Consider the following 72,089-nt stretch of genomic DNA (forward strand, 5'->3'; position numbering starts at 1 on the left):
TGGTTATTCTCAGCAAAACCCTTCAAAAGGCAGGTGTCACGTTGTGACATCTCGGATGCATGACAGCGCAGTCAGTCGGCATCAGTTGATGAGTCCGAGTCCTTCATGATCTGTGCTCTGGAGTTTGTATTGGTTGATCCAGATCAGTCATTACTTTGTCCTATTGGTGTATTGCTGTACCCATAAAGGATCGACACCCTTCATTAAATGTCGATGCCTTTGCCTTTATTCACTACAGACTGCCAATGCAGAAGTGTCCAATGAAACGTCTTTCTCCGAGTCTTACGAGATTGTGAGACACTTCTCTGCAGTTGGATAGTCCAGTGGATAGGTACATTTCATCACTCCAAAGAATATGTCGGACCGGAAGATAGAAGAGGTTTCATTGTGACAATATTTATATCTTTCTTCCTTTGGGTCTACCCACAGGTCCTTGGAACCTCTTTTCCTTGGACAAGTGGTGGATGCTTGCAGGTTGTTTACTTACCCGGCTCCTTCAAGAGGACAAGTTGCATCTCCCCTATGATGTGCGGTTCAAGAGGTAAGAAGGATGCGAGAGTAACTGGCCTCTCCACCTTCCCCTTCTCATCCTTCTAATCCTCTTCCTTCAGGTTGAAGATAGGACTCGAACTTACACTGGCTGGTTGGGCGATTGATGCGGTGAGCTTACACATTGAGCTTTTTTTCTATTTTTCTTATCAGAGTCATAGACGCAATCTTGCTCCTTCCTCTAGCAAGGGGAGGAAGGAGATTGGCAATGATGCAAACCCTTCCCAGAACTTTGCATTAATGCCTCCAACTCTTAAATATTCTTCCCAGCCCTTTTTCGATTCCTCAATCATTTAGAAAAGGCCCAGAAGTCTGACTCTTGATCATGCAGCTCCTATAATCCGATCAAGTTGTCAGAGGCAGGGGCCTCCTCCTCACTCTTATGACCAGGAGGAATAGCCCAGGTGTGTAGAACTCCAGTCAGTTCTAGAGGTTCACTCACATTCCTCCCACCAATTAGTGAGTCTTCCATACGTAAAAGACCGATGGTTTGTATGTCATGTAGGAACAAATTACAATTTTTGAAAGTAAATTGTATTTTTCCTAACTATATAAACCTGAGGTCCTTTCCATTTATGCCCACCTCATGCCACCCCTCAATCTGAACCTGGGCCGAAAGGCAAAGTTGAGTGTTTACATCCAGGCAGGCTGGCCTACCCGCCTACCAGATGGTAGTTACTGCCTAACCACCTTGTTCAAAAATGTAACAGCCATAATTCCAGCCTACACTGAAAGTAATTCCTTGTGTAGAGGACCTCAGGTATGTATAGTTAGGAAAAATACAATTAACTTTCAAAAATTGTGATTTTTCAGAATAGCCCGAAACAAATGTCTCTGGACAGTTTTGTTGTGAGACAGGAGTCCAGAAACTCTCAAGCTGGTCTAGTGCCATTAATAAAGGAAGAGGGGAAGTAACCTCAGATAGCGCTAGTAAAAAAATGAAGAGAAGTAACCCCAGATAGGTCCTTGATACCTGAAATCCTTCTAGAGGGAGATTCCCCGGCCAAACAATAACCTCACCTCCTCCCTCTCCCTTCCTCTCCATCTTCCATATGCTAACAAGTGTTTTCCATAAAGGTAAGAGTGATGTTAAATGTTCATTCATTCATTTCAGTAATTCATTTATATTCATTTCTCATTGTTTTCTGTATGTAAAACTGTTTATTCTCTATAAAATGTATTTGTTGTTGATATTTTTGGGGGTCTGGAATGCATTAATTGTACTTATGGGAATTATTGTTTCGGTTTTTGTACGTTTCGGTTCTCATGGGAGGTTCTGGAATGGATTATGTACAAGAACAGAGGTTCCACTGTATTCAAATTTCTTTTACAGTAACAAAATTAAATGTGTCCAGACCTTAACTTCAGAGCTGCCTCCTCTTAAGCAGCATTTTTACATGCTCTTTGGATGACTCTTCTAAGCCAGAAATGTAAGTTAGCAAAAGAATTTTATCCTGCGGAGCTGTCTGGCCAATATATGAAATAATACAGCATAAACATAAAGATAACCAAGAGTCATCTGCACAAGATACAAAGTAGCAACTTGTCACAAACAAGAGGAATGGCATTATAGCATTAAAACCATGCACAAAATAATAATAAATTAAATAAAACACCACCACCAAAAGCAAAAATAAAAAACGGTTTTGACAAAAGTTACTCTTACGATACCATCAGGACTTCATAAGACAGATCAACCAACATTAAAGAATTCTTTCATAGTTGGTCCTGGCTAAAATAGTGACTTTGACTTGACACAGTGATCAATTAAAAAAGGACTCAATGCCAGAGGGCTGTTTCCCTTGCCTACAGCTTTCCTTCATCTTTCTCTAACAGATGTGACAACATCTCAAGAGTTTACCAAATACCCATTACTCACCAGGTCTGTGAAAGAAAACTCACCACAAATTCCCATGCCTTTCTCTCAGGAAGAGCAAGTGAGTCTGAAGACTGACACAGTTTACCAAAAATAGGTTTCTCCTTTGTCAAAACCTGTTCTTTGATAGCTTAGCCACTATTCACCCTCAAAGGAGCATACAAAAGAAATTGACCGATGGCAAAATATTCTAGCTCCTGATTAAGTGGTCCCAATGACTCAAACATAACACTGGTTCGTGGTAAAGTCACATAAGTTTTTACCTACCTTCTTTTATTCTGGATACCCAATACCCCCACATCTCAGGTATCATATATATACGATTCCATATAGCTTCGGGCAGTGGACAGGTACCATACATACAGTGGTCCCCCTGTATTCGCGGGGGATGCGTAAACCAGGAACCCACCCCCGTATTCGCGGGGATGCGGGGTTCAACCAGAACCCCCGTATTCGCGGGGATTGGTACCAGAACCCCCGTATTCTCGGGGGATTGCGTACCAGAAACCCCCGTTATTCGCGGGGGATGCGTACCAGAACCCCCGTATTCGCGGGGGATGCGTACCAGACCCCCGTATTCGCGGGGGATGCGTACCAGACCCCCCGTATTCGCGGGGGATGCGTACCAGAACCCCTGTCTTGCGGGGATGACGTACCAGAACCCCCGTATCGCGGGGGATGCGTACAGAACCCCCGTATTCGCGGGGGATTGCGTACCAGACCCCCTGTATTCGCGGGGGATGCGTACCAGAACCCCCGTATTCACGGGGGATGCGTACCAGAGCCCCCCGTATTCGCGGGGGATGCGTACCAGAACCCCCCATGAATAGTTAGAACCGGCGAATGTTTGGAACCCCTATAAAAATGCTAAAAACAGCCTATTTTGTTAGTTAAAACTCAAGAAAAACCACTAAAATTTTTCATACTTAGTTTTTTAATAGTTTTATCACAAAAAGTGCATTTTATGATGAAATTGATAAAAAAAAACAGGAATTTGTGAATATTTCTCAGAAAAATACCGCGAATGCGCGAATTTTCCGCGAATAATGCGGGGAAACGTTCCCGAGAGAAATCCGCAAATGTGCGAGTCCACGAATCCTAAGAACGCGAATACGGGGGGTCCACTGTATACAATCAAGATACGGCACCATACAGTTTGAACAAATTTTGTGGGAAAAATGTTCCTAGTTTCATATATCACTATTGGCAACTCTTCAAATCATCCTATAAGTGTGAGTGAACTGAGAAGCCCTCAGTCTTGCTCGAAGTAGTAAGGGGGAATGTCGTCACAAATTCCCATCCAAGGATGTCTTAAATATTTTAAAACATAACAGGAATTTGTTCCCGTTTTTTTTTCTTAGCTTTGATGATATTGTTTGAGCTGTAATCTCAAAATAAAAGTTAAAAAAAATATTAGAAAGAATGCTTATAACTTTATAAAATTAGCATATTTTTTACATCTGTCATAGGGAAAATGACAAATTTTCTAAGACAATTTGTATTTTTCATAGCTACAAACCTGAGGTCTTAACAATAGGATAATTTTCTAGCACCTAGCAGGATCCAGTTAAATCAGAGATGAAAAAGCAAGGAATCTTGTGAGATCTGGCAACGTGTGCGTATATCGGGTGGAAACCGGTCAAAGACCACACACCCACACTACTGCGTTCAGTCTTTTTCTTAAGTACCTGGGTGAGAGTTGCGGTTGCCCTCTCTCAGCCTTTTACCTGGTTCATTGCCCGTTTTCACTTTGTGTTTGTCTGTGTGTGTGTGTGTATGTGTGTGTGCTTGTGTTATGGCTTCCTCTGCTTCTTCTCAGCCTCGCCAACATATGTGCCCAAGAACTCAAGGTTTCCCGTGTTCTCGTTTCCTGGCTTCTTCAGCTACAGACCCACACTCCACATGCAGTAGATGTCATGCTAATGCTTGTACCATAACAAATCCCTGCCCGGAATGTCATGCGTGGCCTAGAGCGCAGTGGAAGTTATTTCATAGTAAGAGGGAGTATCATAGAGTTTAGACCCTTCCTTCATGGGAAGGGTTTTCATCGCCTCGCCCCAATGCTTCGTCTTCTTCCGCAGTTACACCTCATGATGCTAGTGTTGATGTGCCTGTGTCTCCTTCCTTTTCTTCCATCGATTTGTCATTGGAAGTATCAGGAGGTCCTCAGGCTGATTTATTGTGTAATGTCGCCCTTTCTTCCTTGGGAGTTAATTTGCTTCCCACGAGGGAGGAGGCTATTTCATCGGTTTCTTATATTTCAGGTTCAGAGGCGCCCAAAATGGCAGTGCTGTGGGCGTCATTTGGGCTATGGGGTTCACCCTCCTTGTAGGGTTTGCTGACGCATTTCATGGATGCTCGCCTCCCCCCTCAGGCCCCCCCAGCTCTCTCCCCTCACCCTGGCCTTCTCTACGTTAGTGGCCAGGGTCAGCCATTTTGTATCGCTTCGCCAGTGATGCCTGCCACTTGTTCGGGTCAAGGGGAGGCCGTGACATCAGTGCCGCTGGTGTCATCACTCCCAGTACCATCTCCCCAAGTTACATCAGTGACGTCACTTCCATCGATGACGTCACTCCCAGTTCCCTGAGTGTCGTCTCTCACTGCAAAGTCAGCATCATCGGTTGGGGCTGCTGTGCTGCCTCACTCCTCTGTGTCATCATCGTTTGCTCCCATGTCGTCCGCGTCCTCTCTTGCGGATCTGTCTAAGGTTTTATGTCATGCGGTTCTTAAGAGATTGGACTCTGTTATGGAAGATATTTTTGCTCCCTTATCAGCTGAGAAGGCTGTGAGCATGCGTGTTGCGTCGCCCCCTCCTCCTGCCAAGAGGATGTGAAGGGAATCAGTGATGTCATCCTCTCCTTCATCACCCCACCATCTCCACGACAGCGTATCAACGAGTGAGAAGCGGCACATCCGTGTTCACGAGAGTGTTATTGTTTTGTCCCTTGTGCAATCTGCTGTGGCTGCATCGTCTTCTTCAAGACATGAGTGAGTTGCAACCTCACACATACCTGCGCATGTTGCTGATTCTTCTGCACCCAAGCCTATTCATCGTCGTAAGGATCTTAAGACGCCTGTGAAAAGATCGAAAGTTTTGAACGCTGAATTAGTGCAGCTGGAGTATTCGCCTCCCGCTCCCATTGATGCTGTTCAGGGTTCGACTCCAAGGAATTCTCGTTCTAGGCATGCAAGGTATGGGAGATATTCACTTAACTTCCCATGGAAGGTACAGACATTTTTCTAGATTTTTTTCTTATACCATTTGAATATACATATCTTCCTCTTTCCATTGATGAGTTTTTTTATTCTTTCTTTTAAAGAGAGTTAAAGTTCTATGTGGTTCTAAAGAACTTACCTAATTATGCTGGATTGGGATATAGGATTATTGCATTGCCCTCTCAGCAATATCTCAGCATTACTATGGTATCACGAAAGCACTATGCTTTCCACTAAAGTGCCCATGCTGACAGACTTACTATAGCAGCTACCAACACCATTATTCAAATTTGTCTTGATACCATGGCCTCTGATAACCACCTTGTAAACTTGGAGACATCTTAAAAAGAAACACCTCAAATAAAAGCCATAGTTGCACCCAACCCCCAAGACATGTTAACCAGGTAGGGGGTGGGTTTCTGCTTTCTAATTACAGTTAATAAGACAAGTTTCAGCTCATCTGTGATACAGCATAAGAAAAAAGGACAATCTGGGACATCAGCCGCAACATCTAGGTAGACCTGGGGTGCTTAGACCAGGCATGATGTCTTATGTAATTCTGAGTTTAGAAGATTATGGGATTTTTTCTTCAAAGGGTCCTCATCCTTGGCCAGAAATGACAAGCCAGGAGATAACTGATGACTAGGCATGTGTATAATTTTTAAAAATTGTCAAACTTGACAGCAAAATCTGAATGCACGACATAGCCAAGTAACCTAATCCAAAAGCCCCACATTGGAGAATTTACTACTGACTACTGGGATTTAACAATTATGCCTAACTGCAACAAAATTAAGGAACTAAAACTCCTACAGTGGCTTAAAGCTAGGCACTTAACTTTCCTGCATCAATATTCACGTCTTCCACCAAATCTGCAACACAAAAGTGGAATTCTTCTAGAGCGTCCTGTGTTGTGTCTGTTAACTGCACAGATGGGAAAACTGGATACATATTCACTATAGGCAAGCAAAGGAAAGCCCCCTTTTGCCTTGAATCCCTTTATACCCAATTACTGTGTCAAATAACAGGCACTATTCTGTCCATGACCAATTATGAGAAAATTCTTTGATATTGGTTGATCTGTCTTATGAATCACTGGTGGGACCATAAAAGTAACTCCTTTGAGTTTGAACAGTGCCTAAGCTATCAACAATACCAATCAAAAGTGGGAGATGACTAATACAAAGAAAAATTCCATAATACTGTACAGCATTAGAAAGTGAGAAAAACATGAGCATTTACTCAGACACTGAAAATTCTCACAACTCATTTTATAAACTCATATAACCACCGAAAATCTAACAGCCAACTGTTGGCAAGGACTGATGGTGGGAAAAACCAAACAACAATTAGGATGACAAGCACATGGAGAATTGGAAATATGAACTAATAATTACTGCTTAAAGATAATGTTAAAACTTACTCAGAACAATTGCTCATGCTACCTAATTTCACCCGAAGACCTAAAAAATCTAAAACAGAACAATAAGACGAATAAATTCTGGAGTAACTATGAAATTGAATCAAAACTGCCAATTCAAAAAATAAATCTGAGAATGACAGCTGTTAAAAACCCAAATGGCTTAAAATATGTGAGAAAATTTGCCTCAAGATGAACTGAAAAGTTAAACATGAATGCGCCAGCTTAAAAGCAGTGGGAGATCTTCACTTTTCTGCCTACTTTGGAGTTCTTAGACTTTTACAGATGAACCAGCTGGTTATGTAAAAGAATGGGTTTGTGTTCAAAAACCAACAAATTTTTCATGTATAATCAACTTTTGCACTCTTTTTTGGTAATAAAACCAAAGCTTTACCTATTTATTTTTGTTCAGAGGCAGAGTGCATGAATGGCAAACATTGAATACACAATAATAATACTTCCAGTTTGAAATACAAAATAAATTATTGTTGTAAAGGGGAAATCACCATGGTGCTCACATCTGTTATTAAGTATTTCTGGTACATGACTTTGTCAACAGATTATTCTGAAAAATACTGTATATTTCTTTTTGGTGTTTCCTTGAAACAATCTCATTATTTGGGTAATGTTTTTGGGCACTTGTGAACAATCTTAACATCTACAGTTACTAATTATAGGGTGGGCGAGAGCCCCTACCCTATTGAATAAAAATGGTCAGCAGTACATGTATGTATGGACTGAATGTAAAATTATAAAATGCTCTTTAAAAACAAAAGCACATATAACAAATGGAGATGATAAAAACTACACTGAATTGAATAAGTACATGTAATGCAATACATACATCTAAAGAAACAAGAAAAAGAACTTGATTTGAAAACATTTTCATATTCACTTTATTAATTAACAATAATGTACTTATTGACAAAAAGAAAGACTTTTCACTTCTTACAGCAACCTTACAAAGAAGATTATAAAAAATGAAATGCAATTGTAAATAATCTTTCTTGGCCTATTTAGAACAAAAAATTTCATTTCTTTTGAAGAGATGATGAAAGGCAACCTATAATCTGCACTTCTAGATTTGGATCATCTCTATTTTCTCGAGAGAGCTGTGAAAAAAAAACATACAGTATTATACAAAGATCTGAAAAAATTTATTTATTATTAATAAATAAAACAAAATTTAGTTATTTTTAACACCTGAGTACAGTGATAACAAGAATGGTCTTGAAATGAGGCAAAAATTTCAAAACGATGCTACCTCTAGAACAGGGGGTTTTCAACCTGGGGTATGAGTTCCCCAAGTGGTACACCAAGGGTCTGTCAGCAGGTATGCACTCCCCACAGGCCTCGAATGAATGTGGAAGCCGACTTTCGATGTAGTACTTTATAAAAACTGCTCCTTGGCTGACTAGGTTAGTTGATGAAATACAGCTTCAACCATCTCATTAACTCCCTTTGTGGCTGATGAAATAATAATGCATTTTGTTTTTGCAGCTAATTAACAATCTTGAAAATGTACTGCATAGCCACAGGTAAATAATTATAAAAAATTGTCTTTATGTTTTATGAAATTCTTTGTGTTTACAATATTACTGTTCATGTCAGGACAGTTATGTATGTACTTACTTCCCTTCAGTAAAGTACTTGCAAATATACACAATAGAATGTTTTTCTGAACTTGTTTTGTTTTTCACTTTATATAAAGTGAAGGGTATACATTACTGGCATTAAAAATACATACAAGAAAGGGTACGCAGGGAGAAAAAGGTTGAAAACCCCTGCTCTAGAAAGTTGGACATAAGGAGACCTTAATATCACAACTTAGGAGGTTAGAAAATTATTTCAAGGCAATTTTGAAGCATTTCAACATAAAAATTACAAATTTTTCATAGCTAACAAACCTGCAGTCTTTACTTTGGGATAATTCTTCTAGTGCCAGCTGGAATACTTAAAAATAATTAAAAATTGATGCAAAGAACTGTGGCATCAGAGATCATTCATCTTGATGGATGAGGAGAATGACTCTGACCTCTCTCCACCTCGTGACACATTCAGCTTCTTTCAGCCCAGGGAAAAACAAGAGGGGTGGCTAAAGGTGGACAGTCCAAGATAACAATGCAGATTTCTTAGCTATGAAAAATACAAATACATAGAAATACATAGAAATCTGTCATTTTTTCATATGTGGAACAAACCTGAGTTTTAACTTCAGGATAGACTCACTTTTAGAGAAAGGTAAGAAAGTCTTGAACTGACTGGAAGGAGACATAAGCCTCTGATCTGTCTGATAACTATATATCAAACAGTCCGACTACTGGGCTAAAATACAATCTTAAGAGTCACTGTATAGGTGGAAGTTGAAGATCTATATCTGTTCAGATGACAAACTACGATAGCCACCAGCCTTGTTAGTTATCATTCTTCTCTCTCCTTGCTAGAGAGAGGAAAGGATTGCTACCGCAAGTTATATTCATGCAGAATACATAAATCAAACAGTAAAACTACATACTCACCTGTATCTTAACCACTTCCAGCGTATGATGGATCAATCTTCTCACCGCCCATTGGTAGAGAAGAAAAGGGAACGGGAAAAGAAAAAAGACCAGTAATCTCAATCTTTCTCACTTTCACACTCTCATCTTAGGCAAGATACAAACTGTCCCACTAGGGGCACTGGATGAACTACACTTGTTGAGCACCCACCACTGGAACCAAGGAAAAAGTGTCCAAGGACCTGTGGGCAACATTCCTTAGGTAGAAGGATGTGAGGATGGTTTGACGAAGCCAAGTAACCAGCCTTCAAAATCATTTTCGAATGCTAAGAAAGGGCCTGATCCTATGATATCATGTGCTCTTGCATGCACTGTGTCAGCATTAGAAGATAACAAAGAATTGTAGGCATGTCTAAGTACCTCACTTGGCCAAAAGGAGATGGTATTCTTGGACACTTTTTTTCTTGTTTTGGCCTGTGCCAAGAAAAAGCAACACCCTGGCCTGAGGTGACTAGTTCTTTTTAGATAGCTATGCAGAGCCCAGACAAGACAAGTAGCAATTCATCTGGATCAATGTCAACAAAATCCCCAAGGGAAAGGATAGAAAAAGGAATTGAACCTATCATCATGAGCTGAAGGATTTTGAGTCTTAGCTACGAATCCCAAGACAAATCAAAAGTTACTGACCCCCAACCCCTCGTAGATTTAACACTAGCAGCTAGACCATGGCGATCACTCACTCTCTTCGGTAAAGCGAAGGCCACTAAGAAAACGTCATAAGGGTCAGGTCTTTATCCGAAAAAACATCACAAAGGTTCAAATGGAGCAGGAGTAAGACTACTTAGTACCAAAGTCAGGTCCCAGGAAGGAGGATTAAGCAGCCCTGTAGCCTTTGACAGCAGATACAGAAAGATGTTTTTCTGATCTAAGGAAAACAAGGAAATCAGCTATCTATTGAACAGAAGTTCCGGATGGAGAGAAACCCTGCCGACACCACCAATCACAATAGAAGGCACATTTTCCCTGGTATACAGCTGAGGAAGACTTTCTGAGATAGTTTGACATCACGTATGATGTATTATATCTGCTGAAAAGGATGAGTTTTAGCAAACTTATGTTTTGAAAGAAAATAAATCTTATTCAAGCCTAAAAATGGATATCAGATGTTTATCCCATTCTTTCAGAATATACTACTGTATAATTATTCTTGTCACAATATCTTTGCCTCCCAAAAACAGCTAACTGATTTATTACATTCATCTGAAAAACATTACAATCATTTGTTGGATTCTTTTTTTTTTTGTCATGAGTTCCTCCCAGAATCATTCACTTCACATGAAAGACACTGACGTAGTTGACATATTTTAAAAATCTAATCTTGGAGCAATTTTTGGAAAACTTCATCACTTGGTAGGTTTTAGAAATTACCCCATTCCAAAGATTTTTTCATTATTTGGAACAAAAGTGTCTTAACTAAAAATTCATGCCATCTCAGCTCATACATTGCTCTCCTGATTCCAAGAAAATATAGGCAAGTCATCTTCAGAGAGAGACATAAGGGTCAGAGGCTTAGCTATTCTTATAAGCTCAATAGCTGGTCTCTGGCATCCCATAGAAAAGGTCAATCATAATGTGCTATTCAACCAAGAAATGGAAATCATACGACTGTGTTCCTTCTTGAATGATCACTGAGGCTTTAATGCCTGGTACAGAATCAGGCAACTGGATATTAGTAACAAATGTAGATCTATCACTGCTGACACTTCTGAATATTACAAAGAGACCTACACATATATAGTACTTGTGCATGACATGAAGCATATGCATAATTTACAATACTGATAAAACATACCTAATAGTATATACAACATCCCTTCACAATGAGCTTGAAGGAAGCATATCTCAGTTCAACTCATCATAGAAAAGCCTAAGACATTTTAGCAAGGAATGGATAGCAAATAGTCATGCTCCTTCTTAGATAGTGACTGAGGTACTTCAAGGTCTGTCACGGAATAAGGAAGCTGCATATTAGTAGCAAACCAAGATCTTCCAATACTACAGGGAGACCTTCACGTGGCTTTTACTTGAATGTGACCTGAACCCAAGGCACATTTTCAATATTGATGAAACAGGCCTAGAGTGGGCAACCCCGTATTCGCTGACTCACGCTTTCACGGATTTCTCTCAGGAACATATCCCCCCCATTATTCATGGGAAATTTGTCTATTCACGGTATCTTACTGAGAAATATCCACAAATTCCTGTTTTTTTATCAATTTCATCATAAAATGCACTTTTTGTGATAAAACTATTAAAAAATCCCAGTATAAACATTTCTAGCAGCTTTTTCTTGAGTTGTAACTAATAAAATAGGCTGTTTTAAGCATTTTCAAATGGGTTCCAACTATTCACAGGTTCTAACTATTCGTGGGGGGTCTGGTACGAATCCCCTGCGAATACAGGGGGACCACTGTATTGTACGATGAGAATTTACAGGAAGAAACTTGCCAGATCTGGGGAGATGGAGATAGCAATTATGAGAATATTCTCCCTATTTTCTGCAGTGCCCAAATCAAAATGTTACCAGCATGCTCACAGAGCAAGATGTTGTGGACTGAATGCAACAAGATGATGAAGCACCAGATGAGCAGGTGCATTGAATTTCATCAGTTGACGGGCATTACAGACGCTGGAGAAGAGTAACAAAGAAGAGGAAGAGCTACTGAAGGTGACTTGGAAAATATACCACAGGCACATAAAGGCTGTGCTAAAATTTGTTGAGCTATGTCTCACTTTAGTGGCTCAGAAGTCATGCAGCACCCTGTCATACAGAAGGACCCTCAAGCTTAGACAGCAGCATCTACTAAACAAGTCACCTTTTATGATCTACTTAAGAGTTTCTAAAAGAACCTCTACCTCATTACCTGTCAATCTCTCCTCATCACCAGCAAACACTACTGAGCCTCCTTCGTCACTGCCCACAGAGCCTTGGAAATTGATGACCTGAAGCCGTTGTAGGTTACTAATTTAAAGGCCTCAAAGGCGGATCCTGCTCTATTAATGGAAGTTTTAGGAGGAAGTTGAGTAATTGTGAGTCAGTACACTTTATTTTTTAAAAAGTACAACCTGGCTGTAATATTAGTAATGGTGACTTGGTATTTACCATTAAAAATTATAATTGACCAATATAACATGTTAGAAACTGAGGGGGGTTGGTGACCTCATTTGTTAAAATATTTCTGACCATACAAAATGGGTCTTGTACACAGACAAGATGCTGAGCAAAAGTAATTCTGCTACACTATCCAAATTAACTAATACTGAAAGGCAATTTTTTTAGAATTATGTCGTATTATCTTAAGACAATTACCTCAAAGTACCATTATTTTGTTTCTCTTATATGATTTTAAAACAATCCTTATTACAAAAAACTGACATATACCTCAACAGTAGTATACTTATGAAATATATTTACTGTAAAGACTGACTAGAAATGTATTTTTTACATTTTCTGTTCATGCTGATAATTTCTGAGCTGGAAGCAATTTATTTAGCACTCATTGAAAGATATGTTAAAGTATGTAGAACAGTTTACAACATTTGCCTCACTGTCATGACCATACAGCTAATATTCTTGATCTTTTATTTGCACTAAACCCTCCTACCTACTCCTAAAAATTTCTTCCCCCTCTTTGACTTTCAGATCACTCTATAATTTCCATTACTTGAACATTCACCTATTCCCATCAAGTTCTCTCTATGCAATGCCAGCTAGATTTCCATAAGTTCAAGGTTTTGGAAACAAGGTGAGGTCATTATTGCAAAAACAAGCAATCAAGGTGTGGCTAGATCACCTGGATTTTAATCCCCTTGTTTGTCGAAGATGACGAGGATGGAAGCCAATTATGGATCTCAGCCTTATGAATGAGCTTCTTAGATATAGACCCTTCATGGCGATGGCTGAGTCAGTTCAGCAGTCCATCAGCACGGGCCGGTACTTAGCATCCCTGGACTCAATCAACTGTACTTCATTTGGGAGAGAAGGTATTACAGTTTCAAGTTCTGTGCTCTGACCAGACAACTGCCTTATAAATCTTTAACCTAAAATATGGCACTGGTGGCAGAGTAAAGTTAGTTAGAATCTCATGGCTCTGTTCTGTACAATTTGTCAGTCTCAGACTTCATGTCAACCAAGAGAAGTCAGATCTTCTGATGAGATCTACACATCTGGGAACGTTCAGCAACAGAAAAATACCATTTCACGAGGCACAGAGAGAGGATCACAAGGCTATCATCCTTGATCTAACCATTCTGAAAAAGCCAAAATCTTCCAACCAAGATGTGGCAAACAGTGTTCAGGCATCATGAGTCACTTGCAAAACTGGTTCCACACAGTCACTTTACAGTCAACTGCAACAACCACTGTCTAAGTCATAATTAGAAGTGACTTAAACCAACACTACCCATTCATAACCTCAAACAATGTCTTCAATTATTATAATTTTTTCCCCAGATGAAAACTATTCATATGAAACAAGCCATTGACTTGAAATTCAAGTTTCCAAAGAATATGATGCTCATTAGGATGTAAGAGAAGGTAAAGGGAAATACAGAGTGAGGATATCTCACTTATTAAAAAAATAAATCAATATATTAATAACTAGATTAAAATGTATTAAAATGCAAGGAGAATAGCATTAGGGTAGGAATGCATTGCATCTTTGCTTGAACATTTGAAGTTCCATTGCACAACATCCTCAGGGAGACTGTTCCACTGCTTAACGGTGAGAGGAACAAAGTTGCTCTGGAACTGAGAAGTTTGACAGCGAGGCACATTTACTGAATATTGGTGCTACCGTTCTGTGAATCTGGTTGGTCTTGGCAGGAAAAGGGAATCAGGGATCAACTGTGAACATGAAAGTTTTCTATCAAAATACAACTTATAACAGACCTTACAAGGTGGAGGGACACCAGCCACTTTAACTGGATGCATCAAGTCAACGTTATGGGACACATCTATGGATAATCAAGTGACAAGAGTTTGTACACTGTATGACCAGGATGGCACACTAACTTCCTTGAGCTAAAGGGCCTCTTCTTAGGTCTCCTCTCATTTGCTACACTCTTGCTGGGAAGAACAGGAGTGAAGACTGACAAGTCAATGACACTAACATACTTCAAAATCAGGGCAGAACACAATCTGAGACTGTGTTGTGTGGTAGTAGGCTTTGTTGTGTGGATCTCAAAAAGAAAAACTTTGCAGTCAACAGTTTCAGCAATTGAAAGTAAATCTTACAATTAGCTAAAAACAATGGAAGGCTCTGGCAGAAAAAAAAACTGCAAAAGAATTTTAGAGATCACTTTATGTATAGTAAATGTTAAATAATGGTTCAAACAAGTGTACCTTCTTGACAGCAATTTTGAGAATATCAATCTTACAATGTAAAAATTTTACTAGTGTTCATTACACTAGACAGAGGAGCAAGGCATGCAATATCAGGGACAAATGAATTTGATTTTCAGTTGTGTCCAAAAGACTAAAACTCATAACCAGAAAGCACATAGTACAAATGATTTCATTTGGATCTCCTAGTATATAAAAATTTCATTACTTGTTCAAACCTCAGCTAGTTATCATATGTATTATACAAGAACAAGTTATAGAAATCCTTAAAAAAATTACAAATTATTAATTAATTTCTATTTTTCATAGCTAACAAATCTGAGATCTTAACACCAGGATAAATCTCCTGATGTCAGCTGGAAACCAGTTAAAAACAATAAAAATTGTATATACAAGGAACCTGTGGCATCTAGCATCTAAAGCATAGATGAGGTGGAAGCTGGTCAGCGACCACACTTCATTCCAGTGACGCATTTAGTCTTTCTTCCAACCAAGGATTACAAGAGGGGTGGCTAGAGGTGGCCAGTCAATGTTAAGACCTCAGATTTGTTAGCTATGAAAAAACAGAAAGTAATTGAAAATTTGTCATTTGTTCTTATGCGGAACAAACCTTCAGTCTTAACAATAGGATAGACTCATACTTGGAGGGAGGCACAAGAATCCTGAACTGACTGGAGGTTTGGCACACCTGACCACTCTTCCTAAAAATAACAATTCTAAAGAAGAGGGTCTAAGCCTGTGACAGGTTAGATAAATGGGTATCTAAAACTCAGTCCACTGGGAGTAAATACAATGTAACATATCCAGATTCATTGCATAAATGGAAGACAAAGAGAACTATATCTGTTCGTGAAACAAACCATTTTGGCCAAAAGCAAAGGGTCTGTCACCGCTCCTCACTCCCCTTGCTGGAGAGAGGAGTAAATGCTACTGAAAAGCAGATTTGTATGTTCAACACAAAAAAAGGGCTGTAACTGTAAGTATGCTGAACTCACCTGCATCAAGCCAGTTCCAGCATATGATGTGTCTATCTTCGACACATCCGTAGGAATGAAGGGAAAAAGGGAAGAAAGAGACTAGTTATCTCACTCATTTTCTCATCCACACAATCATCTTAAGCATGATATGAACCTTCCCACCAAGGGCATTGGATGAGCTACACAACTTGTTGGGCAGCCACTACCAGACCTACTGAAAAAGTGTCAAAGGACCTGTGAACAATATCCTTTAGGTAAAAGGAAGTGAAAGTAGTTTGCCAAAGCCAGGAGCCAGCATTCAAAATCCTATGAAAATCCTTTGATGTCATGTGCTTTTCCATGCACAGAATTGGTGACAGAACTTGAAGATGAAGAGTAGGCTTGCCTAATCACCTCAAGTAGACAGAATGAAATGGTATTCTTGGACACTTCCTTCTTGGCTCAGCCTGTGCTAATAAAAAGTCTACACTAGGTGGCGAGTCCTTTTTAGATAATAACGCAGTGCTCTAATGGGACAAAGCAGTAATTCTTGAGAATCATTATAAAAAAATTCCTTCAGGGGAGGAATGAAAAAAGGGGCAAATATGTCATCGTTAACCAAAAGATTTTGAGTCTTACCCACAAATTCTGGGACAAATTTGAAAGCTACGGACCCCCAACCCTTAGTGTGTTTTGCGTCATAATATAGTCCATGGAGCTCTCCAACTCTTTTTGAGGAAGCCAAAGCCAGAAGTAAAACTGCTTTCAAAGTCAGTTCTCTGTCTGACAATTAATGTAGTGTTTCAAATGGAGCTCAAGTGAGACTACTCAGAACCAGAGTAAGGTCCCACATAGGAAGTTTAAGTTCTCTAGGTGAACAAGACTGTTCAAAGCTCCCAAACAACATAGAAATCTCCCAGACTGAAGTGATGTCCGCGTCTTTCAGATGTAGAACTAATCCCAAGGCAGCCCTGTAGCCTTTGATAGCAAACACAGAAAGACGTTTCTCTGTTCTGAGGAAGATCAGAAAGCTCACTATGAAGTAGCCATACATCTGCGTCACTGCACTGCAAGAAAAACCTCTCACTCACAAGAGATACTGGATAGTCTCTAGCCATGAAGAGACAAGGACCCTACCGACTGGCGGTACCTCTCTACATGAGATTCACGGAGAAGGTTGTGCGCCAAGGAGGACTCTCTCTCAGCATCTCAGATAGACGAGCCGGGAGGTCTGGGAACCACTCTGCTTGGGGCCACAGAATAGCTACCAGAGTCATCCTGAGATTCCTGGAACCCATCACTCTGTTTAGGACATGATGGATCAGGCAGAATGGAGGAAAGGCATACAATTCTAGATTGTCCCAATGATGTTGAAGGGTGTCCACTGCTACAGCAAACGGATCTGGGATCACTGAACAGTAGACCTCTAGCTTCCTGTTGAAGCACATGATGAAGAGGTCTATTATGGGTCTTCCCCATAGATGGCATAGCCTGTCCACTATGTCTTGATACAGAGACCACTCCATACCTAGAACTTGACTCCGACGACTTAGCTTGTCAGCCACCATGTACCTCTTGCCCAGAATGTACCCGGCCATCAGCTCCAACAAGTTGTCAATCGCCCACTGGTGTGATTCGACTGTCAAAAAGTGAAGTTGCGAGACCAGCCCCCTGTTAGTTCACATATCCTACCACTATGGTTTGTCCAACATCAGAACAACGGAGTGAACCACCACCCTCTCTCAAAACTCCTGAAGACCCAGGAAAGCTGCTTTCAACTCCAACATGTTGATGTGGAGTTTGAAGAGGCATCTGAGAACAGAAGCAAATCCGGAGAGGGTTAATGAAGAGGAATTCCCACTGTCAGGTTCTGGTCGTCCAGCCAACACAGAAGGTCGCTTCTTACCTCTGCCGACAGAGGGACCTAGAACTGAGGGGAATCACCTGCTGGGGACCAAAACTCCCTCAGTCTCCACTGCCGGGATCGAACATGAAGACACCCATGAGAGACCAACTTTTTGAGAGAAAACAAGAGACCCAGAGGTACTTGCCACTGGCATCAAAAGTACTAGCTGACTTATTCAGTGTATCATTTAAAGTACTTTTGCACAGTAATTATGCAGTGTGGTTTTAGAAGTGGAAGGTCAACAGTGGATCAAATTTTCACCTTAAGACAGATAATTGAGAAGAGATGAGAGTATGCAAAGCAAATATTCTGTGCTTTTATAGACTTGGAGAAAACATATGATTCAGTATGGAGAGATGGAATGTGGAGAGTGGCAGAACACTATGGTATAACACTAAAAGTGATAAGGATACTAAAGAACTGGTACCAAGGTGTGTGCAGCTATGTACAGATGGATGGACAGCAAAGTGACTGGTTCCCAGTTGGAAGTGGGCTAAGACAGGGATGTTATGCCACCCACCTTGTTTAATGTGTATATTGACCACACAATGAGAAGAGTGATGGAGAATGAAAACAGAGGGGCTAGTATTGGTGAAGTTTTTATGGATTTTGACTTGCTGATGATGTTGCATTGGTTGCTGATATGTGGCTGGTGCTAGCAGGTATGGTAATGAGGATGGAAACAGAGACATAGAATTTTGGCTTGAACATCAGCACAAAGAAGAGCCAGTAGGGATGACCGTTGGGTGCACATGGAGCATATGACAATCAAAGGAGAGGAACTCAAGTAAGGTGAGGAGTTTGTATACTTGGCAAGTGCAGTAACAGCAGACGGGAGGCAAACTGAGGATATACAAAGAAGAAAACTATGAGCAATGAGAGCTTTTCAGGTTCTGAGAAGAAACGTGTGGTCAAAGCATGAAATTAGCTTGAAAACTAAGATGAGAATATTTAACGCAGTAGTACTACCTGTCCTGATGTATGGTTCGTCCACCTGGGCACTGACCGGAACAGAGGAGAGAAGGTTGGATGCTTTTGAGATGAAGCAGCGGAGGAAGATACTTGGCATTAAATGGGACGATTTTGTTAGGAACAAAGACATCAGGATGTGATTGAGGCAAATGCCAGTCAGTATCAGGCTGAAGAGGGGAAGGGTGAAGTGATTTGGACATGTTGAGAGAATGGATGGGAATAGAGACCCCAGGAGAGCACTGAGAGCAGTACAAATAGGAAGAAGACCGCTGGGTAGGCCAAGAACGAGGCGGATAGACATAACTGTCAGAGATATTGAAGATGAAATTCAGAACCTAGAGGAAGCGAGGGAAATGGCTTGGGATAGAGACACAGGGAAAGGAACTGTATCAGCCTTATGCCACTGGCCAGTGGTGGGAAGATAAAGTAAAATAAGTACTGCATTACATTAGGAGTAATCTTTTGGTTACTAAGATGGAAACAGAAGAGTGTACAGTGATATATAAATTGTTTCATTTGGTTATTTGGGTTAAATTCCTTTACACTCATGGCCCTTTGATTAACAGACTGATTGTACCAAAAATCTAAATACCTGAATTTTGAATGTAGTACGTACAGTGTCAACTCAAACATAAATGCAGATTTGGACTACCCCAGTCATTCCAGACTCACACTCAGGCTTGACCTCTAAAGATGTGAAATCAGACTTGGCCTTGGCTTTGTTACTTGTCGACTCAATTACATAAGTTTCTCCCCACTCTGAAAAGTAAAAGATGTCGGCTGCCTGTCTTCAGTGAAAAGAGATTGCCTGCCATGTTGGGAGTACTTCTTCCACCAAGAGGTCCAAAAGACTTTGCCAGGAACTCTTCTTTCTTTAGAATTTATGTATTAGTGCCTAAAGCTACCAACACTTCTTAAGGTGGCAGTATCCAGGTAGTATAATTGGACCATAAACTGACCAGAAAATTATTTCCAAAGCCAACTGGAAAGTGTGTTTAACTTTTCTAAAAGGTTCACTGATTCCGGCATTCTCAAACTAGGAATAGCGAAAGGAAAGCCTTAAAACTATATTTCCTGTATACTATATGAAGATAGAAAAAAGGAGAACATTTCTACAAGTACATGTAAACAAAATGAAATTACCTATGTATATACTGAAATATTAAACAACCAACCAAAAAAATGACATAAACAAACAAGAATTTTGATATTGGAATAAGGAGAGTTTAGGTAATGAATTTCAATTGAACTTACATTTATTAGCAAAATATCCTTGCGATTTCTAATTTCTTCAACCAAAGGAATAGGTCTTCCTTTGGGAATTGGAATTGTAGTTAGTACTGTAGATGAAGACTGACCCATTACCTGACGCACTCCTGACACAAACTTTTGACTGAACATTTCCATTTTTCCAATTTCATCCAGGACCAAAATATGACCATCACTTGTCTGTAAGAATACAAAAAAATTATTCAGATCCCTTTAAAATGAAAAATTGAAGGGGAAGCACATCACTGCCATAATACGTAGTGGAAATTCAACATATACATGTAATATGAAGACACATGGGGAAAGAGAATTCAATAAAAACTGCAATCTGAATGTAGATCCTCTAATTACAAATTAGAATTGAAAAATGGTATTTTCATAATAAAATTAAGTTTCACATATACTTACCAAGTAATTACATAGTTATATGTACTTTCCTACTCACACGGCAGCTAAAATTTGAAATTTGCAGTAGCGATTAATTTGCTTTTAGTGTAGGTAACCACCCTGCCCTCTAACGGGGAACCATAGGCATGACGACACAGAGAAAATTACTTCTTTTGTGCTTAATGTCCATTACAGGTGAGAAGGGAGGGCTCCGATCTGTAATTACTAGGTAAGTATATGTGAAACTTAATTTTATTATGAAAATATCATTTTCAGATAAGTAACCAACATTGATAAGTGGTGGGATAAATGGGCATATCTGCTTCAAACACAGTTAGTAATAATGATGAATTTGAAACATAAAATTCTGTTAGCATTGGTAAAAAGCCTGTTATATCCTTACCTGGTATGAGAGCTAGAGCAAGTGATTACTGCCTTGTGGTCATTGCTCACCTTGACCTGTAATGACTTAGTGGAACATCTGTGATAAGTTCCTATATTTGAGAGGAGACTTTGGTGTGAAGGAGTACTCCAAAGACCCACAAAGTATCTTGAAGAAAAAACTGCCCTTGCCCTGGGCACAGTATCAATAAAACATACACGATCAAAAACTGTTACACCGACAACAACATAAAACTTTTAAAAAACCATCATACCACACTGACTGGTGGGTACTCCAGGTACAAGTACCTCCAGGATCCCCAAGAGAAAACTCAACACCCAAAATTCAAGGTGAAGAAGTTATGGATAGGAAGTTGTGCTTCCTATGCTTCTTCCCCCAATACAGCACCAGGCACCGAAAGTGAACCTAAGGTACCACAGTTTTCGAAGGCTATTTCTATTTCTTTCAAATAGTGTGAGGCAAAAAACGGAATTGCATTTCCATCACGTAGACTGGAGGATTGCTGAAAGCAACAAATTATGCCTACAAGCATACGAAGTGGTGACAGCCCTGACTTTGGGTGCTCTTAATTTAGAAGTAGGAAGAATTTCTTCCTGAATTTGAATGTGCCTCTATAATAAGGCTTCTGAGGAAAAAGGACAGAGCATTCTTGGACATAGGTCTGGATGGATTTTTAGCAGAATACCAGAGGTTACTAGCAGGGCCTCTGATTTTTTTAATCCTAAGTAGTAACTCAGTGTCCTCCCTGGGCAAGGGACCCTTTCCTCTTCCTCTGGACTTATAATATCCATGAGGCTTTTAACAGAGAACGATCGCAGCCAGGGATTGGACGGAGACTCGTTCTTAGCTAAGAATCCCAAAACAGAGCAAATAACATCTGCTTGGGAAAACCTAATGCATTTGTCATTGGCCTGTAGCTCGCTTACCCATTTCGCAGTGGCCAAAGCTACTTGAAACTGTCTTCTTCAATAAGTTCTTAAGAGAAATGGAACGGACATAGAGGCTCAAAAGCAGGGTCCATTAACCATTTACATATCATGTCTAGGTTCCATGAAATGGCATTGTCTTTCGTCAGTTTAGATGAGATCACTCAAGTCTTGATTTTCTGCTAAATCCAGTCCTCTATGCTTAAAAACCAACCCCAACATCGACCTGTAGCCTCTAATAGTCGATGATGAGAGCCTCTTGGTGGTTCTAAGAAACAGAAGGAAGTTCACTATTTGAGTTATAGTGGTTTTAGCAGACGAGACATCATTGCTGCTACAACACCTGAGGAAGATAAACAACTCAGCCTGCTAGGCTCAGCTGGTAGACTCATCTACATCTTGCAATAACTTCTGCAACTTGCTTTGAAAAGCCCTTCATCATGGCAAGTCTCCGGATAGTCTGTAACTTGTCAGAGCTAGATCAGACGGGCCTTGATGGAACCTCCAAAGGTGGGGCTGTTTGAGATGTGGACTTTCAGGCAGTAACCTTGGACCTTGGAAAGTCCACAAGAAGTTTTGGAAGGTCTGGAAACCATTCTTTGAGAAACCAAAAGGGAGCTATCAGTGTCATCAATATGTTCGAGATGGGACTGGAAATTACTGAGAACTGTCCTCACCATGTTGAATGGTGGGAAGGCGTAGAGATACAAGTTCCCCCAGTTAACCATCATGGGATCTATAGCCCATGCCTGAGAGTCTGGCACTGGTGAACAATACAACGGAAGTTGGGAGTACCTCAAGGTGGTGAACAGGTCTACTGTTGGCCTGCCCCAAAACTTCCAAAGGCTGTCGTAGACATTCGGATTCAGAGTACACTCTGTTGACCTTGATGACTTAATTCATCTACCAACACGTTCACTTTTCCTTGGATACACCTAGCGGTGATCTTGATCCGATTCTGGTCTGCCCAAATGAGCAATTCCTTTGTTGCCTCGCAAAGGGAGAACGAGTGAGTCCCCCTTGCTTCCTTAAGTAGGAGAGAGACGTGATGTTGCCAGAATGTACCCAACACATTTCTATCTGCCACTGTCTCTATAAAAAATTTCAAACCCAAGTGAATGACAGTCATTTCTTTGACATTTATATGTAATTTTTTCTGTTTCGAAGATCAAGTGCCGGATGTTTCTTGAGTGCCCAGAAGGGTTCCCCAACCCTGATCTGAGGCGTCGGCATAAAAGGAGAGGTCAGGGCTCAGAAGATGAAGAGACTCCCTCTAAACTTCAGTACTTTGACATCCACTACCGGAGGTCCTCTTTTAGTTCTTTCGTAATGGGGAACATCACTGTGTCCACCTGTTCCCTCCTGTTCTGGAGCCCCCTCAAGAAAAACTGAAGAGGCCTCATATGAAGTCTTCCTAACTTCACAAACTGCTCGATTGATGAGTGTCCCCAGCAGACCCATCACTCGATTTGCTGAGCAGAATGGTAGCGAAAGAATATTTTGCACCATTTGAAGGCAGGACTCTATCCTTTTGAGGGAGGGAAAACCAAACAACTCAGAGTTGATCCTCATCCCAAAATATAAAATGGCCTAAGTTGGGGTTTGCTGGGACTTCTTTCAATTTATTAAAAGTCCAAGATCCTTGGCAAGGAGAAGAGTTATTGGGTCGGCTCCCCGTATTTAGGGTCTTTTGATGAGGAAAAGGCTAATTGGAGGGGTTGCTGTGGTAGTGTTTAACACTCGCCCCAGTTTTATACCGACACCTTTTATTTAGGTGAGCGAGTCAGAGACTTCTGACATGTCCAATTTAGCAGTTCTCTGGTATTATAGCAATATTTTACTAGAAATAGTGCTAAAGAGGACACATTTCACTGGGCGACACGGCTTCCTCGCCCAGAAATAGATTTTTCCTACGTCAAAATCCCTTTTTAGGTCCTTCATGCATTGCCCTTGTGTCAGGGAACATAAGAGCCTGTCGTGTAGGTACAGACATATGTTTATACCTAGGAGATGTATGAGTGCTTTCTCCACTTTGCTATTGGAGTTGCTAGTGGAGAGAGCACTCGCATGAAGAACTGAGGGGCAGTGGAGAGATTGAAACAAAGCATTTGAAACTGGAAGACTCTGCCATCAAAGACAAACCTCAGGTATTTCTGGATTCTGGATGTACTGAAATATGCAAATATGCATCCTGCATATCTTGTGTCATCATCTAGTCTCCCTGCTGGATTGAGGATAACACTGACTGATTTGTCTCCATTTTCAACTTCATTTTCTGAATGTAGAAGTTCAGCCCACTTGCGTCAAGGACAGATCTCCACCTACCCCCATGACTTGAGGACTACAAACAAGCAGTTGTAAAATCCTCTTGAAGTTTGGTCCTCCACTACCTCTAAGGCTCTTTTCCTCAAGAGGACCACCACTTCCTATCTGAGAGCTGTAAACCTCTTGGAGCCCTCAGAGTATGCCATCAATGCAATCTGCAAAGACACAAGAGGAAGATACTCTTTGAATGAGATCAAGTATCCCTTTTTCAAAACCTTGATAGTCCAAGGTTTTGTGCTTCTGTTGTTCCAACTCTTCCAAAACTGAGAGAGACTGGCCCCTACAGGTGAATGAAGGATAGGGCAGTCACTTTCTGGTAGGTGGTTTGGCTGATGTCTTCTTGCTGGACTGGTGGAGAAAAGCACCTTGGAATGTGATCTTGAGGAGCTTTGCCTGCCCTCCCAAAAGCACATGAGAAGCTGGAAGGGAAGGATTTAACTGAGGAAGGCTTAGTTGGGGAGGTTCTACTTTCCTTGCAACTATATTATTGCTTGCTTTCAGCCAGGTATTTAACAGTTAATTTGTCAGCCTAACTAGGCATTAAGGCAGAAGTTAAAGAAACAGGGTTTGTAATTTGTATGTACACTGTAGATTTCAGAATTAAGAAAAAAAAGTTAGTGCTTCACATCACATGCATTGTCTATAATTACAGTAGTAGTGTCAATCAGTAATAGGTTTACGTAAAAATTGAGCTTTGCTAATAAATACATAAAATTTTTCTGGGGGGGAGTGCTGACAGTATTAAAAAGTTGAGTTAATTAACATATGACAAAGGCATTATCCAGAAACCCCAATGAGCTCTTTACAAGAAAGTCTCAAGAAAATATGAGCACATTATTTGCACATATTCCATATACAGCTGCAATGCTTTGGAGTTTAATCAATCCTCATGTAATCAAAACAAAATATCAAATGACAATATATATTACCTTATTCAAAACAGGTAGTGCAAGAGATTCAAAAGAAGGCACATCTACAACATACTGTCCAACACGGCATTCCCGCTTACCACCACTGTCAGGCCTGCAAAAATGCATCATTACTGATACCTGAAACTTTTAAAAAACCTTAAAGTTTCCTAACATACTCATCAGCAACTGACATAAACTTTACATTTCATGTCTGGAAAATAGATATACTATACCATATATACTCACATATCATGTGACTTTTGAAGACCTAATTTTGGAGCTAATTTTAAGGGGGTCGCATCATACATGAGATATGAAATTAGCGTATGTAATATTTATGTAATATTCACATACTAGTATCATATGATAAAACACAAACATAATGAATATCCAACTTTCCATGGATCTTCTAAAAAGTTATGCTTTACTTCACTGCATCTAATAATATTGGATGTATTTTCATAGCACTACTATTGTATTATAAAATACAAACATAGCAATCAATATTTTGGTTTGGAAATTAGCTGAGGACGATTGCGAGGTAAGTTTATTCTGCTGTACTGAACTGAAATCAGAGCGATTTTCTTGCTTATAGTTAGCGTAAATGAATCTCAAGATACTGTACTGATATGGTATAAGGATATTTTACGTTATACGAAGTGTTTTCAAGTCAAAATATCACTTGAATATGTATTGTTAAGAACAATATTTAGTTATTTTTTTCATTAGTAGATGGCGCTGAGGGCATATTTATTGCGTAAAAAAAAATCAACAGATTGTGCTCAATATTTTCACTTCATTTCATCAGAATATTACGAGCTTTACAAATTTATCTTTTAATGGAGTGAACACAGTAAAATGTGTTCTTTCATACCAAATGCTTTCGATTAAAACACATTTGTCTCAAATTTTTTTTACGGTCGAGTTTGATGGTGCTTTACCAAAGTTTCCATGTTGCCAATGCACGATAATAGTCTTTAGCGGATGAACATTCTTTCCTCAGCTTCAGCTACAACTAGCAGCTTAAATTTAGCAGTACGTAGATGCCTTTGCTGATCTTCTCTTCAGCAAATGAGGATATAATAATGTAAAAATATATTAGTCCTATTTTACTTAACATCATTTGTAACATAACTACGGTCATTTATTACTATCGTACGATGGTTGAAATGCAAGCAAACCGCTGTTGTTATTGAATTCGGTTGTTCAATAGCAAATCAGTTGTTTCTGGCTGTATGCGTTTACACAACAAGTATAACATTACTAACATTACTTTTAGCATTCTCTTTTACTTTTTTAACTTAACTAGAAGATGGGATAGATAAAGAGATGGAGGAAATGGGGTTAGCCTAACTAGAAAATGGGATAGATAAAGAGGAGGAAAAGAGGTAGCCTGTTGTAATTTGGTCTCAAAAATTTAACTCTCATGTTACATAAGATACATGAGAAAATCATTGTTTTGGAGTAAAAATTTGGGGGTCGCATGGTATGTGAGATCGTGTGTTACACAAGTATATACAGTACAGTAATTTACATTTATATTTTCCTGTATGTATATTTTCATATCCAGCCTATAATTTCACTTTATTCTAGTCCACAAAACATTTATATAGGGCGATTGCATATAAATGATATCTTACTTGACTCTTGATAATACTGCAGATTTCCCATCCAGTGTAACTATGTCAAATCCTGAGCGTCGGCCTCCCTGACGGATTTCTTGCGTTACAAAACCATAACATGGCAAACCAGCATTCTGCAACCCTTTAACTACTTTTTGTACTAAAGTAGTTTTACCAACACCTTGAAAAAAGATTTTGTTGACAATTAAATAGGTATTATACTTCTCTTCATTCTATTATATAGCTCAATAACTGTAAATCTAATTACGAAAATGTCTTGTTACAAGTTATGATCAGATTCTTGCCACCTTCTACCTATTGATCATGCAGGACCAAACAACAACTGTCACTGCTCCCAAGGAATAAACTCTTGTCAATTCTAGCCCAGTACAACTGGTAGTGTGGGAGGAAACACCTAAAATGACTAAAAGGATTGGAAATAGTATAGGTAACAGCAAACTAGGTAGGCCTAATTACCATACAGTCCTGCTTTCTATAGCAGAGGATGGGTTGTCTCTTGCAATTTTCCATAAACTATATAGTAGTCGTGTTTAATTCTGTAGACACAAACACCATATTCACCTAAATGACAATGAAGCATTCTATAGCCTACTAACAATCTTTGTCTGGGTAGGTGTAAAGAATCCCCCATCAGTCAAAACTTGAATCCTTGACTTAGGTTAGGATGATTCCAAACTGTGCGGTTTTTTCTTTTATGACTTAAGGTAAACGACCGAGTGGCAACATAGCAGCCATCTCTCCCGAAATGTAGCCACCTTCCAGTAAAAAGTAGTATGTACTTGAATTCCCTGCCATGAGCATCAGTCAAGAGCTATGGCCCATCCAGGCAGCGCACAGAGGAGCTCTACGCTCCTCTCAAAGTACATAGTATATGTTCTCTCCCAAATTACGAAATAATGGTAGGTATAGGGTAAAGCACCACTGTGCGACCATTGATCCAATGAAAGACCACTTTTTCACTCGATATTTAATTGGTGAAACATTACAATTGAATATTTAAATACGTATACCATTCAAAAGATTGAAGTTTCGTCAACAAAATGAGATACATGAAACTGCAATACAAAGTAAAATAAGCATGTGAAGTCTTCGTAAAATACGTGTTCAAGGTAATTTTTAAAACCAATATGACATGGTATGATTGTGAGTGCAATTCGGTTCTACAATTGCTGCCACGTCCTTCCCAGCACTCATTTAAACAATATTTGTGTATATGTAACGTTTATTAATACACTCAAGATTGTAGTTGTAATCAGCACAATAAAAAAACATTTTGTTGCCTATACTAGTGAAAGTATGATACATCTCATTCCCGGAGTCATGTTTTGAAATGAAATGCATTTTTACCTTGTAATTAGTGGTATTATCCTTAATGTCATCACAACTGAAACTCCACAGTGCTTATTTGAATGTAATTATACACATTTTGTTCTTAATTCACTCTAAATTTCACTTAAATACCTGAGAGTTTGTTTAATGCAAAGCCATGGCGGGAATAATATTTCAGCCTTGTACGTCTGGCAGCCAAAATCCACGAGTCGAGCAGACAACAGTTTAGTGAATTGTTTATGACAAAAAGTTTGTACTTTTGTGCTAGCACTTTTCACTTATTTAAGTCTACAGTGGTCCCCCCGTATTCGCAGGGGATGCGTACCAGACCCACCCGTGAATAGTTAGAATCCGCGAATGTTTGGAACCCCTATGAAAATGCTAAAAACAGCCTATTTTGTTAGTTAAAACTCAAGAAAAACCCACTAAAAATTTTCATACTTGGTTTTTTAATAGTTTTATCACAAAAAGTGCATTTTATGATGAAATTCATCAAAAAAAAAACAGGGATTTGTGGGATATTATCATAGAAAAATACCGCGAATGCGCGAATTTTCCGCGAATAATGCAGGGAAACGTTCCCCAGAGAAATCCGCGAATGTGTGAGTCCACGAATCTGGAGAACGCGAATACGGGGGGTCCACTGTATATTACTATTATGAGACTTTTTTTAAGTTTTGATAATTGTATGCCTGAAATAATTTGCTTTTAATTTGCAATAATTGCGGCTGAAACAAATGTAACCTTTAATGCGTGCTAGGAATGGCAAGTCATCATTGCCAATTTAGTGGTTTTTTTATAGTTTTATCATAAAAAGTGACCCTAATGATGAAATTTAAAAAAAGAAAAAAAAACAGGAACTTCTGGATATTTCTCATAGAAAAATATCGCGAATAGGAGAATATACCGCGAATAGTGGGAGGAAATACAGTGGACCCCCCGTATTAGCGTTCTCCAGATTCGCGGACTCACACATTCGCGGATTTCTCTCGGGAACGTTTCCCTGCATAATTCGCGGAAAATTTGCGCATTCGCGGTATTTTTCTATGAGAAATATCCACAAATTCCTGGTTTTTTTGATCAGTTTCATCATAAAATGCACTTTTTGTGATAAAACTATTAAAAAAACCAAGTATGAAAATTTTTAGTGGTTTTTCTTGAGTTTTAACTAACAAAATAGGCTGTTTTTAGCGTTTTTATAGGGGTTCCAAACATTCGCGGGTTCTAACTATTCACGGGGGGGTCTGGTACGCATCCCCCGCGAATACGGGGGGACCACTGTATTCCTCAGAGAAATCCGTGAACCCGGAGAACGCGAATACAGGGGGTCCACTGTATATGTTACAGATAGATGCGCTAAATTCACTTATTTCCACGGTTTTATGTAAGTCTTATCCCAAGTTTGGAGGGTAAACACAAACCAGCTGGCCACAGCGATAAAAAAAGTAGCTAATGTTCTCTGCAAAGCCAATGAAATTTGTGTTAGGAATCTGGTTACTTTTACAACAATGAATATTTTCAAATGAATTATCATGAATACATAATACATTTATGCAATTCATAACCTTATTCTGGTCTTTAACTAATTATTTAAATGTTATCCAGCAGACTTCTTTTTCCTCCCGAACAATTGCCAGGTTTCCCTGGTCGCAAGTGTGAACAATTTGTGTCAGGAATCTTGTTACTTTTACAACAACAAATATTTTCAAATGAATTATCATGAATACATAATAAATATATGCAATTTATAACCTAATTCTGGTCTTTAACTAATTATTCAAATGTTATCTAGCGCACTCTTCTTCTTCTTCTTCCCGAACAACCGCTTTGTTGAGCTGTCTAGAGGCCAATACACCCTTTTCATTTAAGATTGTTGTGAAGAAAGTGTCCCAGCGTCTATGGGTACAAGTGGTGTGCGGATTTAGCACAGGAAATGGGAAGTTTAAAGATATAAGTTACTCTGCAAACATCGAGATGGTGTCAGTCTTTAAACATAAGGTGTTTTAAGTAAAATTCAAAAGCGTCATGGAGGTAAGTTTGCACTGCACATGGCTAGACTTTCATTAACTTCTGTCTAACCAGAAATTATGGCATTATTTTGTGACTTGAGAGAAAACTCTTACTTCAAGAGGAAAGTAGAGGTCTCAGCTATTGCTTCTACGCTGGTTGGGTTATGGCTGGTGAATTCAGGATACAGGAAGTTCCTCGTTGGACAAGTGGATTTCGCACTCAGCTACCAATCCAGTGGTCCAAAGTTCAATTCTCTGCTCGGCCAACGCAGAACCAGAGGAATTTATTTCTGGTGATGGAAATTCATTTCTTGATATAATGTGGTTTGGATCCCACAATAAGCTGTAGGTCCCATTGCTGTGTAACCAATTGGTTCCTAGCCACGTAAAAATATCTAATCCTTTGGGCCAGCCCTAGGAGAGCTGTTAATCAGCTTAGTGGTCTGGTAAAACTAAGATATACTTAACTTAGGATACGGGAGGTCCTAAAGTTATTTTCTGAGAAAAGTGACCATGCAATGGAACTTTGAACACCTGATTGCACAGCGGTGTTTTACCCTAACTTTAGCACTGCCAGTAAGCTAAGTTAGAGGTCAGTCACAAGCCAACTTCCGTGGAAGCAATACCTCAAGATCTCTACTTTACTCTCGAAATAAGTGTTTTCTCCCAAGTAAGAAATTAAGGCCATAATTTCCTATTAAACAGAAGTTAATGAAAGTCTAGCCATGCGCAGTGTTAACTTACCTCCATGACGCTTAAAGCACCTGACATATAGAAGATTGACGCCATCTTGACGTTTGCGGAGTCACTTGTGTTAACAAACTTTCCATTTCCTGTAATAAATCTGCACACCACTCGTACCCACAGACGCTGGGACACTTTCTTCTCAACAATCTTGAACGACGATGGTGTATGCGCTTGCGGCCAGGTAAACATAGCAATTGTTCGGGAAGAAGAAGAGTGCCCTACATAACATTTAAATAATTAGTTAAAAACCAGAATAAGGTTATGAATTGCATAAATTTATTACATATTCATGATAATTAATTTTAAAATATTCGTTGTTGTAAAAGTAGCAAGATTCTTAACATAAAGTTCATCAGTTTTGCTGATGAACATTAGCTATGATGTGTTGTTCGCGCCTTCCTATTTTTTTTATCACTGTTGCCAACTGGTTTATGTTCACCCTCCAAACTTGGGAATTGTTTATGACAAAAAGTTTGTACTTTTGTGCTAGCACTTTTCATTTAATTAAATCTATATTACAATTTTGACTTTTTTTTTCCTTTCTTTTAAGTTTTGATAATTGTAGGACTGAAATAATTTGTTTTTAATTTTTAATAATTGTACGGCTGAAACAAATGTAACCTTCAATACATGCTAGGAATTGCAAGTCATCGTTGCCAATTTAGTGGAAATTGATGCATACGCCGATGCCTTTACAAACTGTTTCCATGAATTTTCGATACCATAGTAATCCAATAATGATAAAATTGCTATAATATTTGTATATATATTACAAATAAATACGCTAAATTCACTTATTTACACAGTTTTTGCAAATCTTATCCCAGGTTTGGAGGGTAAACATAAACCAATTGGCAACTGTGATAAAAAATGTATTCAGTAAAACCGATGAAATTTGTGTCAGGAATCTGGTTACTTTTACAACAACAAATATTTTTAAATGAATTATCAGGAATACGTAATAAATTTATGCAATTCAAGATACTGGATGTGCTAGTTATTTTTCGGGAAAGTGTCCGCACAACGTTACAGTGTCGGCCTGTTCGCACAGTGTTGCATTACCCTTTATAAGCAAATATTGCTCAAATGAGTGCTGGGAAGGCTGGGAAGAATATGGCCACGAGTGTAGAACCAACTGGCACTCACAACCATACCAAGCCATATTGGATTTAAAACCTGCCTTGAACACATATTTTACAAATACTACAGTGTTCACGGGGGATGTGTACCAGACACCCCCGTGAATGGTTAAAACTCGCGAATAGTTAAAACCACCACTAAAAATGCTTATAACTGCCTATCCTTAAAGTTCAGATACCAAATGTATACCTTTAATAACATCCTACTTCAAATATACCTAAAATTACTAACCTATTACTGCATTAATCTTTGAGGTTATATTATTATCAATATCATTCAAAGTCATCTTACACATTTACCATTAAAAATATATACCTACAGCAAATAACAGAAAGAGAGAGAGAGAGAGAGAGAGGAGAGAGAGAGAGAGAGAGAGAGAGAGAGAGAGAGAGAGAGAGAGAGACCAATGAATGGCAACATCATATATCTGACCATCAAGAGTGAAATCATGAATTATTTCTGAGACAGAGAGAATAATAATGGAGAGAGAGAGAGAGAGAGAGAGAGAGAGAATAACTCCTAGACTCCGACTCCTTCCTCCCCTCCGCCAATTTGTATATCAAACTGTCATTTACTCCCCCGCCCACCTTCCTCCAAGTGGATAAAAAGACTGGGAATCGCTATTTTTAATTAATCTTATTAATATTTGAAAATTAGTTATAAGGTAAATCATTTATTTACATTACAAAACAAATAAACATACGTAAGAGAGAGAGAGAGAGAGAATGTTATTGTTACTGTTTAATCTCATTAAACTTAATATTATTTGTAAACTAGTACTGTATATTATTATTTTACCATAAAATGTAGTAATGTCCATAAAGATATACTTATACATACACTTCCAGCCCAAACGGAGGGCGAGAGTTACCACTAGGACATACTAGTATCTCGTGTGGCAAAAGAGAGAGAGAGAGAGAGAGAGAGAGAGAGAGAGAGAGAGAGAGAGAGAGAGAGAGAGAGAGAGAGAGAGAATTTTCATGATCCTGAGATGGCAACACACATTCCCCCTCCTGACTTGACAGTCGTTGGACCCCAGCCAACTCAGCTTGGCTACGTGCATTTCAAAGACAAGACGTGGGGTAAAATACATTTTCTTTCATTCTTACATAATTCTTTTTAATTTATAAACTAAAAATCTTGCTAATTCATTTTAGTATTTTCTTATGTTAATTTATATTATTGTGTTTACATTAATATTGATATTTGAAATTAGTAAATCATCATCCAAAAAACATACATCTGTGAGAGAGAGAGAGAGAGAGACGAGAGAGATTGAAGAGAGAGAGAGAAGAGAAGAGAAGAAGCGAGAGAGAGAGAGAAAAGAAACGGAAAGACTTATCGTTAAGTATTTGTAAAATATCCTTTCATTATAGATTTCTGTAATTACTGTTATTATTATATTATTATTAATATTATTATTATTATTATTATCATATGAAAACTATTAATAAACATATACATAACGTGTACCATAAAAATCTCTCTATCTCAGTAAGAGAGAGAGAGAAGAGAGAGAGAGAGAGAGAGAGAGAGAGAGAGAGAGAGAGAGAGAGACGAGAGAGAGAGAGACGAGAGAGAGAGAGAGAGAGAGAGACCTGAAGTTCAAAAGAACTAAAATCTTACTAATTCACTGTAGTATTTTCTTTATTGAAGTGATTGCTTCTTTCATTAATATTAATATTTGAAAATTACTAAATCATTTATCATACTAAAAGCATACATTTCTGTAAGAGAGAGAGAGAGAGAGAATTATTAGTTATTATGTGATATCATTTAATCTTATTAAACTTCTAATACAGTATTGATCAATATTAATATTTTAAAATTAGTAAATCATGTTTGTATCATAAAAATGTATTTAGGCATGAAAATAACATCAAAATACACTAATTAGTGATTATTTATCGTCAGAAAATTCCGCGAATAGGTGAATTCACCGCAAATAATGGGTAGATATGGTCCAGAGAAAAATCCGTGAATCAGTGAGTCCGCAAATCCAGAGAATGCGAATACAGGGGGTCCACTGTACTTCACATGCTTATTTTACTTTGTATGGCAGTTTCATATATCTCATTTTGTTGACTAAACTTCATTCCTTTGAATGGTATTTTTAAATATTCAATTGTATTGTTGTTTCACCAATTTAATAGATAGAGTGAAAAAAGTGGCCTTTCGCCGGATCAATGGCTGCACAGCGGTGCTTTACCCTAACGGTGTACTAGGGGGAAACACCGCCTTGGATCCATCGTCATCAGGTGGATCAGCCTCATTCACTCAATATTTAATTGATGAAACAAGAATACAATTACATCTTTAAGCATACCATTCAAAAGATTGAAGTTTTGTCAACATAATGTGATATATGAAAGTGCCATACAAACTACAATAACCATGTGAAGTCTTTGTAAAATATGTTTTCAAGGTAGTTTTTAAATCCAAAATGGTGTCAACCGACTGAGGTGCCGTTCGTAACCGGCATCAATGCCACGTCCTCCCAGCGCTCATTTGAGCAATATTAGCGTATATATGTAACTTTTATTGATCTCACTCAAGATTGCACTTGTAATCAGCACAATAAAACAACATTTTGATGTCTATATTAGTGAAAGTATGAAACTTCTTATTCCCGGGGTCATGGTTTGAACTGAAATTCACTTTTACCTTGTAATCGAAGGTTTTATCCTTACTGCCATTATAACTGAAACTCCACAGTGCTTATTTGATTGTAATTATACACATTTTGGTCTTAATTCACTCCAAATTGCACTTGAACTACGTTGCTGTTCCTGGTTCCTAAGCGCTCACTCTACAAACACAGTTGCAGGCAACACACGACTACACTGTTTATGAGGTGCAAAGCTTTATTCCCTTAATTGTTTACCTTACTCATTATTTATTTTAGGCACAGGATGTAGGTACGGCAGCTGTATCCCGATCGTGGTAGATATCGGTACAGCAGTGAATTGCGCATGCGTCAATTTCAGACTTCCTGCCGTACAAATAATATAGTGCGGTGAGGGTACGGCAGATTCTGTCATTGGTGCCGTATTGCTCTCTTGACTTGCTGTAGATACGGGAGTTAGCTGTATCCGTTTACCAGTTTGCTAGTCATACTGTATATTATGTAAATCGGAGTTCGGCTTTAAGGTGGGACAGTCACGCTTTTTGAACATCTGTCCCCCTTTTTCTAGTTAGCAAAATGCCCCCCCCCCTTTTTTTTTGCTTTTGTGAATTTTGTCCCGCTTTTTTGTACTACAAAAACAACACTATCCGGACTTAAATGGAATAGTGCTGAAATTTTGTTTAATTTTGCCATTTCACTACCTGGTAAATTCTATCGTCTTTTCCAACAGCTGCAATACCCAATGAAGTGAATTAAAAGAATATTGTAAAGTGTATAACGGCCCTTGCAACTGCCGATGTCGGGCAGAATAAAGGGCCGAGAAAGTCCCCAAGGTACGATGGTAGTGTATGTATAATCCTCTTTGAATCTCCTCTTCGGAATTCTTTTCAGGGCCGATTCGATCGTTCGTGACCTACGTATATACCACAAATTACCCAATTTTTGAAAGTTTGAGTCTTCATAGATGTTTATGCTTTTTTCTGCTCGTTAAAGCCTGAAAACATCTGTTTTTTCGGCGAAAACTAATGTATTTTTCCGCGGTTCATGCTGTTCCGTCACCATTTTTCTTGCTGTCACTGATATGTCCAAAGACTGCGTATATACTTCAGTACATAGTCTTTGGATATGCGTGAGGCGGTAAACAAGGGTTCGCGCATGTGCAATTCACTGCCATACCAATATCTACCGCGATCGGGGTACGGCTGCCGTACCAATATCCAGTTCGTTTATTTTAACTTTACTTTGTTACTTCAAAATGTTTATTTTAGTTCATGTCTATTATCCCTTTTTTGCAACCAAATTAACCCAAAAAATTACAGATATTTCTAAAGTAGATACGAGCAGATGATGGCAAAATTTCATCGTTGCCAATTCAGTGGAGCTTAACACATACGCCGATGCATTTACAAACTGTTTCCATGAATTCTAGTTGTCATAGTAATGCAATAATGATAAAATTGCTCTAATATGTATATATACTACAAATAGATACACTAATTTCACTTATTTCCCTAGTTATGTGTAAGTCTTATACCCAGTTTGGAGGGTAAATACATACCAATTGGCAGCACTGATAAACAATAGAAGAGCGCGAACAATGCCGTAGCTACTGTTCACAGCAAAACTGTTGATATTTGAGTCAGGAATCTAGCTACATTTTCATCAACGAATATTTTCAAATTAACAATCATGAATATGTAAAAAATTTATGCAATTCATGAACTTATACTGCTGTTTAACTATTTATTTAAATGATTATCTAGTGCACGCTTCTTCTTTCTACTGAAAAAATCGTAGTTTCCTTGGATGTGCCTGGTGGTTGGTGTCATTGTTGATGATTGTTATGAAGAAAGTGCCCCAGCATCTATGGGTAAAAGTGTTGTGCGGATTTAGCCCATGGAATGGAAAGTTTATTGACAAAAGTGACTCCGCAAACTTCGAGATGACGTCAATCATCTACATTTTTGGTGTTTTAAGTAAAGATTTTGAAAGCGTCATGGAAATATGTTTGCACTGCGCATGGCTAGACATTCATTAGCTTCTGTTTAAATTTAATATATGACCTTAATTTCTAACTTTGGAGAAAATGCTTACTTTGAAAGGATAGTAGAGGTCTCAAGCTGTTGCTCTAACCACCGATGACTAGAGACTGGTGCCCATCTCCGGTGTCAGGACGTGTTAAAGTACTTTTCCGGAGGGTGGATCCACACACGGTGAAAACTGGATCAGCTAATCCAGTCAGTTGTTTCCCCTAATTGCAGCATTTTTTCGGCAAGTGGCTGCGTTTCAAGAGAGGTGGCCGTTGTGTTTCGATTACTTAGATTAACCATTTACCCTATGATATCTGCAGATATTCAGCAATTCTACTTTTTTTTTGGTTAATATCTTTTTTTTTCCCTGAATCACTAACTGTGTATGAGCCTGGGAAACGCAGACTAATAGGTAGTCCCACCTGTCAATTGCTAGAATGGTCAGAGATACTATAGGTGTTTCATATGTTAAGGATGAAATTAAGATGCATACTAGGGTAAAACACCACGGCAGGCCAACCCTCATCACGGTGGACGGGTCTTATTCACTCGATATTTAATTGGTGAAACAAGAATACAATTGCAACTCTAAGCATACCATTTAAAAGACTGAAGTTTCGTCAACATAATGTGATATATGAAAGCCCCATACGAACTAAAATAAGCATGTGAGCTCTTCGTAAAATATGTTTTCAAGGCAGTTTTGAAATCCAATATGGCAGCTACGTTTTGCATGGAAGGTTCTGATCAGTGACGGCCACCATCTCCAGCCTTCCCAGCACTCATTTGAACAATGTTAGCGTATATATGTAACGTTTATTGATCTTACTTAAGATTGCAGTTGTAATCAGCACAATAAAACAACATTTTGTTGCCTATATTAGTGAAAGTATGAAACTTGTTATTCCCGGGGTTATGGTTTGAACTGAATTCATTCTTACCTTGTAATCGGTGGTTTTTATCCTTACTGCCATCGCAATTGAAACTCCACAGTGCTTATTTGATTGTTATTATACACATTTTGGTCTCAGTTCACGCCACATTGCACTTTAAACCCGTTGCTGTTCCTGGTTTCTAAGCGCGCGCGCCACAAACACAGTTACGAACAGCAGACGACGACAGACGACGAAACTGCAAAGTTTTATTCCCTAAATTGTTTACTTTACTCGTTATTTAGTTTAAATTTACTTTGTTATTTAAAAATTTTGATTTAATTCATGTACATTATCCCTTTTTAGCAACCAAATTACCCCGAAAAATTACAAATATTCCTAAAGTAGATACAATCAAATGTTTCTAACATTTTCGTACATCTGGTTGCCGAAAACCATAGAGGAACGATTACGGATACGTGCATAGAGGAACGACTACGGATAACTGAATTATATACATATTTTTTTTTTTTTTGCTTTTTTGTTTTTGCTAGCACTTTTCATTGATTTCAGTCTATATTAGTATTTTGAATTTCTTTAATAATCGTATGCCAGAAATAAATGTAACCTTTAATGTTTGCATGCTAAGAATGGCAAAATCATCGTTGCCACATTAGTGGAGGCTTCATACATACGCCGTTTCATTATTATAAACTGTTTCCATGAATTCTAGTTGTCATAGTAATGCAATAATGATAAAATTGCTTTAATATTTATGTATATATACTTCTAATACATAGCCTAATTTCACCAATTTCAACGTTTTGTGTATAGTCTTATACCCAGTTTGGAGGGTCAACACAAACCGAATGGCAACACAGAGAGAGAGAGAGAGAAAGGAAGGCACAGGAACAGAGAAGAAAAGGGGTGGCAATGGAAGGGGGGGGGGGGGGGGGGGGGGGGGGGGGGGGGGTAGGTGGAGCTTTTTACGCGTGTTCATATCCATTTCTGCATAATGGAGTTTTTGTCTCTTGGTACAAGGACAAGTGTCGTTATTCTTTACAATTAGTGATTCACGATATCCTTATAAATTACGGCACTGGGTGTAATGCACTATAGCAAAATCTCGTTCTGTTACGAGTGTTCGTTACAGAAATAGGTATTGCCCAAAAACGTGCTTGCACTGTCTCTGAAACCCATAGTAGACATGCTGCTTAGTTGTCAATCAAGTTTTTATGACCAAGTATTTTTTACAAGCTAGCTATTGAATAAATTTGTATTTTTCTCAGCCAAAACATATGCCCCTCAATGCTAACTTTCCTCTTTTAATTTTAACGACTATTCTGGTCATTGCAAATTCGGCCCCATAATTTCTTATGGTGCGAAAACAGACAGAGGCCCAGGGACCGAAAACGATTAAGTCACACTACGGCGGTAATCCGGCAGTAAAACATCTTCATATATCCAAAAAGTAAATAATAAAGATATATATGCGCATTACGATTATAACAATTACATGAATAGCTGATAACAATCTGCATGAATAACTGGTAAACTTTTCTGCAAGACAGTTGAGTATAGCAATTATTTACAATAGGTACGAAAGTCAAGATGTCGTGACGTCATAATACAGAACTTAAAAAAAGTTCTAATTCAGAAAAATAATTACTTAAATTTGAGTCAGCGTCGAGATACTTTTTCAATAACGAATATTTCAAATTAACATCATATAAAATGTAAAATATTGATGTTTTACTATTTATTTTAAAAATTAGCTAAGAGCACGCTTCTCGTCATCTTCTACCAAAACAACTGTTTACTCCTAACTTGTTTGTTGGTGAGAAACAGTGTTTCGATTGTTGTGATGAAAAGTGCCCCAGCGTCTGTGGGTACAAGTGGTGTGCAGATTTATCACAGGAAATGGAAAGTTTGTTGACACAAGCGACTCCGTAAACATCGAGATGGCGTCAATATTCGAAACATTTTTAGTTGTAAGTAAAAATTTCTAAAGCGTTTTGGTGAGATTTCCACTGCCGTGGACGCCCTTTTCAGTACCCTCTGTTTAAATCTTAAAATTTGGCCTTAATTTCTAACTTTGGAGAAAATACTTACTTCGAAAGGAGAGCAGAGGTCTTTAGCTCCGTTTCTCACCAACAACAAGTCGTGACTGATGCCCATCTCCAGTGTCAGGACGCGTTATAATGTACTTTTTCGGAGGGTGGCAAGCGTTGATTGTAGGTGGCCTGTTTGGCCTGCCGTGGTGTTTTACCCTAAGTAACATACAAAGGTAATATTCCTATTATTGATAATGGGCTCTTATAACAAACACTCTAGACACAGCCGGCTTACATTAGGTTCCATGACCAACCCTAAGCCCTTGCCAGCTGTAGGTACTAGTACCTAGGCTAGTACCTACCTACTTACTAACCTGGTGGTCCAGTAACCACAACATGTCTGCACGTTGATGCCATTGCCGTGCCTCCCTTTTCACTTGCAATTCATACTAATTGATACTATTACGCTCTCGCTTTCTTTCGGCGCTTTGATTCTATGGCAGGAAACAAAATTAGCAAAATCAGTCCACACCAGGAGAGTTAAATGATTACACGTCGGACGTTGGGCTTGGGCCAATGTAAACAAATCCTCTTCTTTACGATTTTCATGCAATGTTAAGATGTTGATATATCACTTGGTTTCAGAAGTTGTGATAAAAAAGAAAAATAAATTAGAACAAATCTCATACAGGAGCTATGTAAAATACGGAAGAGTAAAAAACAATCCTACCAGTGACAATATACAATAATCCATAAAGAAGAAAATAGAGGGGCCGTTACAAAGGCGTATCCTCGAAGTACAAGTAAAAGTACAAGTACTGGTAGTAACGTACCATCAGCACCCTTGTCTCCATCACCGTGCGACACTATTGTCCTCTATGAAATTCCTACACAACAGTCTTTCTTGTTCGTCGTTTTTGTGAAATCTCCTCTCAGTCTCTAGCCTCCCAACTCACAATTGTTTCATTCATGTAGGATGAGTCCCTCAACGTTTTTGGTGCCCTCGGGAGCCCAGGAAGGCTATAACGTACAATCTTGGATAGTAAGGCAGTGCTTCCACGAGAAAAAAAATTGACGGTTAGATTTCCTTAGATTTCCTTAAATCCCTTCCTCAATTTCCCTATAAATATCCTTGAATTGTAGTAAAATAAAAACAGTACTTATATCTCCTTAAAACGATTTCCAAGTTCTTTGTTCTTATTATTAAAATTTTCCATGTAATTCTACCAAACCACCGGCTATCAACACAAAGTTGATAAAAATTATATATATATAAGTGTTGCCTCTAAGGCCATGGCTCCAGGGAGCAATATATCATCCAAATCCACTAATAGCATAATGGCTGGGTTATGGAAAATAAAAAAGTAATCAATCAAACATTCTTTATTAGTATAGTCACAATCACATTGACATGGGGCTAATTGAATATAAAGTAATTTTTTACTAGCTAGGAAATAGAGGTTTTCTTTTTTCCTACGACCAGAGGAGAGAGAGAGAGAGAGAGATGTGTGTGGGGTAACTGGGGTTATTCTTTGGATTGGCTTAGGCCTAACTGTTCCAAAAAGGAATGTCTTAGCATTGCTACCTGGGAGACGCACGCATTAGATTACATTTTAGAATGAAATTCAATCATATCTCTGGGTGGGTTAAGTTTTGCTGCCTGGTGAATGCCTTTTTTATTTCAGGCAAGTTTTGTTGTAAGAAGCCCAACTAGGGATTCATGTTTAAGAGCAGTTCTGTGCTCTGTTTTTATCAGTTTCAGCTGACTAAAGAGCCGTTCCACTTCAGCATTAGAAATGGAAAGGAGAGCAAGATACACAGAACTTTGGTTATATTTGGAAACTTTGGTGCTCCTGTGGAATCTTTTGCTCTAAAAACAGGCTCCCAAAACTCTCTAAACTCCGTAGTAGAATCTCGACCTTCAGTCTCAGCCTGCTGTCTCCACTCAGGATCTGCTGTTTGACGATCAATACCATTTTTTAGATAGGGCAATTTAGAATAAAAATGCTAGACTTGGCTGCTCAAGGTTGAAAGCAACTTTAGGAGACAAGCAAGAAAGAAAGTCAAATTTGTTAATGTCATCAAATCGAGACTTGATTTGATAAATACATTCTATAAGTCCCTGCACTGCCTGTAAAATAATTGAATATCACGACTATTACTTTCAAGTTGTTCTGATATGCCTTGAATAGTGTCAGTTGCTGATACACCTACATAAACTTTATTTAAAGGTACATATTGGTTTTCATAATTGGTGTCAATGCTGCTCAGCGACTGTTTTCTTACGTAATCAAATTCATATAATCTGAGCATAATGATGTAAAAAAGATGAAATTTCACTTTTCAGTAAATGCAAAAGAGGCATATCACTTTGAAAAAGTGAATTAAAATGAAGTTAGCCTGCCTAGATTAAAAGAGAGAAACTCCAAATATGCCTTTGTGAATACATTGTTTAGGTTCTTTAGAATGTTATCGTTTGTATATGTAAGATCATCAAATACCAACTGAGTAAAATAATGTTTCAGAGGTTCATACTGTTCAAGAATTCTGTCCACACACATTTTCATTGATAACCAACGGTCCCGTCCTTTGTTCTTTGATCTACCTCTAATTAATTTCCGTTCGACTGGCCAGACAATATTGGTGACATCAGCCATCGACATCCCAAGATAATCTCAACATACACCTACCTTAATCACGTTTTATGACCAAGTATGCACCTAGTGTTAGAATATTAAACTTTTATTTATGATGCATTGGTAATGTTGATTATACGCTTGGGTGCAGTCATTTGTTTTTACCCATAATTCTTGTGTTATAATATACGTGACATGATGCAGACGCCCCTTTTGTCCGAGTAGTGTAACTGGCAAGTTTATCACCGAAGGTATTCTGTACTGCTGTATCTCTCACATTCTCCATTAAAGTGACTCATTTATGTAGTGATCGCTTTTATTTAATCCACCATCATGTCCTCTGTGGTCACACCTAGTTCATTCATAATATGATTTTGATAACACTCATCAAAAACTTCATATTAAAAAATAAAATTCACACCTTTGTCAAAGTAGACAGCAAGAAGACGGGAAAGGAAACCGCCTACGACCGGTCCACGCCAAAGTCCAGCTAGCAAGTCAGAGACAGTGACGAGGTAAATGATACGGAGTGCGGAGCTGGCAGACTTCTGGCGCCTTGATTAATTTGAAATATTATTGAAAGTTGACACTGAAGTTAGTGAACTGGAGTGTTGACTGCTGGTTCGCAAGAGAACTCTGTAGTCCGTGTTCCTTGAGTTCCTTTCAAAATTACAATGGGTTGTTTTTTTTATTGTAATTTTTAATACTTATCAATTTCTAAATATCCTAATTTTATTGTCAATTCTTCTTTTATTTCCTTAAATTTCCTTAAATTTACCATTTCCTGATTGCATCCTTGTCAACGCCCAAATTTCCTGATATCAGGACAATTTCCTTGGATGTGGATGCACTGAGTAAGAGGGATATGCCCTCTTTCATCAGTATCTTTGCATATAAGTCTTTATTGCTGTATCCCGTCATCTGACATGACACCTGATTGTTTTCTAAAAGTTTTATTCAAAAATCGACAAAATCGTTTAGTCTCAACGTAAAATCCACTTTCTTGTGCAATTCAGGGCATTTTACCTCTGATTCTCATCCTGCCCACTGTCTGGATCGCCATTTTTAGATTTTAGTAAATTCCATCTAAAGCCAACTTGCACTGGATGTGAAAGTTTCTAGACTGTTTAAACAGTATACCTTGTTAATCATTTCTCCGTTTAGTTATTTCATCCCTTCGTGCACACTACCACATTATACATGTATTTTTCTTGGATTTTGATTAAGTTCCATCTCTGCAAATATAAGATGTAGGCTATTCTTTTAAGGGGACCGCCTCAGCAGGGGGGGAGGGTATCGAAATATTGCCTGGAGCAATTATGTTTTGCTACCCATTTATAAGTCACCTAATGGAAAGTTACTACAAAAAGTTTCATAAATTTCTATCCATTCGTATTTTTTATATTAATTTTTTCCCGATTCTTAGATGCATTGCTTTAAAACCCTAAGGCTTCCTTAGTTTTTAACTAAATTTTAATAACTAAAGCAATTAGTACTCACAAAGAGTTGCTCTATCCAATGAATTGAGAAAGATTAAAAAAAAAATAAAAAATTCATTGATATAAAAAAAATTATTTTTTATTTAATTACTTAATTCAAAAATTCATAAAAAATAGAAATTGGAATAATTTGGAAATTCTTCCAATTCTTTCGATGTAGAATTTATCAAGGATTTCAATGGTATTTGAATTTTGAAAATAGGACAACAAATAAAAGATCCTTAGGGTTTTAAAGCGACCCATATACTGAAAAACATAGTTTTGAGATATCGTGTGTTAAAGTTTGCGTAATGAAATTCTCAGTGAAAACCGCATAGGCATCAATATAAAAATTTACTTAAGCTTGATTTTCTTATTTTAACAGCATACTTCTATGGTATCTGGTCCCCCCACTTTAAAAAGTGATATTAAACCCCCCCAAGGGCTGGGTATCATGAGGCACGACCCCACTCATTGTCACCAGCTAGGCCTGGGAGGTGATGAATGCACATGCTTCATCTTGGTGTTCTTTCTTGTTATCTTTCTAAGTCTTTTTTTCAACCTTGCTCTAGCTAATGTATGCTTTCTTGACTGGTTCTTCCTTGGCATTTTGATGAATAAACAAGAAAAAACGGACTTAGATATAAAGAGTATTTTGACAACTCCGGCTCAGAAGTGAACGATGTAGTTACATCAAAGGTATGCGGCGGGTTACTGATGTGTTTGTGCAGCAGCCTGCAGCTGCTCCTCCTGCCCTGTGTTGCCACACTCTCGGGTTGGATTTATCGTACTGGCTCCTCAAAATTATGGGGTTTTCAGTAAAAATATCGTACAAAATTGTAGGTTTTATCGTAACTATTATCTTACACTGTTTCTGATATTTAACACATTTTTATAATTTGACAAAATAATGAATATATGTATGATTTCTTTGCAGTCATTAATATCTTGCAATTTACATAATTAAGAAAAAAATACAAATGAAATATTTCTCTCTACAAAAACGAAAAAAATGAAATTATAAATAATTAGTTAATGTTATGAACAATTGTTATGAACAAATTATTACTATATATGTGGTAAAAAAAGTATTCAGCTTAGAACGTCACTTCTTTCCATAGTGTAAACTAAACTGATAACTAATTAACACGAAGATATGTGAGTTGATAGGCCCACTCATACATCTTTTTAAACACTCCAAAACATCAAAAATCAAAATAGCATCACTGAGTAGTAATTTAAAATAAATATATATAATTAAACATGACTGGTACTGATACCTATCCCATGATGAAGAAATTAATAACAAAAATAATTGTAAAGTATATCTTTAAGAATCTTCTTTCAAATCAAATTCATGTTCTCTGATGTTCTGGAATAACTGTGCATGATTATTATTCTGGAAAACATATCATTTGCAGGAGTAAAATGAGCATATGACCCTCCAGAACCTTTGATGCAACTAGCAGAGAGAAAAGAGCCCCATTAACTGTCCTTGTTTTCAGTCTGTTTCTTTGTTTAGTTTTAAAGCAAAGAGCAGTTAGAGCAAAATTGGCTTGGTCTGAAAAACTAGAATTTTTTTTCCTCCTGGCCGTGGGTCCCACGCCAGACAGCCTGACCCGGTCTCCTCCACACCAGGGGCCCCACCCAAGGGGACCAAATCAGTGTCCTCCCCACAAGGATCCTCAACCCTGACGGCAATACCCAGTCGCCTCCCCACTGGGGGGCCCACCCCTGGCAGCCCAACCCATTTGCTTCCCATCTAGAGGCCCCACCCCTGGCGGCCAGACCGAGTCTCCTCCCCGCCAAGGGCCCCACCCATGGCGTTCTAATCTGGCCACCTCCCAGACGGGGGCCCAAATACTGGTGGCCCGACCTGGGGACCCACGGCCGGCCTGGCCCACCTGTCCTGGGACACGTGGCGGAGACCGCCCTCCCGTCCCAGTACCCGTAGCAGGCACCGCCCATCCGTCCCGGGACCGCCGGCCAACCCATCTCGAGACACGTGGCGGACACCCCCCACCCGTCCCGGGACACGTGGAGTAAACCGCCCACTTGTACCGGGACCCGTGGCGGGCCCAGCCTGCCCGTCCCAGGACATGTAGAGGGCACTGCCTGCCCGTCCCGGAACCCACAGCGGGTGCGGCCTAACCTGCGGCGAGCCTGGCCCACCCATCCCAAGACACGCGGCAGGCCCAGCCTGCCCGTCCTGGGACACATGGTAGACACTGACCACCCGTCCATGGACCTATGGCGGGCCCGGCCCGCCCGTCCTGGTAACCGCAGAGGCCGCCCGTCCTGGGACGTGTTGCGGACCCCTGCCCGCCCGTCCCCCGCCCGGACCCACGGCGGGACCAACCCGCCTGTCCTGGGATGCGTGGCGGACCACTGCCCGCCCCTCCCGGGACCTGCGGCGGGTCCAGCCCACCCGTCCCGGGACGCGTGGAGGACGCCTGCCCGCCAATCCCAGGACCTGCGGTAGAGTCCGCCACGTGTCCAGGACGGGCGGGCTGAGCCCACCGGGGGTCCCGGGACGGGCAGGCGGTGTCCGCCGCGGATCCCGAGACGGGCAAGTGGTGTCTGCCATGTGTCCATGGACGGGTGGACAACAGGCGGGCGGAGTCCTCCACTCGTCCTGGGAGGGGCGGGCAGGGCCCACTACAGGTCTCGAGACGGCCAGGCAGTCACCATCCACCCGTCCCGAGACCCGAAGCGGACCCGGCCCGCCCGTCCAGGGAACCGTAGAGGACGCCTGCCCGCCGGTCCCAGGATCCGCGACGAGCACGACACGCCCGTCCCAGGACGCGCGGCAGACACTGGCCCCCCGTCCGGGAATACATGGCGAATACCGTATGCCCGTCCCGGAACGCGTGGTAAACACCACCCGCCCAGCCTGCCAGTGCCGGGAAACGTGGTGGGCACCGGCCCCCCGTCCCATGACATGTGGCGGACACCGGCCACCCGTCCCTGAAACCGCGGCAGGCCCGGCCCACCCGTCCCGGGACACGTGGTGGACGCCTGCCCGCCCGTCCCAGGACCCGCGGCGGGCACGGCCCGCCCGTCCCAAGACGCGTGGCGGATGCCAGCCCGCCCAGGATGGTTGGGCGGTGTCCGCTGCGGATCCCGAAACGGGCAAGTGTTGTCTGCCACGTGTCCATGGACGGGCGGAGTCCTCCCCGCTTCCAGGGACGGGCGGGCAGGGGCCGCTACGGGTACTGGGACAGCCAGGCAGACACCAGCCGCCCGTCCGGAGACCCAAAGCGGACCTGGCCCGTCCGTCCCGGGAACTGTAGTGGATGCCTGCCCGCCCGTCCCAGGATCCGCGGCGAGCACGACACGCCCGTCCCAGGAAGCGTGGCGGACAATGCCCTCCCATTCGGTGATACGTGGCGGATACCGTATGCTCGTCCAGGGACGCGTGGTAAACACCGCCCGCCCAGCCTGCCAGTGCCGGGACACGTGGCGGGCACCAGCCTCCCCGTCCCAGGACAAGTGGTAGCCACCCGTCACTGGAACCGCGACGGGCCCGGCCCGCCCGTCCCGGAACCGGCGGCGGGCCCGGCCTCCCCATCCCATGACGTGGCGTACACTGCCCTGCCTGTCCCGGGACCCACATCAGGCCTGGCCCAGGACACGTAGAGGTACTCCGCTCGCCTGTCCCGGGACCCATGGCGGTCCTCCCGGCCCCATGCCCGTTTGGCCCTGGCATGGCAGCTCACCACATGTCCATCCCGGTACCCACGGTGGACCCAGGCCCTCCCGTCCCGAATACGCGTCGGACACCGTCCTCCTTTCCCAGGTCCCGTGGCGGGCCCGGCCCGCCCATCCCTGGACATGTGGCAGACACCACCCGCCCATCCCGTTACCCACGGCGGACCCGGGCCCTCCCGTCCCGGACACATGTCGGACGCCTGCCCGCCCATCCTGGGACCTGCAGCGGGACTGGCCCACTTCTTCCCGGGACGCATGGAGAATGCCTGCCTGCCCGTCCCGAGACGGGTGGCGGACGCCAGCCCGCCCGGCCGGCCCGTCCCTGGACCATTGGCGGACGCATGCCAGCCCGTCCTGGGACCTGCGGCGGGCTCGGCCCGCATGCCCCGGGACCCGCGGCAGACCCGGCCCGCCCGTCCTGGGACATGTGGCAGCCGTGCCCGCCCGTTCCGGGACGCGTGGCGGATGCCAGCCCACCCATCCCGGGACCATTGGCGGATGCCTGCCCGTCCGTCCCGGGACCCGCGGCAGGCCCGGTCCGCACGTCCCGGGACCAGTGGCGGGCCCGTCCCGGGATCAGTGGCGGGCCTGGCCCGCCCGTCCTGGAACCAGTGGCGGACGTCTGCCCACCCGTCCCGGGACTAGTGGCGGATGCCTGCCTGCCCATCCCGGGACCCGTAGCGGGCCCAGCCCGCCCGTCCCGGGACTGGCAGCGGTCCCGGTCCTCCCCTCCTGGGACGCGTGGCAGACCCCTGCCCGCCCCTCCTGGGACACGTGGCGATCGCCTGCCCGCCCATCCCAGGACCCGCAGTGGTGTCCGCCACTTGTCCAGGATGGGCGAGTGGGGTCCTGGGACGAGCGGGCAGTGTCTGCCGCAGATCCCGAAACAGGCAAGTGGTGTCTGCCACGTGTCCACGGGTGGGCGGAGTCCTCCACGCGTCCTGGGACAGGCGGGCAGGGCCCGCTATGGGTCCCGGGACAGCCAGGCAGACACCAGCCGCCCGTTCCGAGACCCGAAGCAGACCCAGCCTGCCCGCCCATCCCGGGTTCCGAGGCGAGCACAACACACACGTTCTGGGACACGTGGCGGACACTGTCCTCCTGTCTGGGGATATGTGGCGTATACTGTATGCCCGTCCCGGGACGCATGGTAAACACCGAATGCCCAGCCTGCCAGTGCCGGGACACGTGGTGGGCACCGGCCCCCCTGTCCCGGGACATGTGGCAGACACCGGCCACCTGTCCCTGGAACCGCGGCGGGCCCGGCCAGCCCGTCCCGGGACACGCGGTTGACACTGCCCGCCCATCCTGGAACCGGCGGCGGGCCCGGCCTGCCTGTCCCATGACATGTGGCGGACACTGCCCTGCCCGTCCCGGGACCTGCGTCAGGCCTGGCCCGCCTGTCCCGAGACACGTGGAGGACACCGCTCGCCCGTCCTGGGACCCGTGGCGGGCCCGGCCCGCCTGTCATGGGACACGTCGTGGACACCGCCAACCGTCCCATGACACGTGGCAGAAACCACCCGCCCATCCCGGTACCCACAGCGGACCCGGGCCCTCCCGTCCCGGACACGTGTCTGACACCGCCCGCGACCCGTGGCGGGCCCAGCCCGCCCATCCTAGGACACGTGGCGGATGCCTGCCCGCCCGTCCCTGGACCCGCGGCGGGCCTGGCCCGCCCATCCCGTGACACGTGGCAGACTCCACCTTCCCATCCCGGTACCCACGGCAGACCCGGGCCCTCCTGTCCCGGACACATGTCGGACGCCTGCCCGCCCGTCCAGGGACCTGGGGCGGGCCCAGCCCACCCTTCACAGAATGCATGGAGAACAACTGCCCGCCCGTCCCGGAACTCGCGGTAGGCCCAGCCCGCCTGTCCCGGGACGCGTGAAGGACGCCTGCTCGCCCGTCCCGGGACGTGTGGCGGAAGCCTGCCCGTGTGTCCCGGGACCCACGGCAGGCCCGCCCGGTCCACCCTCCCGGTACGCGTGGCGGACACCTACCTCCCCGTCCCGGGACCCACGGCGGGCCTAGCCCACCCGTCCCTGGTTGCGTGGCAGATGCCAGACTGCCCGTCCCAGGACCCGCGGCGGGCGCAGCCCTCCCGTCCTGGAACACGTGGCAGACGCCTGCCTGTCCCGGGACGTGTGGCAGACACCTGCCCACCTGTCCCGGGACCCACGGCGGGCCCAGCCCACCCGTCCCGGGTCGCGTGTCGGATGCCAGACCGCCTAGACCGCTCGTCCCAGGACGCGCGGCCCTCCCGTCCCAGAACACGTGGCGGACGCCTGCCTGCCCGTCGCGGGCCCGGCCCGCCTGTCCCGGGACGTGTGGCGGATGCCTGCCCGCCCATCCCGTTTCCTGCATCGGGCCCGGCCCGCCCGTCCCGGGACGTGTGGCAGACGCCTGCCCGCCCATCCTGGGACCCGCGGCGGGCCCAGCCCACCTGTCCCGGGTCGTGTGGCGGACGCCAGACCACCTAGACTGCCCGTCCCAGGACCCGCGGCCCTCCCGTCCCGGAACACGTGGCGGACGCCTGCCTGCCCGTCGCGGGTCATGCCTGCCTGTCCTGGGACGTGTAGTGGACACCTGCCTGCCCATCCTGTTTCCTGCGGCGGGCCGGGCCCGCCCGTCCCAGGACATGTGGCGGACGCCTGCCCACCCGTCCCGGGACCTGCGGCGGGCCCAGCCCACCCGTCCCGGGTCGCGTGGCGGACGCCAGACCGCCTAAACCGCCCGTCCCAGGACCCGCAGCGGGCGCGGCCCTCCCGTCCCATAACACGTGGCGGACGCCTGCCTGCCCGGCCCGCTTGTCCCGGGACGTGTGGTGGACGCCTGCCCGGCCCGCCCGTCCCGGGACGTGTGGCGGATGCCTGCCCACCCGTCCCGGAACCCGCGGCAGGCCCAGCCCGCCCATCCCTGGACCAGTGGCGGGCCCGGCCCGTCCATCCCAGGAACAGTGGCGGACGCCTGACACCCGGGCCCACCCCGTCCCGGGAACAGTGGTGGACGCCTGCCCACGCGTCCCGGGGACCCGCGGGAGGCCCGGCCCGCCCATCCCGGGACCCGCAGCGGGCCCGGCCCACCCTCCCGGGACGCGTGGCGGACACCTACCTCCCCGTCCCGGGACCCGCGGCGGACGCCAGACCACCTGTCCCAGGACCCGCGGCGGGCGCGGCCCCTACCCGTCCCGGAACACGTGGTGGACGCCCGCCTGTCCCGGGACATTTGGCGGACGCCTGCCCGCCCATCCCGTTTCCTGCCAGCGCGCCTTTGTCCCGGGACGGTGTGGCGGGACGCCTGCCCGCCCGTCCCAGGACCCCGCGGCGGGCCCGGCCCGTCCATCCCGGGACCCGCAGCGGGCTTGGCCCACCCATCCCGGGACGCGTGGCGGATGCCTACCTCCCCGTCCCGGGACCCGCGGCGGGCCCAGCCCGGGATGCGTAGCAGACGCCTGCCTGCCCGTCCCATGACCCACCCATTCCGGGACACGTGGCGGACGCCAGACTGCCCATCCCGGGACCCCCGGCAGGCGCAGCCCTCCCGTCCCAGAACGCGTGGCGGACGCCTGCCCGCCCATCCCAGGACCCGCGGCGGGCACGGCCCTCCCGTCCCGGAACACGTGGCGGACGCCTGCCTGCCTGCCTGTCCCGGGACGTTTGGCGGACGCCTGCCCGCCCATCCAGTTTCCTGCAGCGCGCCCATCCCAGGACGTGTGGCGGACGCCTGCCCGCCCGTCCCAGGACCCGCGGCGGGCCTGGCCCGTCCATCCCGGGACCCGCAGCGGGCTTGGCCCACCCATCCTGGGACGCGTGGCGGATGCCTACCTCCCCGTCCCGGAATGCTTAGCAGACACCTGCCTGCCCGTCCCATGACCCACCCGTTCCGGGACACGTGGTGGACGCCAGACTGCCCATCCCGGGACCCCCGGCAGGCGCAGCCCTCCCGTCCCAGAACGCGTGGCGGACGCCTGCCCGCCCATCTCTGGACCAGTGGCGGGCCCGGCCCGCCCGTCCCGGGAACAGTGGTGGACGCCTGCACGCCCGGCCCACCCTGTCCTGGGAACAGTGGCGGACACCTGCCCGCCCATCCCAGGACCCACAGCGGGCCCGGCCCGCCCGTCCTGGGACCCGCAGCGGGCCCGGCCCTCCTGTCCCGGGACCAGTGGCAGACGCCTGACTGCCCGTCCCAGGACCCGCGGCAGGCCCGGCCCGCCCGTCCCGGGAGCAGTGGCGGACGCCTGCCCGCCCATCCCGGGACCAGCAGCGGGCCCGGCCCACCTGTCCTGGGAATAGTGGCGGGCCCGGCCCGCCCATCCCGGGACCAGTGGCGAGCCTCGCCCGCTACTCCCTGAACAGTGTAATAGCTATTCTGTTCCTTAGAACCAGAATATGCCACTGCATCCTCTCAATTCTTTGGGAGATTTTCTGAATCTTGTAGTTCTTTTCCTTGCACTCCACGAATCCTACTGAATCCTCTCTTTCTTCTCCTGGCACCTCCACCCATCCAATTGAATTCTCTCAATTTTCTTGGGGTTTCTCCTAATCCTGTTTCTTTTCCCGGCAGCTACATGAATCCCCTCATTTTCTTCACCCTTTCTATATTCCCCTGCTGTTCTTTTCTATCCACGAATTAATAAAGCTCTAAGAAAACATTTTAACATATTTATTTATTTTCTAGTTCAATTTCCTTCAAGGATTAACAAAACAAACTTATTACAAAATAAACATAAAATTTTCCATTCAATAAACATCCTCCTCAAAATTTCCACATATCCGCCTGAGTGAGGCCAGTGCAGTCTTCATCACGTCATTTCTAGAACATCAACAGAATCTTCTGCAGTTTTCAGTTACTCTCCTCCATTCGTCTTTATTTTTCCTGGAGCTTATTCAAATCGGACACCATTTTCTCCTTCGCTCCTCGCAGCCATCCAACCTCATCATCCATCTGGTCGTTCCGTTCGCTCTGGACACCGGCCTTCTTCTCCAGCGACTCCAGGCCACCATTTCCTTCCTCTAGAAGGCATGCCAGCTCGTTCCTCTTGAGTTTCGCTGTCTCAACTTCACACTGGAGTCCACAATTTTCCTTCCAAGAGGTCCTCCAAGTCCTGCAGGCGCTCCAACCTCAGATCCAGGTCTTTCCTGTCGGATTCCCACTTTTCAGTTGTCTTTTTGTTCCTGAATGAGCCTCACTATCCGCGCCGCTTCTGCCATCTTTAGCTGCACGTCTTTCTACTTCTGTCGTAGGAGTTTCTCAAGCAGGCAGTTTGCGTCTGGCGACTGCCTAGACAGTTCCCTTATCCTCTCACAAAGGGCATCGTTCCTCTGACCAATTTCCTTCACGTTGTTCTTCAGATGCTGGTCTTTTTCAGCCATCTTGACGATCTTGTCTTCCAGCTGCCGTTTCTCCCTCTTCTCTTTATCGTTCCAGCTTCGAGCGAACGATAAAGGCCTGCTGTTACAACACCTCCTGAGTGATCTGGATTTCACGAATGCATTCTTCCCTTCCACCCGCCTTCTGCGTCTCTTCTTGGTAGTCGAGCCTCTGTTGTAGCTAAAGAATTATTGTCCTGTCCAAGTGCATGCTCTGCTCTCTCTGGTACTGGATAGCGTCTCGCAAGGCCGCAATTCTCTCGTTCAGTTCCTTTTCCTTAGGTTGTTCAGCTCCATCATCATCAGTCTGGAGAGAAATCTCGCCAGCGAATAGGCAGCCACACCAACAAGATGACTATTCTTCCGGATTTCGAACAACATCTGGACAAAAACGTCCTAATAACAGCTGCTGCCAAGGCCAGGTAAAGCCACGTTTTCTTCAAACTGAAATCCATATCTGAAGTATCCAGTTCATATACTCTCCTCTCTCTCTCTCTCTCTCGATTTTTCGTTGATTTTCTATATTCCACGAGAGATATTTTGGTTTATCGAAATATAGCAGGAAAGATTCTGAATTTTTATTATGTCTTGTCTCTTGGTGTTATAAATTGCTGAAATCTCTCTCTCTCTCTCTCTCTCTCTCTCTCTCTCTCTCTCTCTCTCTCTCTCTCTCTCTCTCTCTCTCTAAGGTAAGATAGAAAATGCAGAACAAAAGATTATACAAACAAAAGAAAATGAAAAACGGGACTTGGAAGAAAAAACCCTAGTAAATATCAAACAAAACCCCAAACTATTATACTCGTTCGCGAAAAAGATGAATAAAAGAAGAATAGAAATAGGCCCTCTAAGAATTGAAGGGAGATTAACGAATGAAAAAAAGGAAACATGCAACATTGGCAGAACGATATAAGAGAGAATTCACCCCTAGAATAGATAATGAAAACAATGATATAGAAGTAAGGGACGAAAATAGTGAATATTTAGCTGACATAGATATTAATGAAGCTGATATTGTGCAGGCTATTAATGAAATTAAAAATGGAGCTGCTGCAGGGCCTGATGTGTCCCTGCTATTTTGTTAAAGAGAGTAGTTCATTCTATCACAAAGCCACTTGCAATATTATTAATACAAAGTGTAGATACAGGCAAGATTTATGATGAGCACAAATTAGCATATATTACCCCTACTTTCAAAAGTGGATCAAGACTAGAGGCAAGTAATTATAGGCCTGTGAGTCTAACATCACATATTATGAAAGTGTATGAAAGAGTAATGAAGAAAAATATTATGAAACATTTAATAAAAAATAATTTGTTTAATATAGGACAACATGGTTTCGTACCCGGAAAAAGTACACAAACCCAATTGTTAGTCCACCGTGAGAACATATTCAAAAATATGAAAAGCGGAAATGAAACAGATTGTGGGTTTTTATCTAGACTTTGCAAAAGCTTTGACAAAGTAGACCATAATATATAGCAAGAATAAAAATTAGAAAACATAATATAGTGGATAAAGTAGGAAGATGGTTAAAAGAATTTTTACACAACAGAAAACAGATAGTTACTGCAAACGATGAGAAATCGGATGAAGCTAAGGTAATAAACGGTGTACCACAAGGTACGCTGTTAGCTGCATTACTGTTTGTTATTATGATTGCAGACATAGACAGTAATGTTAAGGACTCGGTAGTGAGTAGTTTCGCCGATGACACAAGAATAAGTAGAGAAATTACTTGTGATGAAGATAGGAACGCTCTACAAAGAGACCTTAACAAAATAGATGATTGGGCAGAGGTAAATAGGATGGAATTTAACTCTGATAAATTTGAATCAATAAATTATGGAGACAGAGAAGGAAAGCTATATGTATATAGGGGACCTAATAATGAGACTATCACAAATAAGGAAGCAGTTAAAGACATTGGTGTGATGATGAATAGGAACATGTTATGCAATGATCAAATAGCAATTCTATTGGCAAGATGTAAAGCAAAAATGGGAATGATAATGCTTTATAAAACATATGTTCGTAGTCCACTTGAATATTGCAATATGACATGGTACCCACACTATCAAAAGGATATTGCACAAATAGAGAGAGTGTACAAAGGTCCTTTACAGCTAGAATAGAAGTTAAGGACCTTGACTACTGGGAAAGACTACAAACCTTAAAATTATATAGTCTAGAAAGGAGAAGAGAACGTTACATGATAATTCAGGCATGGAAACAGATAGAAGGAATAGCCTAAAACATCATGGAGCTAAAAATATCAGAAAGAGCAAGCAGAGGTAGATTAATAGTGCTCAAAACTATACCAGGAAAAATAAGAAAAGCACACAGGACATTAATCCACTACTCACCAGCATCGATAATGCAGCGTTTATTCAATGCGTTGCCAGCTCATCTGAGGAATATATCAGGAGTGAGCATAGATGTGTTTAAGAATAAGCTCGACAAATATCTAAGCAGCATCCCAGACCATCCAAGATTGGAAGATGCAAAATATACCGGAAGATGTACTAGCAACTCTCTGGTAGACATTAGAGGTGCCTCGCACTGAGGGACCTGGGACAACCCGAACAAGATGTAAGGTAAGGTCTCTCTCTCTTTTTCTTTCTTTCTTTCTTGCCCCGAAGGTCCGTAATTCTTCATTTGTTCCTTCATTTAGGTTTAAGGCTTTGCATTCAATAAGTTGAGAGAGACCGCATTTTTGCGTAAAAAACAGAAAAATAGAGAATCTAATGCGTGTACTACCATGCTTAGTGTATAATGCTTCAATTGAGGTTTATATTAATATTATTCATTCTGTCCATCTATCTATCTATATATATATATATATATATATATATATATATATATATATATATATATAGATATATATATTGTGACGAAGTGGCCTAGAGTATCTGGGTCTGGATACCATTAATACCTGGTGCACGAAGTAGTCAAAGATCTGTGTCTGGACACCATTAATATTTGTTAACCCAAATTGCCAAGTATCTGGTTACTACATTTTACCATTTGTACTTGCTAGTACAAGAGACCCTTTTATTCCTGGGTCTGGGACACCCTTTGTACTTAGGGCACAGTTTGTTCAAGTACCTGGTTATTACTTACCTCACTACAGCCAGACACCTGACCCTTCATCGCAAATACTAAACGACTGAATACTCTAAAGGTAATAGTGATCCCTTATGTAACTGAACAGTCAAGAAAACAATCAGTCTAAGTTCATTAAAATAGGTGTGAGGTAATCTTAATTAAAGGGCATCACTCCTTCTACAATTTAAAATCTAAGTATTTCCCTGATTCTGATTTATTTGTGGGAAACGGCACAATTATCACCCTATATTTCTACCTAAACAAAACAAAATGTAATACTTAATATTGTTATATACTGGTGTAAGTAAATGAAACTCTTCCAAAATTCTAAATACAAAAATTTATTTCTAAATTCAAAATTTATAAGTGAAATTCATAATCTCAGGGAAATTGTTATTACTTGAAAACAAAAGTTTAATTAATTCTTGAATTAATTATTAATTAAGCAAAATTAAATCAAAGTTTATCAAGAAAATTAATTAAACTAAATCATAAAGCAAAAATTAAATTTGAAATGAAATCTAATTAAATACAAATTAATGTGCAAGTGTTAAATTCAAACAATTACACAATAGAATATTATTCAAACTGATTAAACAAAATAAAGACAATGCAAAAAAACATAATGCATAATATGAAAACAATTAAAGCATTGACAGTACAAACATTAAGCATATAAAAATGGACATGTCATAAGAACAAAGCAAAAGAAAAATGTATTGAAAATTATAATTTTATCCAGTGGTAAAATAAAACCTCGAAGTGCACTTCAAAACATTTGTAAAATACTTGTTTACACAGCTGCAGCTTAAAGGCCTGTTACACTCTTTTACACTTTCGTGGGCGCCTTCACAAAACTAATAGAAATAATACTATGTTCAGATTCCACAAACAACACATACATTAAGACAGTTACTGAGTGACCTTCTCAAATACAAAATTAATGTGAGTTACGTTAAGTTAATAAAACAGCCTCGCAACCAAGCGAGCGCGAGAGAGAGATTTTGAGAGAGAGAGACATCCTATCCCTCACGCCAGCGGCTAGGTCTTGGGATCAAATGAATGGTTTTCCATCCCCATAAGCGTATGGGCGATTAGCATCTAGTTCAGGACGAAAACATATTACATCATCTCTCTACAAATAACATCATTGTAGGGAAGGTCCTCAAGGACGTAATGTGGCCTGGGAGGTCTTACACACGTGTTTGCACCGATAAAGAAATCAGCTTAGCTAAGACATTCTCAAAGTGTGACAACAACCCTCTTCAAAAGGCTTATGAGCTTCCACTTTCTCTGTCTTACGTTACTTCAAAAGGAAAAGTTGGACTACTTAACACACGTTATCTTTAAATTTGGGAATCTGAACACAAAAACATACATTTCATAACATGATACACAGATTCTGAGGTGAATTAATCATATTTCCAAAATTATAATTGCATTACAAAACTTACATTATAAGATTCCTCCCCCCAGAAGATTAGTTATTTCGGGGTTGAATCCAACGATTCACAACGGGATAAATAATAGGCAACTACATTGTTCTTACCAGATATGTGCTCAACCTTTATATTATACTGTTGCAAGCACAAAGACCACCTGGGCAGTCTTTGATTATGGTTTTTCATCCGCCGTATGAATGACAGGGGATTGTGATCAGACAACACTAAAACTTCTTTATTCTTAGGTCTCTTCAAATATCTCTTCACATACACTTCAAACTTTTTCAATGCTGTGATTAAGGCTAAGGTTTCCTTTTCAATAGTTGCATAGTTTTTCTGATGCTTTTTCAGTTTCGAAGACAGGAAACACACAGGGTGTAGAAGGTTATTTTCATCTTCTTGAAGCAGAACAGCTCCAATTCCACAATCAGAGGCATCAACTTGTATCACAAATTTCTTATTAAAGTCTGGAGCTTGAAGCACTGGTCTTGAAGTTAAAATGGCTTTTACCTTCTTAAAGGATTCTTAACATTCTGGAGTCCAAACAAACTTAGCTTTGGGACTAGTTAAGTCTGTCAAGGGAGCTACTACGGCTGAGAAATTTTAACAGAAACAACGATAGAATCCAGCCATGCCCAAAAATCTTTGTAGCTGCTTCCTAGTAGTAAGGGGGGTAGCCTTACGGATACCTTCTACATTAGCATTCACCGGAGCGAGAAGGCCTTTTCCAACTTCAAACCCAAGGTACTGAACAGTCGCCTTCCCAAACTCACTCTTCTCTCCTGCCTCTCGTAGTTTCTTGAAAACTTTCTTCAGGACCTGCAGATGTTCTTCCCACATTGTAGAGTAAATGACCATGTCATCAAGGTATACACCTACTCTTTCTATAGATCCTAGCAGTTGATCAATCACTCGTTGAAATGTGGCTGGTGCATTCATCAGACCAAATGGCAGTACAGTATACTGATACAATCCAAAAGGAGTAATAAAAGCTGACAGCAACTTTGCATTGTCATCTAAGGGTATCTGATAGTATCCCTTCAATAAGTCTATCTTGGAAACAAACTTGGCTTGCCCAATATCATCAAGTAACTGATCCATAAGAGGCAAGGGATAATTGTCAGCCATACTTATGGAATTCAGTTTCCTATAATCAGTACACATCCTAAAGGAGCCATCAGGTTTCTTCACTAACACACATGGAGAACTGAAGTGACTTGAACTGGGTTCTGCTAATCCATGTTGCAGCAAATACTCGACTTCTTTCTTCAGAATATCTCGATGATAAGGTGAACATCCCATGCTTTCTTGATAAGCATTCTTAACTTCAAATAACATTAAGGGTAAACCAACATCCCATTCTCTTCCTGACTCAGAACAATACTTTGTCAGCATACTTTTCAATGTCTGGTGGAACCTTTCCAGGGCACCTTGAGTCTCTGGATGATAAGCCGTTGATAACTGTTGTTTCACCCCTAATAAGTTCATCACATCCTGGAATAACTTGGAAGTAAAGTTCGATCCTCTATCACTTGGTACTACAATTTCTGGTATAACAAACTTTGAGAAAAACTCCACTAGTTTCTCAGCAACTATCTTGGCAGATATGTTTCTAACAGGGATCGCCTCAGGATATCTGGTAACAGGACACATTAGTGTCAACAGATATTCATTTCCTTTCTTCGTCTTCGGAAGCGGTCCAACCATATCTGTAATCACCTTGTTAAAGGGTTCTTTAACTTCTATAGGTTGTAGGGGGGCTTTCTGAATGGTTTCATTAGGTTTTCCAGTTATCTGGCAGGTATGACACTCTCGACAGAACCTGCTAACATCTTTATGAAGTCCAGGCCAGAAAAAATATCGCATGATCTTCTAAACAGTCTTCCTGATTCCCATTTGTCCAGATTCATGAGCTACTGCCACCACTTGCCTTCTCAATGGACATGGAATCAAGATCTGATGATATTGGCCCCATTCAGCATTTCCAGGTATATCTGAAGGTTTATACTTCTTCATCAGCAAACCTTCCTTCAGATAATAACAGGTAGGAGTTTGTTGCATCTCTTCCTGATCAACAACTCTGGAGAACAAATCAGCTAACAATGCATCCTTCTTCTGCAAGTCCATTAGCTTCTCTCTTGTTACCTGTCCAACTTCAATGGTTGAACTATCAATATCTGCTACCTCAGCTACTGTAGTTTTACTACTATCTTCAGGAACACTCTGACTACTTGGAGTCTCTTCAGGAACAACAGATTCTTCATTTTCTTGGGAAATCTCTTCTCGGTCAGCTCCACGGGAGGCATCACTCCCCTGGAACAATTGTTCTAAGTTCAAAGATCCTTCACTTGATCCCTCTTGGGCATGCAAATCCTCAGTTTCTTCACCAACAGTCGTAATTCTCCTCATACTTCTGGTAGTTACACAACTAGGGAACAGGTGAGGATTATTCTTCTCCAACTCTACCGTAGGACTAATCCTCAACGGTTTGTCTGTCACCACTGGACAAGGAACAAATGGAACACCACCAACTTCATTTCCTAACAGAACATGTACACCTTCCACAGCCAGTGAGTCCTTCACAGCAAAATCAACACTCCCTGTCACCAATTCACAGGACAGATGTAAGCGGCATATAGGAATTACTTCCTCTCCTCCTATACCCTTCAAAATAACTGAATCTCCAGTGAGATTCTTCTCCAACATTGGGTGAGCACCACGTAACACCACACTATGGTTACTCCCTGTATCACGTAAAATCTTGACTGGTACCTGCACACTCTCTTCCTGAGTTGCCAGTGTACCCTCATAGATATATGGCTTAAAGGCCTCCAAACTGCTCAGCCACTCACTGCTTGAAGTTGCATTTCCACTGGTTGCTAAACACTCGGCTTGTTTAGTTTCAGTCTTCCCTGTAGTCGGATTCTTCCCCACATTGTTCTTAACAGTCTGTTTGACATGGTCACCTCTTACTATTTGACCAACAGGCTTGGACTGCTGATAATTCCAATAACACTCCTGACTGAAGTGTCCTGCTCTTCCACACTTCAAGCAGACAACATTAGGCATTGCAACTGTCTTGCAAAATTAGATGAGGATTTCACATTAGCTTGCTGAGGAGTATTATTACTTGTAGGTTTCCCATTTATAAAATTGCTCCTGAAACCTGGATGAGACTTAAAACCTGGGCGTGGTTGATTCTGGTACTTGACATTATAATTACGCCTGCTACTAATTATATTGTAGTTTTCACTCAGTGTAGCAGCTTTGTCAAGTTTTTTAACCTCTCTCTCTCTCTCAAATAGGCTCTTATATGCTCAGGAATACCTTTAAAATATTGCTCTAAAACAACTAACTCTTCTAACTCTTCAAAAGTTGTGACTTTAGCTGCCTCCAACCATCTTTTAAAACACCTTCTCACTTTATAAGCGTAATCCAAGAAAGTTACTTTTCCATCCTTTCTTAAATTTCTCAATCTTTCATTGTAGTACTCTGGGGTCAACTGGTATACTTGTAGTACATTATGTTTGAGCACCTTGTAGTCTTTACACTGATCAGCTGTAAAGGCTAAATAAGCACTTCTCCCTTTACCAATCAAGACACTATGTAGCAATACTGACCATTTATCTTCTGGTCATCCTATACCTGAAGCCACTTTCTCAAAGTGATCAAAGAACTCATCTGGAGCCTCTTCAGTAAACTTAGGGATTAACTTTTGCACTCTTACTACATCAAATGCAGGGTCTTGATTACCATGGTTAGGGTTAGACGGTGTTACAGGTAATGTGGATCTAGCTCTTATCAATTCCATCTCCCTTTAATGTCTTGCAATTTCTCTTTCCTCTTTTATCCTTTGCCTTTCATCGTCTGCTGCTTTTTCTTCTTCTCTTTCTCTTCTTTCTTGCTTTTCCCTGTCTATTCTCTCTCTTTCAGCCTGCATTTTTAGCTTAATCAAACTTTCTTCTGCTTCTATGCGTCTGAGTTCTAACTCTGCATCACTTTTCCCTTTCTTTTCTACTTGTTTATTTATAAGATCAGCCTGTGCTACATTCAATAACTCTTGAGCCAGTTCTAACTCATCATCATCAGTTATTCTACCAGAGTCTATCAATGCTTGCATGGCAATGCATTTGATTTCTGCTTTTATCATGCTACTAGACACATGACCACCACATGCTACTGCTAGAGCACTCCACTGTGCCTTAGTCAGAGTAGTTTCAGATAAAACTTGGATGGAAGGGGCTGCTAGAAATTCCTGAGTATCGAATGGAGCCATTTTTCTCAAATACAATTCTTACAATAAGATGTAAAATCAAATATATGGTCACTCTTCTAACAAAATATATTCCTAACACCACCAGTATAAGCTAGAGTGATAATGTGATTTGTTTTCCTCCCTGGTCTCTGGGGATTAATAATACTTGGTACATAAAGTGCCAAATATCCCGGGTCTGGGCACCATTAATACTTGTGACGAAGTGGCCTAGAGTATCTGGGTCTGGATACCATTAATACCTGGTGCACAAAGTTGTCAAAGATCTGTGTCTGGACACCATTAATATTTGTTAACCCAAATTGCCAAGTATCTGGTTACTACATTTACTATTTGCACTTGCTAGTACAAGAGACCCTTTTATTCCTGGGTCTGGGACACCCTTTGTACTTAGGGCACAGTTTGTTCAAGTACCTGGTTATTACTTACCTCACTACAGCCAGACACCTGACCCTTCATCACAAATACTAAACGACTAAATACTCTAAAGGTAATAGTGATCCCTTATGTAACTGAACAGTCAAGAAAACAATCAGTCTAAGTTCATTAAAATAGGTGTGAGGTAATCTTAATTAAAGGGCATCACTCCTTCTACAATTTAAAATCTAAGTATTTCCCTGATTCTGATTTATTTGTGGGAAACGGCACAATTATCACTCTATATTTCTACCTAAACAAAACAAAATGTAATACTTAATATTGTTATATACTGGTGGAAGTAAATGAAACTCTTCCAAAAATTTTAAATACAAAAATTTATTTCTAAATTCAAATTTTATAAGTAAAATTCACAATCTCAGGGAAATTGTTATTACCTGAAAACAAAAGTTTAATTAATTCTTGAATTAATTATGAAGCAAAATTAAATCAAAGTTTATCAAGAAAATTAATTAAATTAAATCATAAAGCAAAAATTAAATTTGAAATGAAATCTAATTAAATACAAATTAATGTGCAAGTGTTAAATTCAAACAATTACACAATAGAATATTATTCAAACTGATTAAACAAAATAAAGACAATGCAAAAAAACATAATGCATAATATGAAAACAATTAAAGCATTGACAGTACAAACATTAAGCATATAAAAATGGACATGTCATAAGAACAAAGCAAAAGAAAAATGTATTGAAAATGATAATTTTATCCAATGGTAAAATAAAACCTCGAAGTGCACTTCAAAACATTTGTAAAATACCTGTTTACGCAGCTGCAGCTTATAGGCCTATTACACACTTTTACACTTTCGTGGGCGCCTTCACAAAACTAATAGAAATAATACTATGTTCAGATTCCACAAACAGCACATACATCAAGACAGTTACTGAGTGACCTTCTCAAATACAAAATTAATGTGAGTTACGTTAAGTTAACCCTTAAACGCCGAAGCGGTAAAAATCAAAAACTCCCCCGAATGCCGGCAGTCCTGGCTTTGAGTTGAGGGAGCAGGAAAGTGGAAAAAAATAATTTTTTCAAAAAATCACAGCGTGCTTAGTTTTGAAGATTAAGAGTTCATTTTTGGCTCCTTTTTTTTCATTGCCTGAAGTTTAGTATGCAATCATCAGAAATGAAAAATAATATCATTATCATATGTAAATAATGCGATATATGGTAGCAAAAAAAAATTCATACATAATTGTATTAAAATCACGCTGTGCAAAAAACGGTAAAAGCTAACGAGTTTCTTTTTTTTTCGTTGTATTGTACACTAAATTGCAATCATTTTGATATATAATACATTGTAAAACAATAAAAGCAACACCGGAAAAATATTATCACAAAATGATGTACGAATTGCGTAACGCGCGGACGTAAAAAAAATTTTTTTTTTTTTTTTTCCAAAATTCACCGTAAATTTAAAATAAATTATTGTTCTAGAGACTTCCAATTTGTTTCAAAATGAATACAAATGATTGAATATTACGATAATGTAAGAGTTTTAGCTTAAAAATTGCGTTTTTCGACCATTTCGGTAGGAGTCAAAGTTTGACCGTAACGTGGTTTTTTTTTCTATTTATCGTGATTTATATGCAAATATTTCGAAATGAGAAAAGCTACAACCTTCAAATATTTTTCCTTTTATTTACATGAAATTGCGCACATTTTCATATATAAAACTCTATGAAATGCCCTAATATGAAACGGAGCAAATTTTCCGAGTATTTGATGCCACGCAATTCGGAGATTTTGATAGGCGGAGAATCATCGCGCAAGATGGGGAATTAAAGTTTTTTTTTTCATCAAACCATTCACCATAAATCTAAAGAATATTGGTGCTAGGATACTTCCGCAATTTGTTGCAAAAATGAAAGTAAACTGATTGGATGATTGCTAAAATATGAAGAGGTTTTAGCTTACAATTGCGTTTTTTGAACCAGTTTTTCGGTAGAGTCGAAAAGTTGATGCCCGAACGTGGTTTTTTTTTTATATTTATCGTGATTTTTAATGCGAATATTTTATTTCGAAAAATGAGAAAAGCTACAACCCGCTTCAATTATTTTCGTTGTATTCTACATGGAATTGGCGGCAACATTTTCATATATAAAAACTTTTATGTAACTCGCCTTAATTTCAAATGGTTGGCAAAACATTAATCCACAATCGCATGGTATGATTTTTCCTATTTTCCGTACGAGTTACCGCCCGGGACGGTGACGGGGTGAAGGAAAATGTTATTTTTTTCATAATTCACCATTAAATCGAAATTTTTATTGTGCTAGGAGACTTCCAATTTGTTACAAAATGAACGGCAAAATGATTGAATATTACTAAAATATGAAGAGTTTTAGCTTACAATTGCGTTTTTTCGAACCATTTTTGGTAGAGTCAAAGTTGACCAAAAGGTTGAAAATGTTCATTTATTGTTTTTTTATATGAAAATATTTGCAAATTCAAAACTGTGATTAAAAGCCTACAAACCATTGGTTGGTTTTTGTTTTTAGTTGTATTTTGCATGGAAATTGCGCACACTTTTGCCCATTATTAGAAAACTTTAACTTTTGTAACGGCTTCAAGTTTTAAAAATGGGAAGATGCAAACCATTACCGAAAATAACGCATGTATGATTTTTTTCGGAAGAATGAGTTACCAGCGCGGACCCGTAAGGAAAAAGTTTTTGAAAATGTTCACCATTAAATCGGAAACTATTGTGCTAGAGACTTCCAATTTGTTGGCAAAACGAATTAAGTTAAATAGTTGAAATATTACTACAAATATAAGCGTTTTAGCTTACCAATTGCGTTTTTCGACCATCTTCGGTAGAGTCAAAGTTGACCAAAAGGTTTGAAATTTTTGGGCACTTATCGTTGTATTTATATGGAAATATTTCAAAAACTGATAAAAAGTTAAACAAATTCATGAGTATTTTTTTGTTGGTTTTTAATTAAATGCAAAAGTTGCCGCACATTTTCATACATAATACTTTCATTGTTAACGGATAACTTTGTAAAAATGGTTGCAAAAATTATGTCAAAGTGACCAAAATAAAATTTTTATTTTTGAGATGTGTCACTGCTACCTTTTTAAGTGCGATAAGTAAGGAAAGAAAATTCGCGCTTGCGCGCCTGCGTTTTAAACGATTGTAAACAAAAACAAACGCCTTGATCCCGTGAACTCCCAGCATCCCCCAAGGTGCGTGGATTTCAAAAGTTTTTAGGCTGGTAGGCCTAAGTATTTTTCCCCGCGGAATTTTTAAAAAAAACATTTTTTCGAGCCGACGTATGGTACCGTTCCATTCGGAAATCGGGGGAGATTTTGGACATCGAACGTTTAAGTCACGCTCCATTCGGCGTTTAAGGGTTAAAATGAAACAGCCTTCACAAACCAGGAGCGATGTGCTACGAGAGCATGATTTTGAGGAGATTAGAAGGAGAGAGACATCCTATCCCTCACGCCTGCCGGCTAGGTCGCTCGGGATCAAAGATGAATTGGGTTTTTCCATCCCCATAAGGCGTTATCGGATTAGTTTTCAGGACGAAAAACATATTAACATCATCTCTCTACGAATAGTCATTGTAGGGAAGGTCCTCAAGGACTTAATGCGGCCTGGGAGGTCTTACACACGTGTTTGCACTGATAAGAAATCAGCTTAGCTAAGACATTCTCAAAGTGTGACAACAACCCTCTTCAAAAGGCTTTATGAGCTTCCACTTTCTCTGTCTTACATTACTTCAAAATGAAAAGTTGGACTACTTAACACATGTTATCTTTAAATTTGGCAATCTGAACACAAAAAAATACATTTCATAACACGATACACAGGTTCTGAGGTGAATTAATCATATTACCAAAATTATAATTGCATTACAAAACTTACATTATAAGAATATATATATATATATATATATATAATTCCCCAAAGTCAGGTCACCTTTTAGACATGCTGTCTACGCACGAGGAACGCCAAAGGACACGAATGAATCAGAAGTATACTGAAGCAGGAATGCGCACACCTGAAAGGGGACTATTGAGACCCACACATGGCAATAATGACAGCCCTTACGCAAGCTTACCGCGCGTGCGCACGTGTGTGTGGGTGTAATATAAGTGATGTTGCAACAGTACTAAGAGAGAGAGAGAGAAAATGACTACGGTTGTTAATGATGATGTTTTTTCGGGATCACAAACCATGACCAGGTAGTGTTTTTCTGCTTCTTCTTTCGAAATAACGTATTCAGGAACTTGACATTTTTCTCTTTAAAGGAAATAGTGATGGGCACAGCTATGAGTAAGAATAGACCAACATGAAATGACTGTTAACAGTGTGTATTTTATAATCTCATTACATTTTATGAGTATCTGTTTATTTATTTAATTATTTGTCCATTTTTTTTCTTTTCCAATTACTAGTCTCTTCTGTATGTTTATCTGTTACCTTCTGTTACTACTTTCTAATGAACACCATAATATTCTTTGAAAGCTTGAATTTCAAGTCAGTGGCCCCTTTGGTGGGCTTGTTCCATATGAATACGGTTTATAGAACCCCCTTTCCTTTCTACCTTTTTCTTTTTTTTCCGGCCCTGGGCAAGAACAGTACCTCTAGTTGCCGTCCCAACTGCCCCTAACAATTCGCACGTCTGTCAACAATCATTATGCCAATGAGTAACTTGAATTATTGGGTAATAATAATTCACTGACATAGAACTCGTGCGTAACACTGGCCACTTGTTTCTTAGGATATGTAGGCACCGGATATCTGATACCATTAAGAAGTTTTCTGTTTCCTGATTTCGTGAGCTAGTTTATCGTCCGTTCTATTTTAACCTTTTTAGCCTTTCTAGGGGACCGTTGTAGTCTCAAAGTTAGTATTATTATTATTATTCTAAAGATGAACCTCATTCATATAGAATAAGCCCACCACCACAGGGTCCAGTGACTTTAAATTCAAGCTTCCAAAGGTATTCTGCGGTTTATTGGAAAGAAATAATAACGGAAGGTAATGGGATATACAGAATGAAGAGATCACCAAACACACACACACACACACAGAGTTTCATTAGCGACTTGTGTTTGTGATAGTTAATTTTTCAGAAATCATTTTCACAAGCAATTTATAATTGTTACCAAAAGTCTCCCTACTCAAATGATTCTTCAATGAATTCTTTAGTTCAATTGAACGTTTGCAACAAGTATGCACGCACTAATACAGTCCGTATCTTTTTTTGTCTGCTCTCTCTCTCTCTCTCTCTCTCTCTCTCTTCCGGTATTTTTGCCTCATCTATGGCAATAAATTCGGGGATTTTCCTTCATTTACCCTTTTGTCTAATGAATTCTCTCTCTCTCTCTCTCTCTCTCTCTCTCTCTCTCTCTCATCTTGCCCCTAAGGTCTGGAATTCTTCATTTGTTCCTTCATTTAGGTTTAAGGCTTTGCATTCAATATAAGTTGAGAGAGAGAGAGAGAGAGTGTGTAATTTTGTGTAGAAAAACGGTGTATTGGTATATTTACATATTACAGTGCATGTGAAATTACTCCGTTTGGAATAGGAAAGCTAATGTGTGCGTACCATTCTTCGTGCATAATGCTCTAATTGAGGTTTTTATTAATATTAATCTGCTCCTATATAATATATATATATAATATATATATACTATATATATATATATATAGGATATATATATATATATATATATATTATATTATCTATATATATATTATATATATATATATATATATATATATATATATATAGATATATATATTATTATAATTATATATATATATCTAAGATTATATATATATATATATGATATATATATATATAAATATATATATATATATATATAGATATAGTATTATATATATTATATATAATATATAATTAATATATATATATATATATTATATATAATATATTTATATCTATATTTATAATATATACTATATATATATATATTATTATATATGATATATATATATATTATATATATATATAATAAGTATAATATATATATATATATAATATTACGTATATATAATATAGTATATATATATAATATATATTATTATATATTATTTATTAATATATAATATAGATAGATATATTATAGATAATATATATATATATATATATATTATATATATAGATATATATATATATATACTATATAATATATACATATATATATATATATATAGTATTATATATATATAGATATATATATATATATATATATATATATCATGTATATATATATATATATATATATATATATATATATCTATATAATATATATATATATATGTATGTATGTATGTATGATATAATGTACCAAAGACTAGTCATATTTTAGACATGCTGTCTACGAACAAGGAACGCCAAAGTACACGGATGAATCAAAAGTACTAAAGCAAAACTGCACACACCTGAAAGGGACTATTGAGACCCACCATTCATGGCAATAGTGATAGCCCTTATGAAAGCATACCGCACATGGGCAAGTGTATGCGTGTGTGTGTGTGTAATATATGTGATGTTGCAACATTGCCAAGAGAGAGAGAGAAAATGGCAACAGTTATTAATGATGATGTTTTTCAGGATTACAAACAGTGGCCAGGTAGTTTTTCTTTTTATTTTTTCGACATTGCGTATTCAGGAACCCTTTTCTCCTTAAAGGAAATAGTGGTGGCCACAGCTATGAGTGAAAATAGATCAACATGAAATGACAGTCTGAACAGACCACGGTACCGACGAAGATAGGGCGGCTATTTACCGCTATCTATACTATGGTGCCTCCACTTGTATGCATTTGAATTGATATTTATACTTGTCAATCGAAATGTGCGTGGTGTATGTTGTGAACAGCAGTTTTCTAAACGTGTGTGTCCATGAATTGTGTAGACAGCACGCCTGGTGGAATAGTTCCGCCTATTTGAGCATACCGCGACATGATGTCACGCATAACAGATGAGACGCACATAAATGGCTGGGCCCATGGTGCAATAGAAAATTGGTTGTAAAAAATAAGAAAACTCCCCTTTCCAAAAAAATTTTTCTCTGGGGTACTTAAATGGAATAATACCACATATGGAACATCTGAAATGCAACCAGAAGTTCCCCTTTAAGGTCCGGACCATGGGGAAATTGTCCATTTGACTTAGAACCGAACGAGAAAATGTCACTCCTCTTATCAATTTATCTATTCCGTCGAAATAACAATAAACTCCGTGATGACTCAGCTGCATCACGGGAAAAATAAATCATAGCTACTAACGAAATATGCCCAAAAAGGGTAATTGGACATGAGACTATGCAAATCTTAAGCAAGAATACTACATAGGGATTTACTTACACAATTGACAAATAATAATAATAATAATAATAATAATAATCAATAATAATATAATAATAATAATAATAATAAAAATATTCTTAACACCGAGTTCTATTCATTAAATAAATGAAGAAACAAACCAAATTGTGAGACTTGATTATAATTCACTTATATCACAAATTTTAACATCAAAGTTAAATGAGGATCAGAATTGGGATATGAGTATATATTCGCTCATTTGCCAGAAGAGTGTCTTAACTCAAAAATTGTTATATTTCGGGAAAAGCAATCTGAAGTTGAAATTCTCTATACTCTGTCCATTTATATTTAGATGATTCTTTTACTGAGCTGTTTTGATGACAAATACAAATAAGAATTTTTAGCCACAATATGGAATAAAGAAGAGGCTATCTGCTGGTATCAATAGCTCCAAACACATTTTTTGAGTTGTGTCACTCTTCTGGCAAATGAGCGATGGTCCGACTGACAGTTCTACTTTTTACACGTGGACGTTCACCCTTCTAACAGTTGTGGGGGTGAACTGACAGGTATTACTGTCCTTTTTATCCAGGTATTGCTGTGGTAACTATCCCTTTGATCCAGGTATTATTGTAGTGACTGTCCCGTTTATCCAGTGTTCTGTGGTGACACTCCCTTTCATCCAGGTATTACTGTGCTGTCAGTCACCTTTAACCAGGTATTAATGTGGTGACAGTCCAGGTATTACTATGCTGTCCCTCCCTTTTGTCCAGGTATTACTATGGTGACAGTCCTTTTATCCAGGTATTACTGTGAAGACTATCCCTTTTACCCAGGTATTATTGTGAAGACCGTCTCTTTTATCCAAGTATTACTGTGAAGACTGTCTCTTTTATCAAGGTATTACTGTGCTACAATTAATGAGGAAATTTGCATTTGAACGAATTAAAAAAAAACGCCTTACCTATATCTAGCACGTTGGGCTTGGCCAAAAAAGGTTTTTTTTTTCCTATATAATAACCCCCCTCCCCTCCCCCTTTTATATGGAAAGCTGGGTATTTGGGTGGGTGAAAAATCATTGACTTACTTCACCTATCAGGGGATCCTAACTTAGGATGCCAGGAGGATTCGCTCTCATGAGCGTTCCCCCAACATACTCTAATTTATGGAACTGTGAATTAAAATAACAGGGTTGCAACCCAATGTAACCAAGTCAAAGGCACAGAAGGCCTTACATAGCCAGACTTTTTTTGCCGCCTCCTGGACTGCAACTTAACCTAACTTTTGGAACTTAACATTAAAAATTATTGGCTGGGAATCTACCCTTACCTAACCTGAACTAAACCTTAGGTATCAGGTCATAGCCTGGTAGACCACTAACACAAGCATAAGTTACCAGGTCCTTACTTAACTTGTGCACACTGCACTTTAATACCCTTCATTAAAGTATCATGGACCATTTAAAACATATCCTTGTTTCACTTCCCCACCCCCCAACCCAAAAAAGTTTACCCTTTTTAGAATCAGAACCTACAGATAGTACTACAGGTTGCCAATGGCAATGTTAGAATACCTCGTATGCCTACTTCGCTCTTGTATTTTCACCCGCCTAAAATACCTATACCAAATTACCAATATCCGCTGTAGTCCGCAACAATTTTGGGATATAACCTATAGAATTTCAGTAGCCTTATGCTGATCATTTGTTCCCGAAACGAATAGGAGGTAAAACTGCATAGAAAAACGTCAACTGCCATAGTCTAGCTCGCTGCAGAATATTTACATAGACCTACCAATACCTTTTCATTCACAAGGCAACTGATGTCCAGTAAAATATAAATTAATTGATTTCTACCATACCCGTATCCTTCAGTTGTAAAATTGCTGCAGGAACTTAAGCGAAATTACTTTTGTCTTGTAGACACTCAACAAACCATCTTGTAAATGAAAACCCATCAGTTTACGTTCTCAGATCAATCTGCTGATATTATATAAGTAGAAAGTTATCTTCACCTCTTTCATACACTATTATATAAAATTACTGACGTTAATAGTTGTAGAACAGGAGTCTCTTTATAGTGAAAGTTTACTTCGTCACCGACGTCGGGCGGACGACACACAAAACGGCAGAAACCGCAACCCAAGATGGAATAACATAAGGTGTGTTCACCGAGGGATCCGATCGCTAATTTCCCTCTCTCAGTGACGTCACTGGACCACATCGACTGGGCGATGCACTTGTCACTCCGTCAGTTGCATTGTTGCAGTTCACGATTATGGGTGTGTATTCCATATTTGGGTGCACTAATAGTTCCAGACAGTATGGGATTTGTTTTCACAGGTTCCCTAAAGACCCCGCGGAGTCCAAAGTATGGATTAATGCATGTAAAAGTAGTGATAATATTAATTTTAAGGATGCCAGGATTTGTTCTGTCCATTTCCGGACAGAAGATTACGAAAGAAATCTTCAATATGAACTGCTACCACAACTTTACCAGAGAAGTTATCACAGATTAAAGAAAACCGCAGTTCTCTCTTTAAATTTACCTGTTAAGGACGTAAAGTCAGGTATGGTTTAACAATTTGTTTACAATCTCATTAGTGCAATTTTTAGTGATATATCTTTGGTTGATAAGTAGCCTGGTCTAAATTCTTGAAATGAAGTACTAAATTAGATTAGGCCTAGCCTATGCACTGAATGAAGAAATGATCTGATTAAGGCTATCCAATTTTTTTTTTCTTTGATACTTTCATTTTATGAATGTAAAGTTGATCGAACAGGTGATTAGACCTATGCGTAATGACGTACTTCTGAGTACGTCTTCCTGTGCAGACAATAATTAGGCCTAGAC

The 72,089-nt window shown here is 40.9% G+C and overlaps 1 protein-coding gene across 2 annotated transcripts; it reads right to left on the reverse strand.

Moving 5' to 3' along the window:
* Positions 1–7,871: 7,871 nt before the first annotated feature.
* Positions 7,872–40,064, reverse strand: LOC135205553 (cancer-related nucleoside-triphosphatase-like). 2 transcript variants are annotated; one of them, XM_064236327.1, is made up of 5 exons: positions 39,843–40,064; positions 26,659–26,821; positions 25,037–25,130; positions 20,052–20,246; positions 7,872–8,173 (listed from the first exon to the last, which is right to left on the reverse strand). In XM_064236327.1, the coding sequence occupies exons 1-5, from the start codon at positions 39,883–39,885 to the stop codon at positions 8,093–8,095; spliced, it is 576 nt and encodes a 191-aa protein (XP_064092397.1). In that variant the 5' UTR covers positions 39,886–40,064; the 3' UTR covers positions 7,872–8,092. The 2 variants fall into 2 exon arrangements, with proteins under 2 accessions (XP_064092397.1, XP_064092388.1); XM_064236318.1 differs by lacking the exon at positions 39,843–40,064 and adding an exon at positions 29,788–29,906.
* Between the last annotated feature and the right edge of the window lie 32,025 nt (positions 40,065–72,089).

Source organism: Macrobrachium nipponense, chromosome 11, assembly GCF_015104395.2.
Source record: "Macrobrachium nipponense isolate FS-2020 chromosome 11, ASM1510439v2, whole genome shotgun sequence".
Classification (NCBI taxonomy): domain Eukaryota; kingdom Metazoa; phylum Arthropoda; class Malacostraca; order Decapoda; family Palaemonidae; genus Macrobrachium; species Macrobrachium nipponense.

Bases quoted from the DNA above. Each gene is read 5' to 3' on its own strand.
- LOC135205553 (XM_064236318.1), bottom strand. From the start codon at position 29,854: ATGAAAAGGGTGTATTGGCCTCTAGACAGCTCAACAAAGCGGTTGTTC. The intron at 26,822-29,787 runs GTGCGCTAGATA...TCTTTTTTCAAG, and splicing joins CGGGAAGAAGAAGAAGAAGA to GTGTTGGTAAAACTACTTTA. The intron at 25,131-26,658 runs GTAAGATATCAT...GCATTTTTGCAG, and splicing joins GCAGTATTATCAAGAGTCAA to GCCTGACAGTGGTGGTAAGC.